Source organism: Ammospiza caudacuta, chromosome Z, assembly GCF_027887145.1.
Source record: "Ammospiza caudacuta isolate bAmmCau1 chromosome Z, bAmmCau1.pri, whole genome shotgun sequence".
Taxonomy (NCBI): Eukaryota; Metazoa; Chordata; class Aves; order Passeriformes; family Passerellidae; genus Ammospiza; species Ammospiza caudacuta.
The window spans coordinates 14,587,454-14,639,900 of NC_080632.1; the positions used below are offsets into that span (position 1 = coordinate 14,587,454).

Genomic DNA, 52,447 nt, shown 5'->3' on the forward strand with positions numbered 1-52,447 from the left:
TACAACTAACCATCTAGTATTTTCAGCCCTAAAATGATCTCCAAAACAGCTCAAGATCACAGCTGTGCAACGCACTACAAATCAATAGTAAACTCAGGTTGTGTGGGCCTGATAATGAGGAAAAATCATCTCTTGAGCATAGGTGACAGCAGTACCACCACTGTACCTTCCTGTTCCCACTAGAAATGCATCTCATAGGCCTGCTCCTTTTCATCAATCCAGGGAGTTATTGCTGCAACATTCAAGGCAGATAAGACCTCTTAATAAGCAAGAGCCATAAGTCTCAGGGCACTGTCACACAAACCTGTTTTTCTTCACATGGCCATACATAACACTGATTGCCACTACAATAAAGCTCCTGAGGTGGAACTGGCAGTGTTAGGTCTACGGATTGACTTGATTTACATGATTCTGTGATGCTGTATAGTCAGGCCTGAGCTGACCTAAACTAGCTCAGTAACACCAGCTGTGTAGGCAGGAGCATTTGACTCCCCAGCCTAGTCCCTGACCTGGTTAGCACTGTACTAGCATGGCAAATCTAGAAGCACTGCAGCACAGGCATATGCAATAGCCATATAATTGCAGGCTGGAAAACACACCCTTACCACTTACTATTGTGGTATAGGATGGAAAACAGTAGTTTAGAAGCAGGCACGGTCCCCTGTACGAAACTGCAAAACCTGACTGTTTTGTAGAACAGCAAAGATGCATAAAATTGGAGGAAAGGAATCGTTTCATAGTTTTTTCTTGCTGAGAATGTTCCTGCAATTACTCATTTAAGGAAAAACTCAATTGCCCTCTCACTGTACTTACTTTTTAATATAGAAAAAGAACACAGTTGCCATTCTGACTCTTAATGAAGGGGATTCATTACATTTTACTGTACAAATAGATTGCTTTCAAAGATAAATACATCATATTAACGATTTACAAGCTCATTATGTCACTTAAGTTTTCTAAATAGTTCTAAGAATATTTATTTCTTTGAAAAAGATAAAGACTTCCTATCCTAAGTGAATAGGATACAACAGAGCCAAAGCAAATTCTTCTTGTGATTAGAGAAGAAAAAAGCTTTTGTATTTGTTGAAGGTTATATCACTTGTTTTATGGAAGAGTAATAGAGTACAGACTTTGCCTAGTTAGGCAGCTCCATGTTTGTAGCCTATGATCACACAGGATCACGTACAGACTAGCAAAAAGGCCTAGATAGCAGGAAACCAAACATGTACAGCATAATGACTCAATGAGGCACTAATTCAGAATCCAAGTAGCTTAAATACAGCTCCTTAAGTACAGGTTTCATGGGGAATACTTAAAGATGATGAAAAGCATATACTTAATTTTCTGTCTTTTTTATTGAAAGTCCTCTAACATTTATTTGGAATTTTTGCTTCCAAGGAAGCAGCTGTTTCATCTTTACCTTTCTTAGCTATTATGCTAATCCTGTATTTCAATAGTGACTGTTTCACACATTTATAGATTATTACAATTTGCTTAACACTGATCACAAGCAAATTTTATATTTAAAAAGTCTAGGTATTTAGTTATGCAAAGAAACCAGAAACAAATTTTAAAAGAGAAAAATACATTTGTTTGTTTTGATGTCTTTGCATCTACCAATAAAACCTGTGGATAGTCCAAATGGATTTGTACTGTTTCACAAGCTGTTCACAGATGCTGAGAACAGAGTGTATTACATTAAACATCTTTTGTCAGTCTCATAGACAAATCTTCATTACATGGTGGTCCAATATGAAGTTTAAGAGGATTTCTAAATGCTTTGGATGTTAAATCAGTACTATAAGAGGATCTGCAATATAAAGATTTCTGATTATTTCACTCCCTAACCTAATCATTATAGTAATCTTCAACAAACAGAAAACCACATATGTTTGTAGTTAATGTTTGCCAATTTATGAAAAAACTGGTTAGACAAACTGATTTTGTCCAGGGGGGTCCCTGTGCATTGAGAATTAAACGACTACCTGTATTTAAATTAAACTGCAAGGATTTGACTTTTATAGCAGCCACTTGTACACATGTGGACCAACTCGTCACTGGAGAAGTGCAATATAATAATTTTGGCATCTTCACAACAGGTAGATGTAGTCATTTCTTAAAAAAATACACCTTTGTTATTCAAACTTGGACACTTAGAGATAGATCACAAAGTAGAATTTATGACAGAACATGTTTCACCTGAAAACAAAACATAATTGGAAATAGAGTTCATGTTTTACACTCCTCAATTCAGTCAAACAAGTTACTGCTATTTATAATGAAATTTCAAGGACACAGTTCACCTAGATTTGATAATTTTTGTTCTCAGGTAAACTTCTGAAGTGCTGCAGATAAAAAAGAAAACTCCCTTATGATATCACAACACCACGTTACTCATTAACTGATTTTTAAACCTAGTTTGAGCTGGAGTCACACCAAGACAGCACTTCCTACAGAGGAGAAAGGCTGCGTGTTTCACAGATTGCTCCAGTATTGAACTTACTTAAGTCTGCAGTTAGCTCCATTAAAATGCTGAAGAAAGGAAGCTCCTTGGAGGACTCAGTTTTTCTTTCTGAAAGTCAGAACAGCTTCCGAAAATCAAGTAATGATGACCCAGCCAGTCCTACAGAGAGCGCTGGATCAGTATTTATAAGGTAAATCCCAATATATTTGAATATTTTGCATGTGCTCAATGATGGGGGAACAGGGCAGCAACAGAGGAGGGCACTGGGACAAGTAGACTAACGAAAACGCCTAGACAAGGAAGCCTAATACGAAAAGGAAATGCACACAGAGATGGTAATTTCATGTATGCTACTGATTTCACTGGGAAGGGGAGCACTACTGTAAGGGAGAAACTTGGACAGAAGGGTATTTTTTTCTGATTCCTTATTTATTGACACTGAAATGGGGCTTTGAATGTGTATAACACTATATACTAATAAAACTCAAATTTTAAAGTGACCTCTATAGGGACACCCAAATATCTATAATATTTGAACTCTGTACAAAACAAATGTAAACTTTGTTAGATCAGGGAGTTTAGCAAAATGTTTTCATGTGTGTTTTGGCCTAAAGAGACCTCATAATGTTTATTAAACTAATTTTCAAGATGAGTGCCACCTTATTCACAAGAAATATTCAAGGAAGTAGAAAACTTACCAAGTGAATTCTGGTAAAGGGTTTCCTGATTGAACATTGCAAAAAAAAAAAAAACAAAATAGGGGAAAGTCTGTTTTCCTACTTTGGAAGGGCAGACTTGTTGAATTGCAAATCCCCTCTATGGTGGAATTCATTGCAATGCAAAGTTCTAGATAAATCATGCACATTTTAGAAAGCACAAAAAAATGAGGGAAGGCAATGTCAGAGGGTTACTGGCACTTAGTGCTTATCCTTCCTCCTCTACTGCAGGAGCAACACAAATAAATACCCACAGTACTTATGTGAACCCATCATGAATAAAATAGCTTTAAAAACTATTCAAAATATCATTAGACATTTATTGGTTCTCAATCTGCTTGAAAATTCCTTGCCAAGGGCTGGTCCTGTATGGTGCCAAACAAACCTGAAGACTGATTTGGAACCTCTACATAGTCTTTGTGTGGATGAATTACATTTCTTTGTGGCTGTGCAAAAATTCTTTATATGGGGTGACAGATCTTATCACTAATTGGGTCACTACTATAAAAGAGCCTGTTGGCCTAATTTTTCTCTTTTGGAATATTATTAGGGCTTTTTAATATTACAGCTTCATATCATCGTTTCTTCCAACTCAAATGTCAGAGAGATAATGTCCAACAGTTTGAACAGACAATAGAGAATCAGAAATTTAAAGTTTAATTAGAGATTTCAAAGACTCTTATCTAGACCTTTGAGCTTGTTTTTAAGAAAAAAAATCCCCATGAATTTTCATATGCCTCTTGATCTCATTTTGCATGGGACATAAGTAACATACAGAAGTATTCAGAGGGCGACAACACAAGTTGGTGATTTTTACACACTTCCTAATTTGGACAATATAAATTTTGTCCTCCTTTCTGTGTCCTGTCCAGAACACTGGGCAGACAGACCTACCTCCTTTTTTATTTACCATTAAATAACCAGTACACAAAAAGCTGCCATATATGCTCTGGGGGCAATGTGACCAGGCCTTACAAAGAACAGGTCCTTTACCCCAGATTTCTCAATAATCAACCTGCCTGCCAGGTATTGAGTGGTAGGAGCAGGCCTTCTAGAAAACCAGTTTACTCAATTGCTAGTTCAGTAAGGATAATATGATTATTAAACCTTGCTGTGAAACCATACCTCTACCTATAGCAAAGATAGAGTAGCAGGCTGCAAATACTAAGCAATCATATAAGGAGGATGCACAATAGCACATAATGAGCTAGATGGACTGAGCTCACACCAAACTTGCTTTTCATGTGTTTGTCACAGTCATGATACTGAAAATGAGCCCCATGAAAAATCATGGAAAATGTAAATGCAGACTCTGCATTTTTAGGTACTCCTTTCATACAGTCTTATTTATTTGGAGCATATTTTCTATATATGAAGATTTACCCACAGAGAAAATTTAATGAACCTTCTTGTTCATTCTAATTATTCATGCCCGAGGAGAAAAACTGACTATACGCCTAAGTTTTTATATACATCTGGTTTCACCTCACTGTAATTGGCATGTGGATGAGCATGAATTTGGCAGAAACCAGGGAGTTATTAACATTTCATAAAGGGGAGCTCACAATTTATTGCCATGGCAGCATGTTGTTCCTGACACAGAGCAAAACTGATTTCAGAAGGAAATTGTGCTAAAGCTTGCTGTATTCATATTGCTATTATCTTATTTCTGGAGTCCCGTACCTTCTGGGTGGTTTTCTCACACACAGCGCTTCACAGCAGTGTTGTTCCTGCTTCTTCATCAAGGCTCTCCCCGACCAGACAACCCACTCCTTTTATCCCAGCTACCTCCACGGGCTACAGCTGCCGCCCAATTACGGACATCACAGCTGCAGCCCATTTACAATAACTAGAATCGGGGCAGGGTCACTTATACAATACAGAGATCTTTTACTGCAGCACATATATTTACTCAGGCCCCTATAAAAGCTGAGGTGTCTGCCACACATTATTGATACAAAATTTGTATTGATAAAAGTACTGGCCACATATCTTTGCAGCATTTTATCAGTATGAATGTATGAAGTTGTTCTGACATAGAACAAAATATGGGCTAAAAAAACAGGGATATTCAAGCTCCCATTTGGAGCCCATCCCTATAATATGAGTCAATACCCTGTATCCAATTCACCTAAAATTTAGGAAAATCTTAAGGCTTTTATTTTTGAATAATCCCCTGAGTGACTCTAGGAAAAAAAAAAAACAAACATATTGAACACAAGAAAACTAGTGTTTTCAGCAATTTAGACCAGCAATTCTGTGAATGTTATAATGCTATGTATGTTTACATCAATCTTAGAAATAATCACATTGCAGGTTATATGTGCAACACTAAAAAAAATTCAGCATTGGTCAGTAACACTGCTATCAGGTGAGAGTTAAAAACAATTATTTTTAAATTACAAAACAGTGTTTTTAAAGTTACAGAACATGGAGTGGTTTGTTTTCTCACTATCTCATCAAAATGGAAATCAAAAGGGTTGTCAACTCCAGTCCTGACACGGAAGCTCATTTGGTGCACTACAATATACAAATACAGTAAACACAGCACTCGCATTTTGCATCTGTGATCTGGCATTAATATTTACCTATCTTTTGCTTACAACAAAATAACAGAAAAACTCTGTAACAACCAGTAGCAGAAACTTTAGAGATGGTTTTGTTACAGACAGGTATTTTGTTACAGACAGGACAAAAATGAACCCTACATCCAGATTTCTTCTATGAAGATTTTTTGACAGAAAGCTTTTCTAAAGGAAATTCTGCATTGAAATTATATCCCTCAGAATCCTCCAGTGTACTGCTGTAAGACTGAGGCTTATCTCAGACTAATTTAAGAAGTCATGTTAAAAAGATAGGCACACACCACCTTCTAAAAGGTGTGTTGTTTTTATAGCTCAGTTATGAGCACCTGAAACACTGGCAACTACCTTGCTGCTCAATGGCTTGCATCTGGACTCTGGCATTCACCATTACTGGCCTGAATATGAAGACATATTTACACTTGTTTTGGTTTCTTTTTCCCCAGAGTAATATAACTCCTAGTTCTAAATAAGACAGAACAGTAACTGCATAAGCACAGTCAACTAGCTTATTATTCTCAGCCCCATCTGATGTAAAGACTGTGAAAAAACTGAGAGTATGATTAATTCTCTCGTGTTCCTCACTTTAACCTTCCTCTTCTAAAGGTAAGGACAAACCTTTCCTAATCTTCTGGAAAGTCTGGGCACTCTATTTTCTTGTAGAAGATTCAATTTATCCTCAAACAAGTCTGTTTTCATTTTTTTACATACTTAATGTACCATACTGCTGCACTTCAGAGACTGCCAGATGACTAAAGGTTTTTCTCAACAAAATGATCACCATATTTACACATATCATGAATGTTTGCATGCACTTGGGCATATGTGGTTCCAAAAAGGACCCACATGTATTCATTTACGATACACAGATTGAGTAATTATATACATGCACGCGCCTTATTTATTAGACACACATCATCTGTGTGTATCTAATGAATAATAACATACAGCTGTAGCTGGACTAAAATTTTTGTCCAAGTCATTTCTATACAAAGATGTCACACTTGGATATTGTCCAGGATTTCCTTGGACATTTTTAATCAAAGGATGACAAACCAAGCCAATGTGACCCATCAGAGTAGAACAAGCAATACTTACATTTATCTTTTTTAGTACAGATGGACAATATATTAAATGAGAATATATATCTCTTTTATTAAAAATGGAAATTTCTTTTTAAATTATAAATGGAGAAAACACGGATTTTGCTGCCATGAGCTTTTATACAATCATTTTAAATTACAAGATCTAGGCATCACACAGTATTCTAGTATGTTAACACTGACATTCATGAGGCATCCAGGCCAATATATTGCATTAAAATATGCAAATATGCCATAACTGCTTTTTTTTTTATCATCAGCTAAGAGGAGACAGTGACGTGTTTTTCAGCAAAATGCCAGCTGGCTGAGTGCTTTCTCATAGCTGGCAAAACCAAACTGTTAACACATCACAAGGTTGCTTTTTCCAATATGTAAGAAAGTTGCCATGAACAATTTGGAGTGAGCTGAAGATTCCTTTATTTCAACGGTTGTACTGGAGGGTTCTTCCATTAACCCTTCATCCCATACTGTTCTTTCCATCACCATGGCACAGTAAGACACAGTGGTGAGGCTCACAGCATGAAGGGTGTCTTCTGTGACTCTACACAGGTTATTTGAAAGGTAATTGGTCCTAAAATGGCAGTAAATGTGGTGACAAGTACCTGTGCAATGTGTTACATGCTCACTGAGAGGTGGACTGATACCATATTACTGATACCCCATAAATTTTGGTGGCAGTCTCTCTCCTTTGTCCTGCTGGGTGTTACAGCACCAGTGTAGCATGGTCTCGTTCACCCAACTGTTTCAAGACGGAGCCACAAGGAACAGCCCTGGCATGCTCCTCCATTTGTGATAAACTCTCCAACTAGCTTTCAGCCCAGTTTACCTCATTTGCCCCATGCACTGCCCTGTCTAAAGGGCGGCTCAACCAATACAGTAATCCAGGCTACTTTAAACAAAAACCAGGAAGAGATAGTCAGATAAGACTTTCAGTAAACAGCTCAGAAGAAAAATATTACCTGTTATGGGTATCTATAAAGTAATCTCAAACTTCTAAAAGCAAATAAATTATTGAATTCTTAATCCAGGCAAGGAACAAGACTCAACTGGCCAAAACTGCTTTTCACTCATTATAAAATCGCACCATTCACTGTGTTCTGGCCCTAGTTATCTTCCACAGACTATTTTGGACCTTGGCTCCACTTATTTTGAGCATACTTCAGGTATGCTGAGTAACTTGAACACTGTTTTTGAATATTCCTGATCGAGTCAGGAGTATCATCAACACCAGCTCAGATCAGGTACGGCATTGTCTAGCTCAGTCTTGTACCCTCCAAAGACAGTCTGTAGCCACTCTGGGCAACTTCTTCCAATGCTGCACCACCTTTTTAGTACAGTTGTTTTGTGGTTTTTTGTAGTGTGCATCTCACAAGCTGGCTTCACTCTGATTTGTGGATGACTTGTGTGTACTCTAGAAATTAGAATTTTTTTCCCTGTTTCAACATCTTTTCAAACGTTTGTGTCTCATACTATCAGAGCTCCTATTTCTATAGCATCCAACATAGTTTACTGCTTTACTATCACACTTCAACTACAAGGACTTAGCAGGTCTTTCAACACTTAAAGGCTTCCAAAACATTTGCATAGCCTTCACAGAATCCTACCAATGCAGAATATCATAAAGAAAACTGAAGACATGTACAAAACCTATTAGGCAAAAGCACTTGTATTCAGGCACAATTGAGGCTGTAGCTCTTCATACATTTTTACACCTGCAAAGACATACAGAAGAACTTTTTACTGAAGAGAAATGTGTTCACAGCACACAGAATGCTTGTAACCACTTTACTACTTTTCTGCTTTGTTTCTTTCCAAGGAAGTTCCCTCATATTCAGGTATGCTGACACTTGCCAGATAAACTGAAAAATACTTTATGAACAGCCACAATGAATGCACTGAAATAAACCTTATTGATTAAGACAGCCTCTCACACCATTTCCAGCTAGATTGTCTTTTTTATCATGCAACAGCCATGAATCTTTAGGCCTGGGTAGCAGTTCCCCTGCTTTTTATACTGACATCTCCGATGTGTCTTATTAGGCACTTTTACTGTTTCTTGCTTCATGTCCTTCAAGATATGATTCATAACTATTGTGATAAATTGAGAAAACAGATTGGGAAAAAAAAAAGAGCAAAATGCACAAAGGATATGTAGATGGTCAAGATGGCTATACTTAATCAAGTCTTACAATTTGCTGCTGTTGTACTACAGGAGAGCATCTCAGCTAACGTTTATAAAAGCTTCATTAGGTCATACTGCTTGAATACTAAACCTGAGCCAGCCTCACCTGTTGTGAAACACAAAGACTTTACCACAAAATATGACCAGTGGTACCATGTATAGGAAAGATGAAGTAATCTTTTAAACTCCTCTTTATATAACCTTCATAAAACTACTGGTGTTGCATATGAGGGATCATGCTTCAGAAAACACCTAAACCTACAAGAGACAGTTCATAGAAGAAAAAACAAAAAGAAAAAAAAAGAAGTCCAAAGCCACAATTTATATGTTTTATCCGACACTACAGATAAAATGAAAATGATAAGAAAGAATAGACAGGTTTTCACTGTTCTTCATATTTAATAAATAAAGAAGTAATGGCTTTAGATTTAGATTTCACCAACAAGGATTCAAGACCATGTTGTGGATTGAGGACATCCCCTGGACGATAGCAAACACTGGAATTGGTGGCCTGGGCACACTTAGGACTTTTAAGAACAACTGAGACAGGAATCTTGCCAGGAGTGACACAGGAATAGCAGGCCTTAACTCAGGACAAGAAATTAACTCAATGACTCAGTGAGTCTCTGCTTTTCTCTGATTTCATATGTATCATAAATCTTTTTATTTTGCATTGAAAGTTTTCCCTATTGTTCCATCCCTAATGTTTTATCTTTTGTCATGTTACGCATAATGTTGAAGGTACTAATTACTGAAAACCGTGAATCCCCTCTAATTTGATCTTCAAATACTTGCTTTGACTTGATCATAATAAAAACATATGGTTTTCAAGTATATTCCACTCACATGAGCAGTCCCACATTTGCTTGTTTAATATAAGGCACTGCACCCTGAATATTCCTGAGAATCCTGGTATTCAGAGCTTTTATCACTCATGGGAGTCCCCTCTCACTCTGAAGTTGCTGCACCATATACAGTTTGACAGAGCTTGGTCACAGAGTTTCTTTTTCAAATTCTAAAAAAAACCCCACAAGCTATAGTCCTGGTTCATTGCTTATTACTTCCACTGTCATTATCAGTTAAGAGCAAACTGGACTAAGGACACATTTATCACCAATCTGCCAGAACCAAGTCTCTGACAAGAGTTAAGATATCATTATATGGAAGAAATAACTCAGCAAGGATTCCTTTTTTTAGTGTCCAGGCTTTAGGCATCAATTTATTTTAATGTAAGTTTCTTCTGCACTAAATGACTAAGACAGAATTTATTTAAATCAGAGAGCTATGCACACCTCGAGAATGGAGTCAGATTAAACTAAAAGAGAGACTGAGCTCCAGGACCAGGCAACTCCTTCCTAGTTCTTGCACCACTGAGGTGAAGACAGGAACCTCTGGCAATGAATGAACAGAACAGTCAGTGGCAGTGTTTATCTCCTAAAGAGGTGCTTACAGCTGACAGACTGAAAATCTAAGCACTCAAAAGAAAACAAATTTTATTTATTCAAATAGCTAGACGTCACATTCTCACCTACTAAAAACAGCACTTCTGCTGAACTGCATATAGTTACACAGGAATTATTCAACCACAAGTCTGCCTCAAAATTAGGACTAAATTAGCAATTACATTTTTAGTGCAATGAAAAGCCTCCAAAAACAAGATCAGGGGTAGGCAGTCACTTTTCCTACTGATTCCAGTCATCCTGTGTATGCCTTGTTAGTGCACATTTACACAATCCCCAGGGTACCTAAAACCTCACACAGGTTTCTGCACCCAAGAAAAGGGCCTGAAGAGACACATGATGCCTTCCCCAGCCCCTTCAGTGCCAGCTTTACTCATAGTCCATGCAGCTGAAATGGCTCCTATTCTGTTATGGTTGGATAAACAAAATGCTGTTATATTGCCACAGGTTGTATCTGGTGTTAGGAGGTGGGAGAGGCTCTGCAAAGCAGTGCCAAGTGCACTCAGGGGTTCCACAAGGAATAATAGCAGCAATCAATGTTTCACAGGGCCTAACAGGCTGAATAATCTCCCTTGTAAATTAAATCTCATTTCTTTTCCACATGTGCCTTGACATTTTTATTAAATACTATGTGAACAGTAGTTAATGGTGTCTCCCAGAAATACAGTCATTTTAAATGTCTTCCATTCTATACATCTTAGCATATAGTCTTTAAATTTTCCTGTACTGGAGCCAATTAAACCCACACGGTCTAGCAAAAAATCATACAGCAATCTCACATTTTTTGCAGGATCTGTGTGCCCAAGCAGCTGTGGCAGTCTTGAGGCATTTCACCATTACCACCTCCTTTTTATCACTGATTTCCTGAAAGTATTGCAGCAATACCTAAAACTTTTTTCTTGTGTGCCCTAAAGACTAAATATCCAAAGGTGATTAATCTGCTTCGTACACTTTTCAATCTGAAATGTACATTAGTATCTATTTCCTACACAGATATTCACTAAAAGAAACCACTCTACTGTACATATTCTCCCTTTAGCTCATGTGAATAGTCAGCTCTTAGGAAGTTATTCTATTCTTAATTTTATTAAAACATGAAAATAGACCTTTGCCTAGACAAGTTACTTTGAACTCTCATCCCAGGATTTTCTCTCCTTTGATTGCGTACTTTAAACCACAGAGTCCATTTAAGCTTTATTAAAACATAATTCATCAAACTGAAACCTAACTTACTTAACCAAGTAGTAAAGACATTTTTCACAGTTAGTGCCTGCCATGCAAGATAACTTGCGGCAAGTGCTGCCTTAAATCTAACCTTCCTGAGGGCACTCAACTTGTCCCACAGCTCTGCCAGCACAGGCCCAAGGAAACTTGACATCTACAAGTCCATGGGCCTCAGCAGGATGCACACGGGAGTGCTGAGACAGCTGATGGACATCATAGCTATGCTTCCTTACCTTTGAAAGGTCATGGTGATCAGGACTAGTGCCTGAGGAATGCAGAAAGCAAACGTCACCCCGGTCTTCAAACAAGGCAAGAAGGAGGATGCAGGGCACTATCAGCCAGTCAGCCTCACCTCAGTCCCTGGAAAGGTGATGGAGGCCACTTCCATCACAGGGAGGACAAGAAGGTGATCAGGAGTAGTCAGCACGGATTCATTAAAGGCAAATCATGCTTGACCAACCTCATTGCCTTCCACGATGAAACAACTGCATGGATGGACAAGGAGAGAGCAGTGGATCTCCAAGGCTTTTGACAGTGTCTCTAACAGGCAAACCCAGGAAGAGTGGACTGAAGAGGAGGATGGGGAGGTGAACTGAGAACTAGCTGAACAGCAGTTATAACAGATCCCAGAGTCATAATCAGTGGCACAGGCTCTAGTTGGAGGCCTGTCTGTGGTGGTATCTCCCAAGGTTCAATACTGGGCCCAGTCTTGTTTAATTTATCCATCAATGACTTGGATGAAGGGCAGAGGCCTCCTCAGCAATTTCACTGACAACACAGAGCTGGGAGCAGTGGCCGATAGCCCAGAGGGCTGTGCAGCCCTTCAGAGGGACCTCAGCAGCCTGGAGAGATGGGCACAGAGGAACCGTCTGAAATTCAGCCAAGGCAAGTGCAGGGTCCTGCAGCTGGGGAGGAACAACCCCAGGCACCAGCACAGCCTGGGGGTGACCTGCTGGGAAGCAGCTCTGTGGAGAAGGAGCTGGGGGTCCTGGTGGACAACAAGCTCTCCAGAGCCAGCAGTGAGTCCTTGCAGCCAAGCAGGCTGATGGATTCGTGGGTTGCATTAAGAGGAGCAGTGCCAGCAGGTTGGAGGATGTGATCCTCCTCCTCCTCCTCCTCTATTTGGCCCTGGTGAGGTGTCACCTGGAGTACTCTGTCCAGTACAAGGCTCCTGCATACAAGACTAGAAACTCCTGAAGATGTCCAGTAGGACGGACTAAATTGATCAAGAGTCCAGAGCTTAGCTCCAGTCCTCTCGCCTGAGTAAAGGCACCTTAGCCTGAAGAAGGTACGACTGAGTGAGGACCTCATCAATGCCAAGGGGACAGAGCCAGGCTCTTTTCACTGGTGCCCAGCAATAGGAAAGGCAATGGCCAGAAACTGATGCAAAGGAAATTCCACCTGAACATGGGGAAGAATTTTTTACTCTGCAGGTGACCACACACTAGAACAGGTTGCCCAAAGAGGTTGTGGAGTCACCCTTGCTGGACATATTCAAGAACTATGTGGATGCAATCCTGTGCCACACATTCTCGTATAGTCCTGCCTGAACCAGAATGCTGGACCCACTGGTCCCTTCCAACACCACATATTCATCAGTGGGTTTGTGATTTTTCTGTGCAAAGCAGCACGGGGTGCTGCTCTTGAGTAAGGAAGCATAACTGCCTACTTGTCTGTTCAAGATGTAAAGCCGCAGATGGAAATACCAGCTAATCATTTCAGAAGTTCACCTTAATAGAACAGTCCTGAGGCCAGTATTTGGACTACTGCCTACTTCCACGACTCACGAAGCGCGTTGAGAGAAAGCAGGGCCGTGGCCACCACCACCTTCCCCCGGGACTGCGTCTGTGTCAAACGGCGTATCTCCTGTACCCCCCTATAAAACATTAAGGATGGCTTTTGTTGGAGCCGGCGGGAGCCGGTGTCTCACGCGACAGCGTCCCGACTGAATAATTTAAAGCTCGTAAGGGATCGGCCTCACGGGGAGCGAGGCGCCGCATCCCTCACCAAGCCCCGAGCCGCGGGCGGCGCCGGCCCGGCCGGGCGGGCCCAACCGGTTTGTGGCGGCTCCGGCTCCTGCCGGCGCGAGCGGCGACGGGTCCGCCCCGGGGCGGGGCGGGGCGGCGAGGGCGGAGCGGGCCCGGCCCGCGGGTGGCGGAGTGCCTTGTGGCGGCGGGGTGAGTCCTGCTGCCCGTGCCGATGGTGCTCATGACCGAGCCGCGGTGCGATGCGGAGGAGCCGAGGGCAGCGCGGGCCGCCGGGCGGCGGGAGAACAGGGGCGCTCCGCGGCTGTGAGTAGTGCCCTGCCGGGAGGGGGGCTCCACGCGGGGCTGTGCCCGGGCCGCCCGCCGGGCAGCGCTGGGGCCGCGGGAGCTGCGGGCGGGGCGGCGGGGGAGCCCCGAGCGCTGGGGCCGCGCTGCAGGGGCGTCGGCCTGAAGTGTCCGGGGGAGAGTCACCGAGGGGGCTCCGCCTCCAGGCTTAAGTGAGCGCGAACGCCCACCCCCGCTCGGGCAAGACCCGCGCTCGAGTTCAGCGTTGAACTCCGAAGTTGCAGTTTTAGGAGCAGAGAGTACAAATACTGCTTGTAGTAGTTTCACCCAACAGCCTGAAAATCTTTCTGCGCTGTGGGACTTAAATACAGTAATTGTGCTTTGTCGCTTATGTTAAAGTGCACGGGCTCCTGTGGGAAGCTGTGATCCTTTCCTCTGGGTGCCAGGAATACCCAGGACTTTATCGAAAGTTGGCAAAGTCTGATACAGGCAAGAGACATTAAAATGGGAGTTCATTCTGATGTCCCAGAAAGCAGAGGATGTCCCTTCTCAGGAGAAGGATGGTAGTCACTTGCTGGTCATGGCATGGTTCCCCGCGGGGCCATACCCCTACTCACGTTTCTGCTTTCTAACCTGAGAAGTACCGTAAAAACTGAGCAAGTGAAGAGGTCAGAAATATTCTTCATGAGGAAGAGGAGGCCCTGCTGGCTGGTAAGGGCAGTCTGCTTGGACTAGCTGATGGAAAGTAGAGAAGTCAGAGTGCTCAGAGGGGTGGGAGAACTCCCTGGCCCTGCTGACCTTCCCAGCCTCTGATGATGACTGAGAACCTCCAGAGTTAAAGGTTCGCTCCTGCATTGGTGTCTTGCTTCCTGCAGAGGTACCAAGTTGTTTAGGTGCTTGTGAGCCATGGCAATGACCATCACGTGAAAATGTTGCTGAAATCAAGCAGCTGTCTGTTTCCATACCAGGCTCCCAATTCACATGGGTCTTGGCAGTCCCAAGGACAGTTTTTGAGAAGCATCTGTGAAACAAGAAACTCAAACATGTGGAGCTTTCTCCTCTAAAGAAATTAATAAGATTTAACTTTCTGCTATACTGGGATGATTCCTCTTCCTGAAGAACTTTTCTTCGCAAATATTTTATCTTAAATAGCTTCCAGGAGAAAGGCAAACAAGTTACCACCAGCTAGCTCTTTCTCTTGAAACAAATTCTGAGAAAGTCTGTGTTGGTTTTTGGGTTTTTCCCCCAGCTGTTGTATTCATGATGTCTAAGCAGGTGTATTCCTCAAGTATGTATTGTAGTGAAATCTTTTGCCAGAAATAACTTGCTTGTTAGAGAGCACTGGGAATTTGAGTGTCTTCTAAGTGTCCTTTATCCTGTATGGTGTAATCACATCAGTGACTTCACACTACAAATGAAACATAAGTCCCAGACCTTCACTAGAGTCTTCTGACTTCAAGCCTTGGATCCTGGTCCCTGCATAGAATTATGCCAGTGAACCTAATGAAATTTTTCAGGTATGCAAGATCCGTATCTGATTTTTCTCTTGAAACCAGAACTAGGAGTCCTAGGTAGTATATGGAGAGCTCGATCTCGGAGGTATTGAACATGCACAGGTAACTGACCATCTGTTTTGCCCCCAGGTGTTTAGTCTTTCAGTCCTTCATCAGTTAACAGTTTTAGAAGCAAGGTCAGTCTTAGCCAGTGTGATAAACAGAGAAGTCTTACTCACTATGACTCTCTAGCTTTTTTTAGCTATCAATTTTTGCTGTTCAGTAGATGTCATGCAGGGAAGAACTGGGCGGTCTGTTACACTTTAAGATACAGTGTTCAGCAATAGTAGCCTGACAGCAGGAGGGTGAAAAGACTGGGAGAGAAAAAAAAAAACTTGAAAAGATTGTCTTAAACTAGAAAATTGTTGAAGCATTTGCTCTTTGGAAACAAAGTTGGAATTTCTTTTCCAGCCCCATTTTACTGAGAAGCTTGTCTGAGAAACTCTTGTGTTCATTTGATTGGGAGTTAACTTCACAAGCCATGTATCTTTGGTTTGACTAACGTGAAGTTACAGGGGAGATTGTTCAGATCAAGAACAGAAGCATGGCTTTAATTCAGTTAGAAGTGAGATTACTAGAAGTTGAATTGTTGAAGATTTGGTATTAGAAGATGTTGTACATAAGTGTGTGTGGATTTGGTGGAGTTTCATTCCCCTCATGTACTTCCAAGGACCAATATGCAGCTAACAGAGCTCATGACCTCTATTTGCAAAAAATATTAGCAGGATTATAGAGGTTTAGGGAGTCTTTAGTGTTTTCCAAAGCTCAGCGGGAAGAGAGATTCATATGTGTAAAGAGATTTATGTACCTGTACTTCCTGGAGGTATGCTTACAATGTTGTTCAATTTAGAGATGAACTTCATAGCTTACTATGCTGCTGGTGCCATAAAGGCTCCTTGGGGGATAGATGCATCTGAAGGACTGAAGCTGTAAAAGTATTTTGGGTTGTTTTGGTTTTTTGTGTTTTTTTCAGGGTTTTCTTGGATGTTTTTCTTAAATGTTTCAAGATTAGAAACTTCAGAGTTCATATTTATCCAACAGTGATTCAGAAGAGTTAAGTACTTTCATACTGATTCAGAAAATGGCCTACTCTGGCATATTTAGTGATACTTACACATTTGCAAAGTTTCTAATAGAGCTCTGTGAGTTGTAACCCCAAAGATAATACTATGAGGAAGATGGGCACTGTTATTATGCAAACCCAAAATAGTGATGTGCCAAAAGTTTGTCATTATGTGGAGCTGCTTCCAAGCAAATAAAAAATTTGTGGATGGAAAAAAACTTTCCAAGTGGAGCTCCCTAACCATTACCTCCTGATGTGGCCTTAGACCAAAAAGGAGTTAACCCTTGCACTGTATTTAGAGATTTTTTCTTTTTTTTCTTTTTTGAGTGGGGAGTGGGGTGTGGTTTTTTGTGGTGGCACTGGACCTCCCGTAGAAGCTGTCAGCCTTATTTCAGGGACAGTAGGTGGAACAAATGTTTGAAAATTGAGCACTGAAAATAAGAGTGAGGCACATTAAGGAGGAATGGCAGAGGAGTAATAGCAAGTAGTTCTCATGCTTTGTTAGCATCCCTCTGCTTTTACCCATGCTTGCTTCTGACGAAGTCCATGCAGCACGTTCTGGTGCCACTGGCAGTATTTGTTCTCATATGATTCAATCTGTCTGTATAACTGTAATGTGATGGGTTACCATATGGCACGATTTTGCTAACATTAAGTGGGACATTCTATCCCCTTATGATTTACAGAATCAGGTAATGTCCAATTACTGAGTGTAACTTAAAGAAATGAAGGGACTGGGACTTAAAAATCTGAAATATGTGGAAGGTTTTCAATTTTTATTTTTTTCTTTTTAGCAAAAATGCGTACTGGGGAAAAAAGGTACTGGGAAAATATGCTACTGCAAGCAGTGGAAAATGCTTGCAAGCAAATTGGTTACTTCTGGGCAGGGAGAATGTGATTTTTATGGTTTGTTTGTCTACCATATTATTCTGCCGTAACAGATGTTTCTTAATAACTGTTCATCAGTTGATAAATTAAAACAGAATTAATTGAATGGCTTGTGCTTAATCAAAATTCACTTCTTTTTCTTAAAGTATCTTACTTGAGAAAAACATAAAGTGCAGAGAAAAAAGGGGAAATTGTTTATTACCAACTTAATCTAGATTAAAGCTGAAATAAAACTTTAACTCCTTTCCAGCAAAAGTGGGGGGGTTTTTTGTTTTTGTTTTTTTTTTTTTTTGCAAAGAGGAAAAGTGTAAGTATGTATTTTCAGGGGATGAAACTGCTAACGCATACTAAGTATCGTATTTTTTAATTCTTCCCTAGTAGTTCTTCCTTACTTTTATAGCAAAAGTTGTAACACATGATCTCCAAAGAAGGAGAGGCTTGTAAATGAAACATTTAAATTTATGTGTGTGACAAGAGTTTTCCAGTCTAGGTTTGAACCTTCATTTGTTCATTATGATGTTTTTTGATCACTTCCATTTTTTCCCTTCTCCCTGCCATTCCTATGGTGTTCACTCTATGTGCATACTTAAGTTATAAAAGCATATTTTTAAAAATAATTTTTCTGTGTGTAAATGCATGGTATGGATCTGAAGAATTTTTTCTTTCCATCCAGATGCCTCATGTGGCTAATGTATTTACTAGTTATATGCAATCTGTGAGAAGTGCTTGTTAGAAAATGTAATAACTACAGCTTTGGGCAGCAGGATTTGTTGTTGGTATTTAACAGGTGATGCATAAACATCCCATCACAGTATTGTCTTACTTCCATCTCCATAACTATTGCAGTCATGTGGTTAGAAATTATGTGCTTATCTAATGAGGCCACTGCTGAGACTAATGATCTGAATGCTCTGTACATAGCTGCTGCCAAGTCCACGTATATCCTTTCCAATGAATCTTTTCAGACCTGTGTTACTTTAACTCAACTTCTACTTGGCACTGACTGTCTTTGCCTCTGCCCTTGAAAAATAGCACACTAAGGTTAGGGAGGTTAATAAGCTCCAGAAAGAGTGACAGGAAATAATATGTAGGCTGCAGATAGGCAGCAGACAATTTCAGCAGAACAGAGAACATAGAGGCAGACTGAAGCCTTCACCCTCTGTGGATAGAAGAGTCAAACCTAGTTATGTGACTATGAAACCGTAGTTCTGTACAAACATACATACCCTGGCATGACCTGCACATGCCTCAGTTTAGCCCTCTGACTGTAGCTTCAGTCTGTTTGTGAAAGACAGAGCACAAAAGACTGTTGATGTTCTTCTGTAGCTGCCATCTATGCTATACTAGTTTAAGAAGAGCTGTTTAGATTTGCTCAGCCTTTTTCTCAACAGGAAGGAATTTTATCTTACAAAAGTCCAGTAAATAACAGGATTATATATATTCCTATTTGGTTTTGAGAAATTTTAAAATATATGTTAACGTGCTATGGCCAGCATAAGAGTGGGTGTGTTTTGCCATGGAGGACAGCTTATTGCCAGTGGAAAGGCTCAGACTGAAGAAGTAAGCTTTGAGAGCATTCAGACTCAGTGTCATGGTGACATAGAAAAATTTAAAAAAATTTGTGAAAATAGAAAATTGTCATTAGCAGATGTCTGGCAACCGTGTGTCACATCTGATCCTAATAAGACTACCTTTCTCCATGACTCTGGAAGGAAAATGGTTCCTTATATTTGGTGTCACAGTCAAAAGCACTGTTGTGACTGGTGTTGGTTAGATCCATTGTTGGGAGCTAGTATTTCCTAGTATGAAATAGTAGCTTTTGTATTCAATTATCCACATTGTTCTAGTCTTTTCCATGAACACATGAGCGGGTCTGTAAGAGTAGTCATAGGTTGAAAAGATAATAATGGGAAATTCAGCATTGCCGGATCCTTGGTGAATGGTTCACTTCTGTCCTTGGTGAAAAGCATCAAAAATGTACTCGGGTGTTTCTTGAAACTTCTGATCTTGTCTCCTTGATTAGATGTGTTTTAAACTAGGAAAGCCTGGTAAAGCACAGTAGATAGAAGCAATGAGAATTTCATTTTCATCTAATTGTTTTTCATTTGGCTTTGTTGTGCACTATTCTTGCTGGGGAACCTCACAGAAAATGTATATAAGATACTTAGCAGCAGAATCTAACACTCTTTAAACAGCAAAATCTTTTCAATGATTTTGGATTATCTTTTATCAATGCCAGTTTTCAAAGACACTGCTTTATTAGAAAATTCAATCCTTCTTCTCTTTGTATATAACCTGTCAGAAGAATAATTTATTTTTTTTCTCATGTACATTGATTAAAACACTTTTTCTACAGCATAGTGAGATACTAATACATCATTATTTCTAAACCTACCATAGAAGAGAAACTGCTGGTCAAGGGTTTCATGGCAGTTTCACATTTAAACAGCAGAGAATGGAATCAAGGTGTTTATAAGTTTATTCCCAAACCTCTGCTTTCCAACTACATTCTTAGTAACAGTTGTTAATATAATTGCAGGTGTCAGCTTTCCTTTTTTTCATTTTGGTTTTTGGGTTTTTTAGTGGTTTTGGGGTTTTTTGTTTTGTTCTGTTTTTAAGTATTTGAGTCTGATGGTAACTACTCAGATTTTTTTCAAAAGCACAATTAATGCTGGAAAACTGGCATCCAATTCTTGCACTGTGCTGAGCTATGTTTCTCTGGAGTTCTTCCAGAAACCAGCTTCAGGCAATGAGGCCAAACCTTTATGCTTATTCTATGGTGATCAGGCCTTATTTGTAAAGATGCTTTTATTTTTTCAGATAGGTACATATTGTTTCTGGCTAAGTTAAGGAAAAGCTCTGATTGATAGATGTTTATATGGTAGCACTGAACATCCATAAATACTGCACCTGTATACAATTTCTTTCTCATTGAATTTGGTATTGAACAATTGGTAGACCTGCCACTTAAGTGCCTTTTTTATCTTTTTTTTCACCCTGAGCAAGTCATAAATCAGGAATTTTTTCTTTTCCCTTTCTCCTGCCACTCCTGAAAGCTAAAGATAAAAATGTGGCTTAAGACTGTACACTGCCTTTTCGGTATGAATTGTGATTCTATTTTTGTCTTGCTTTGGATTAGAAGATTAGGTAGGCTAGAACTAAGGAGATATGAAAACATTTTCTCCTAAAGGATGCAAGCAGGTTGAAGAATAAGAAAAACACATGCTCCTATCTAAAGCAGTGATAAATTAGTGTATTTTGCTTCATTTTCTTTTTTTTTCTCCCTCAGAAATGTGTTTGTCCAAGATTTCTGCTGTGTGCTAGATTTGACTATGCCTACGTTCAAATAAATAGTTGTTGGTCATCCTACTGAAACTCCCATGGAAGCTGCCTGATGGGAATCTTGTGGAGTTGAGTGAAGATACATATGAAAGGGCTTTTGCTTTTTGAAGTGGATATATGAAACGGAAACTCTTGAGAAGACAAGAGAGCTAAATGGCTTGTGTTCCTATTCTAGTGTTAACTTAGTAAAATATCTTGTTATAGTGTCTCTGGTTTCAGAGCACAGGGAATTCTTCTGTGGTTGTTGGGGTTTTTTTTGCTATGGAACTTGATATCAGTCTGGTTTTGATTAGACAGGGAATACAGACAGTTAATAATAGATGGTATTTAGAGCAGAGAATTTACATACTTGCTAATGACGTCTGCGGTGTCACAGTGATCTTGCTGATGTGCAAGTGGTAAGGCAGTGTGAAACTTGATCTAGTTATTATGTGAAATGTCTATTCAGTTGAGGAGAAAAACCTGGCTTTCTCTGTCCTTAACAGTGTTGGAGGGCTTTCTGTTCAGTACTAACTCCAAAATTTCATTTATTTTTTTAATAAAGCATTGCACCACAAACATATGAAGCTATTCACGGGTGAGTAATTGTTTTCTAAGAGGTAGATTAGTTATAGAACACAGTAAGCATTTCTGCAATTAATTAGCTTGATACATAAAATTATTTTCAGATTTTGAGGAAGTCCTAAACAATGGGTTTCATTTCTCCTTTGGTGCCATCTGACATCAAGGTTCCAGCTGTGCCTACATGTGTGTTTCATCCTAGAAATGCCCAGAGAAGCACGTGGTGTATGTGCAACTGTGCCCATCCATATGCATGTTTCACACAGTTAATGTGTAGCTGTGTAACTCTGCCTCCATTATGCTGTGTTTGACTCTGATCTCACGAGAAGAGAATTAGCCTGATCCCTGAACAACCAGAGGAAGTTAAATCTCAGTCTGGTTCATACCTATTCATATTGGCAAACTGACCTTCTCTGTCATGCAGGGTGTCGCATCTCCACACCATCATTAACGCTTTGCTGGTCTCTGTATTTGGCATAAATACATGTGCTGGCTGTAGATTACCTATACAAAAGATGTGCAAAATTGTGCATTTCACAATGCTTTCTTTCTGCTTTCTTACCTTCCAATTTCAGCCTTAAGTACAAGCTGTGTACTAAGTATGTAGAATTGTACAAATACCAAATCCATACATTATGTCGATCTAGTATCTATTATAGCAGTTGTTCAGCAGCTTTCTGCCCCTTTGTGTTTAGAGTAGCTGTAGCTTGTTTTCTGCCTGTTTTGATAGTTTGGGAGTCTTAGTGATAGTGAATGGTTGTCCATTTGCATGGTAAGAACAGTATGTGGTCTTCAAGTAGATTAAATCACAACATTCTGAAAAATTGTTTCTGAGAGATGTGTTATCCTACATAAACAGTGCTGTGTGCCACATAACATGAGCATGGCTGTAGAGCTACAGGAGGCATTTTGCATCTGAGTGACCAGATTGTACAGACAACACCTAAATCCTCAGCTTGAGCACTATTGCTAGTTTTTCCAGGATGGAGAGGACAGCAGGAGAGTTTACAGTGGAAAGGTGTTTGCTTCAGTCCAGGGGTGAAGTAATTGAACTGTGTACAGTATGAATGCAAGCTCATCAGATAAAGCACTCCAGAATCTGATTACCCATGCCAAAAAGGTTTGTTCAGACTGGTGTAGCATAGAAAAAATACCTAGTAGAATGATGGGAATCTCTTCTGAAAGAAAACTTCAAGACTTAAGTCCTAGTAAAAGGTAGTTGGAGATGATTGCTTTGCTAGCACATGATATGTCAAGAAAATATGTGCTTAGGAGGAGACCTGTGGCCTGCAGCGTGCTGAACAATGTCCTTCCAATCATTGGTGCATTCCATCTTACCCTCTTGTAGTCATCTCTGCTTGAAGCATGTTGCTGGTATGTCTTTTGGATAATGCCTAGATAAATCTCCTCATCCGGCTCCATATTCTCTGCTTTTAAAAACCTGCCAAAGTCTGTCCTCTTTATTTGGGATCCTTAAATGTTTGGAGTCTATCCCTTTGACTTTAAATTTCTGTAAAAGTGACACAATTCTTTACCTGAATAGACTCATGGAAGAGAGTAAGAATAGCTTAAATAGCTATCTCTTAGCATTAGGACTGTTCACACTACTTTGATTCCTTTGTCAAATCCTGTCAGTCTGCCAACAGCTACCCAATTAATGAAACAGAACCAAAAGATACAGAATGTAATTTTATTTATGATGGATATTTTCTCTTGGGTTGTACCAAGCATGGTTGTGAACATTTAGGGTGAAATTATTCCCCGACTTCTTAGGCTGATCATTTGCAGTAATGCAGCAATCTAACTGCTGTTGCAAAATTAATCCTTTTTGTATAACACAAGTGAAACTGGACCAACAAGGCTTCTAAGGTAACATGGTGATCTAATATGTATGCTCCATCCCCAGAAGGAATGTTGCACCAATGCTGAATCACATTAAACCCTTGGGAAATATGCTTTGACTCCAGTTTTGCAAACAAATGAAGATCTAACATCTTAGATTATTCAACAAGTCTTTTTTATTCCTACATAACTGATCTGCAATTTGTGGACTGGCAGACTGATTTGTCCAACTTATTGTGGTTTCTGAACTTCTAGAGCAGTTACAAGTAGCTTGATCTAGGCAGATCAAGTAGCATGGGTGTCCTGAGGAAGCTTTGTAGAAGGATTTGTGTGGTTGCAGGGAATTGAAGACAGTAGCCACCATATAGTTATGAAATTTTGGTCTCTCTTGTGTATGCCTGAGAAGTGTTTGTGTCTGGTTCAGTACTGGGGTTGTCAAAGACAGCAGGTGTTCCTTGAGGTTCACGTTCCAAACTCTGGCCTATTACCACTTCTCTCTCTCATTATTTTTGTTCGATGCTTCTTACTCAAACTATACTTGAGGGGAATAGAAGAGAAGTTGCTATTTGAGATTAATGTATTTAATCTTTTTTCTCTTGAAAAATTCCCACTAATGTGGTACAGCAATGTGGTAACTTACACAGGGAGTCTGAATTTTTCAGGTCCCAGTGAAGGTTAATGCCAAACAAGAAACTTTGAAGTTCAAAGAATTTTATGCAATACAAGGAACTTGACATATGCCTGCCACAAATTTTTGTTTTCCCATAAACCATTCAGATCAGAAGAGGTGAAGCTCCTCTAGCTTTTAAAATTTATTGATGACTAATGTGTTTCTGAACTACATTAGAATGGGACTTAGTCCACTGCCTTGGTTTATGTATTTCATAGCACTTTCCCTTAAACATAACTAATGTTTATGTTAAGTAGCTTAGGTGCAATGTGTGATTGCACTGTAAATGCATGTCTTGGCTTTGAAAATAATCCCTATGACAACTGTTCTTTATCTGGAAACTAGAGACAACTTCTTTTCTTTTAGCTATTATTTTAATAGGCTTGATGGTAGTACCAAATATATGAGGTTTGGGTTTGTGGGGTTTTTTTTCCATTTCAATGGCCACAATGTCACAAAGTTATTCTGCTTTGCCCTGACATTTGCAAATCCAGGCTCTTTTTTTATGTGCATCTACTCCCAACAGTTGTAGTGAGAATCACTACAGTGATTCTAAGTGCTCTTTATCTAATTTGTTGTTGTTGTTTGTTCCTGACTTTTGTGCTCTTTTTACAAAGCATTTATGAGTACTGACTCACTCATGAAAATGGGAAGAGTGCTTTAATTTCCTTGTGGGGAAGGGAAGGGAAGGGAAGGGAAGGGAAGGGAAGGGAAGGGAAGGGAAGGGAAGGGAAGGGAAGGGAAGGGAAGGGAAGGGAAGGGAAGGGAAGGGAAGGGAAGGGAAGGGAAGGGAAGGGAAGGGAAGGGAAGGGAAGGGAAGGGAAGGGAAGGGAAGGTTCTTCAAAGCACCTGCTCTGTGGAGCTGTAATTATCAGAAATAAAAGGACAAATCATCTGTAGCTTTTCATTATGTGAAGGAGACATAAGGACATAGGGTGAAGAATAGACATGATGAAACTGTATCAGCTAGTAGGAAAACACCCTATTGTTACTGTCAGTGTCATGTGTTACATGGGAGAGTCTCCTCGCAGCTGTGCTGCTGTTCCCTGGAGGTATCCTGGAGAGGTGAGCAGGCTGGCGCATGTTAGCTCAGCATTCCCACACACAGCTGTCAGCAGGATTAGCATATTGGGATGCCTGAGCTCTCTGCCAACAGAAAGCAGCTGGGTGGAATGGGTTCAGAGGCTAGAGATTCAGGAGTAGTAGAAGTTAGTAGAGAAGATAGAAAGAATGGATGAGAAAAAGGGAGTATGAATTGTAAGTAAAAAAAGCAGCAGCAAAGCATCTCACCATGCTGACAGATATGAGTGGTAGAACCTGTGTTATAATTTTTTTTAAAAGATATTTGTACTATAGAGGCCTGAGACTGGCCTCCTTGATCAGTTGGTAGCATTGCCATGTGACGATAGCAGGCTGACCAAGGCCATGATGGACACCAGTCAGGCTTCAGGCTCAAGCAACTAATCTTAAAAACAATGCTGTGTTATGTAGTTCTGTTCACTTGGGAGTTTCCATGCTAAGCTGCTTTTTTTGAACCTGGCAGTTTTGCCTCACCCTGTTCCTTATCCCTTACTCATTTCTGGTACTCTCTGGCCCCTCTTGGAGCTCAAGGATCTGGGTAATAGAAATACAGCAAGACTGTGAATAAGACATTTTCATGATTTGCAGACATTTGGAATACAAACTCCCCTATGCTTGCAGGGAGAACTTTGAGTAGGTAGTCCATTTGTCTGTCTGTTTAAAATCTTAAACGGCATAAAGCTGCTTATTCAGTTTTTTCAGGCAGATTGGGTTCCACTTGAATCTCATGAATTGCCTATTTAGTTGTCATTTATGTTGACTGAAAATAAAAGCTGATGATATGTGGTTAAGGGAGAGCTGATCCAAGAGTGAAGTTATGGGAAAATAATAGGGTCTTTTCCTTATCAGCTTTGTGTATAATTGAAAGAATTGAAAATCACAGTAATAACGTGAGACTTTGGGAGTAGGAATTCAGTGCCCCTGTGGTGGGTAGTGCTAGGGGTGCTGAGGAAGGCTTACATATGGAAATAATTGCTCTCTATGAATATGAGATGCTTTGAGAATCCAGCATTTGTCCTGTGACATAAGTTCTAGTTTATCTATGAGGTAGGATACCACCTCATTAGACCTCAATTAAAGTGAGGTATATCTTCTGATCTTACTCATCAGAATGTAATAAAAGCAAAAGATCTTTTTGTGCCCTTCCTAAAAGAAGATTAAATTAGTTTGAGAACTTCTGTTAATAAAACTTTTGCCTTAGTAAGAAAAAAAGACTGTTCATAGTAAAGACAGTGCCACATGATGACTGTTCATAGTAAAGACAGTGCCACAGTCTTGCTGTAAAATAGCAGGAATGCTGTAAAATAGCAGAAATTAAATATATTATAATGGAAAGCTTCTGTAAATGGAATAATTCAGGCCAGGTATTAAATTAGTGGGTGACATCCTTTGGCTTTCCTCTTTAATCCTGAGAGGAATTCTATAGTTTTTGTGAAGCTTCAGGTTTCTGCAGGCAAGTGTGTGTATGTATTTGTCATGTCATTTTAGAATATCATCATTCTTCACACCCGTTATTAATAACAGGTCTTTTTCTCCAAGTTTTCTGGGTTGTCATTTTGTTGAAAGGTTATGAAAAGGGAAGCCAGGGGAAGGCTCTAATGGTACATCGCTTAGCCTTCAGACACACATTTCTGAAGCAGCGGCATGTGCTGTGAAAAAACAGTGCACTGTGGTGGCAGTGCTGCTTTTTAAAATAAAACCAATGCTTTTTGTACTTGGAGAGAAACCTTTATTGCAAAGATCCTGCATGTGGACTCACAGAAGATGGGAAGTGAGAGGCAAAATAGGACCCATTTTCCTCTTGCAATATTGAGCTACAAATAATCTGCTAAGCACCACATGCTGCCATGCAAGATGTTTTTCTCATGGTTTGCCAATCAAATTCATTTCCATTAGTCATTTGAGTCTGAGTACTGAGTATGGAATGCATTTTTCCTAAACGAGATGTTCTCTTCAGAATGGAAGCTAGAGGTACAAATTTTATGAGTGCTGAAATATCCATGGCAGTCTTTCAGTTCTCTGTTTGTCATTGCTGAAATTCCAGTACTGGGGCTCAGGTGCATAGTACTGTTGAGTCAGTAGATACAGATTTTTTCAGGATATCAGAAGAAATATAAGTTACAATTATAAAGAACAATTTTGTTCTTTAATATATGCTGTATTGTCAACATGTTGCAGTGGCTTTCAACATTACTGTGAGTCCTTTTATTTCTTTGGTTCTTTGTTTATTTTTTTATTTATTTTTCCCCTGCAGTTCAGATGGAGAAAATGGAACTGATGAAAAAAGAAAGGCTGGAAAATCACCCACTGTGTCACTTCAGACCCCTACCAGTGAAATGGAGTATTTTGATGAACGGAAAAAAGTTGATCTTGATAGGTAATGCCAGAAATACTGTCAGTTTTCTTCTAGTAAGATAATTTAAATCGCTGCAACCCACTTCAAAAGCTAGACTGGGTAGCAATATTTATCAGATATCCTAGGGTTAATTTGCCCTAGGATATGCTATGCACGTGAATTGGAATCCAGGCACCTTCCTTAGTTGCTGTATTACCCATTGCAAGCAGTCACAATAGAATTTAGACTCTGAGCTGGCTTAGTTCCCCTGTTCTAGGAAAAAATATATTGCACTGTTTGGTGCCACTGCTAGTTACATTCCTTTCGTAATCAATTTGACAGGCAGTCAGACAGAGCTGCAGTTTTAGTCCTGGCCTGTTTCCAGAACACATTCATGCTGGAATATTGATTGTCCATGGTAAAACTGTGACATAAGTTTTAATTTTGGAGTCTGTGCCATATGTTGCATCAGATTTTCTAATGTCTCCACAAAGATATTAATTCTTCTTTTGCTGGAGAACTGAAATGCATTTTAAGTGCTTTAAAAGCTAAAATCCCACGTGGATGGCTTGAACCTTTGCATCCCTTTCACTTTGTCAACTGAACAGTCAGTGCAAAAGTCAGTGGTCAGCCTGACACTGTTGTTTTGGTCACAAGGCAAATATTTAAAAAAAAAACGTAATTTAATTTCATTAAGCATCTTTGAGGAAAAGGTATTTGAAGGAATATGTTATCACTTTTTTTTTCCCTCCAAACATTGTAGTCTTACCTCTCACATGCTATAATTGAGTACTTTTGGTGAAGGCTAAATATAAGATTTTTATCAGGTTCGCAATTTGTTTCAGTTTGACCTGTACTTTATATAAGCACACAAAGACATGTACTTACATATTTTTGAGTTTTCTTCTATGAGGGACTGCCTGAAATATGCAGCTGGTTTCTCTGCTAAGTCAGTGTGTAAGTCAGATTGCTGTAAAATCTCTTTCCTACTGTGTCTCCATAGCACTTAAGGTTTTTCTTCCTCTCACTCATATGGTGCAGTAATGGAAACTTTTGTAGCACCTTTATTTCCCTACTATATCTTTAGCACAACATATTTTCAGTTCATTCAGTATGAGTCATGTGATGTGTTTTTTCTTCTGCTGTTCAGTTTGCTTCCTGAGGACCTCTGAAAAAGAGCTACCTGATTTTTATAGTAGGTTAATATGCATTTATTCTGTGCCATATAGATCTCAGAGAGAGTGCTCTCACACAGTGCTCTCCTCTTTCTGATTTGTGAAACAGTTGTCCCCTTCTCTGTTTGTTTTTCTGAAGAATCCATGCCATTAATTCCTCCTGTATAAAACAGCAAAACTGATTTTCCCAGCCATCCACAGAGAACTTGATCTGTACTTGATTTTTTAAAAGTTGTTTGAGGTTTTGTCTGGATTTCCAGTATAAATAGCTGGAGCTGTACAAGTACAGCTACCTGTACAGCTGGCACTCAGAATTCCATTTCATTTCCTGTAGGGTTGCTGGTTATCTTAATGATTTCATTGCATTATGCTACACTACACCGTTCATAGCCATCCTCTGACTTGTGCACCTATTCTTTGTTGCACTTTTCAAATGAGCTCGTAGCTTGGGTTACAAGGTCATAGCTTTTTGTACACTGCCTTCCACCTCAACTACTAAGCTTTGTATCATTTTATCTTGAATTAGTAAGGAGTGTGCTTGCTTAGTATTAGTATTTCATATGTTGTTCAGAAACGAAGGTGAAGCTAAGCAATGTGATAATTCATTAAGCTGGAAAAATGTTTTGAACTTTTTGTATTTCCTTACCAGATAGTCGGTTATTTAGAATACCTCTTCTAAATAAAATGGAGATCATCATCAGACTGTCATAGTCAGCAGTTTAAGAAAAGATACACTCCTCTTTATCTCTGCATAATCCTTGATGATTGAGATAAGTTATCTAAAGGATTATTATTTTCTGTGGAAAAGCACATCCTGTTGGTAACTTAGCAAGATCAATGAACTGGGGCCAGGCTAACATCAAATGCTTTAAATCTTCAGGACCAAGAGCACCACAGATAGTCCAGTCCTGACAAGCAAGAGTGACTCCAAGATTGAAAGGAAAAAACGTGCCTCAAATCAGGTAAGACAGAGACTCTATTTGTTTGCCTATATAGAGTAAAAGTAAACACAACTACTATGACAAGGCTTTTGTTTAGCAACACTATAGTTCGTGGTTGTATAAGGACACAGGTTCCTTTGTCATCAGTGTATTTGAGTCTGGATAAAGCACAATATAGTATTAATAACCACATAGAAAACAAAAATGATTTCTTGTAAAACAAGTGGGCAGAATGGGAAGGTGTGTGGAGGATGGGAAGTGAAGCAGGTCACTTGGTTGTCAGACTGTCTAATAAAGTGTGTGGTTTTGTTGTTGGGCTTTTTGTTTTTTAGCTGAAGGCAAATGCACACTTTCATAAGCTGTTTCTAGATGTTCCCATTGATGAGCCGCTGAAACAAAGTAAGTATTGTTGTTGTTGTTGTCTGTGGATCCTAGATAATGTTGTTACCCAAGCAATGTGGTGATGTACAAGAGAAGCTACCTAAATTTTAAAAAATTTCAACTCCACTTACTTAGAGCTAGAGGGCCTTGATTCACATGCAATGGGCATTTTATTATAGCCTTGGAAAACTTAAATCTCTACATGTTTGGTCTATTTGGAAATTGTAGCCCACTTTGCCATTCCTGGAGCGTAACCTAATCTAATGCAGTATTTTTTGGTACTGAATCTTTCTTAATAAAGACTTTACTTGAGACAGCATTGATCAAGTGATTAGCTTGAGTTTTTGCTGTTGATGATGTTTTAATGATGTAGTTCTTAAAAGAAGAGAATTGTACACAGACATGTATAGCAAATGTTTCTTGAAAGGAGTGCAGGGAAGGTGATTCATGAGCAAGAAATGGTTTGCTCAATGTCTGTGAAGTAAAAGCAGTATTACTTTACATGTGTTGTATCTCTTTTGGACATCCATTTTAGACAACAGCTGTGGGGCTGGAAGTTTAAAGACAAAACCTTTCATTAAAATTCTTCACATTTTAGTAATACAGCTATTTTAGTAATACAGTTACCTACAAGTTAGTAAAAAGTTCATAGGATGATAGGTCACATTCTCTCAGAAAAGATTTTTGACCTTTGGAGGCTACTTGCATGTTGCCATTCATTTTATTCATTTCAGTTGTTGTCCTTCAAATACTTTGAGTCTAAACTTAGGCCTGTGACATCATCTGAGCTTGTCAGTATTAGTTAAACTTACTGAAAATTTTAAGGTTTGACAATGTTAATCAAAAGGCATAAACTTAAACATATCATAGCTTTGTAAAAAGAACAAAAAAAAAAAACAAAACAGAAGCCAGATTGGCTTGGGTTGTGATTTACATTCAAGATTATAGAATTCTATTTGTTTCAGGCTTTACATGTGCTCTGCAGAAAGAAATTCTGTACCAAGGAAAGTTATTCATTTCTGAAAACTGGATTTGCTTCCATTCCAAGGTCTTTGGTAAAGACACTAAGGTTAGTAAAATGTTTATATATAGAACAGTAATGCTATTCTTAAAAACTTGTTCATCACCACAAGTTCAAATTACTGTGCGAGGCTAGGATAGTAATACTTCCAAGTTTTATTGAATACAATCACTATTTATAAATGATGTTTGAAATACAGTCTAAAACTGAACACTGTTATTATTAGAGATTGAATCTTTTGTTTAAGGACTTCATGTCCGAAAGAAACAGATGAGAGGACAAGCAGCAGTGAGGGCATTGTCAAAACCATGTAACAGAATTTGCGAAAATATTTCTCTTGGTTTAAGTACATAAAAGAGGAGGAGGAGCTGGAGGAAGGAAGGCTGAAAAATATTAAGGCCTTCAAGGCTGTAGCTGGGGCACTGGAGAGAAGGATTAAGCATATTAAGGGATTTAGAAAGCAAGAATTAAAACTGGTTTCTGACTTGAGTAGCAAAGCTCTCTGAAGGATTCTTCTAGCAGTCCTGTTTTGCATAAACAAAGAACAGGATAAAAGAAAAACAAATTGGCAAGGTTTTTATTTGTGAGCCCAGTGTGCAGATCAGAACTGATATGTGAACTGTTGGGAAGATCATAAATTAGTCTTTCTTGGTGATCCACCTAAAGCTTAGTACCCCTGAGGTGAATGATGTGCATACAGAAAAATCAAAGACTTGGGTCCGTTGATTTGGAGCTTTTGGAGTGTGCTTTGTTTACATAAACTGCTTTAGTTTTCACTGCATCTGGGGAAACAGATCAAAATGCTTCAAGGATTTCTTTGGCTTCTTCATTTCAGGTGTATCCTTGAACAAAGCTTCTGGTTTGATCCATTGATCTAGGGGTTGATTAGGGGTTGAGATTATCTCATTTCTCTGGGGTCAACTGTTTTGATGGTGTACCATCTGTTGTTTAAGGTCTTTTTATAAAGTATAAAAGGTTTAAAGATTGTTTAATATTATTGACAGCGCATTGTCCATAGTGACCTTATGGGTTATTGTCTACCACCACTTGGCCCAGGACTATTGTTGATTTCTAGTTAATGGATTCTACTAGTCATAGACAGTACGTTAATGTGGATGATGTGTATGTTAGTGAAAGTTGTATGACACAAAATAAAAAACAACTGGTTCACTACTGTCATTCAATATTAGTAACAGCTATCTTTGCAATTTCTTAACATTTAAGCTGCTGTACTAGCAGTCTTCACTGTGAACACAATTCAAACTGTGGAACAGCTTTGTAGTGCCAAAGCTAAAAGTAGTGTAGTGTAGTGTAAGCTAAAAGTATACAAGAATATGGTAGAACTTTATTGAATAGAAAAACTGGTAAAATATGCAGAATGATGATGATGATGTAGTACTAGGAAATTATTTGTTAACAAGGTTTTAAATTCAGGAATATATACGTGCTTACACATACGCTGAAGAGTGAAAACATTTTACAAGATAGAGTGAAATAAACACTGGAAATGTAATTACAGCAATTTTGCAAATTACTCAGTTTTGGGTCTTACTTTCAGAAAACATTGTGGGGAAAATTAAGTGTGAAGGAGATAGTCCTTATCATTTATTTACAGCGTCATTCTGCTTTTAGGAATACCATCAAGAAAAAAGCTTGAGAATCAGGCATACAGTAAAAAATTATGTCGTGGGAAAGGAAGGAGGAAATCAAGCTGGACAGGAAGAGAAACATTCTTAGCAGTCAGATACACTGACAAAGTTTTCAGAACACAAAGCTTCTGTTGATTAAAACTTGTAAAACCATATAAGCTTAGGGATAAAGTGTTTTATTGTGAGAAACAGCAGATCTACACATTCCAGTTAATTTTTGATAGGAGTTCTACCTGCAGGTTTGGGGTTTTTTACTGAAAGCTTTCATGCAAGGAACAGCTATGCAATTCAGGAGTTTTGAGTATGCAGTAAAAACAGTGTGTATATTCAAAAGTAAAAGATTGCTTCTGCAGGATTGAATAGGCATTGGAAAACTTTTTTTCCAGGTAGCACTCATTTGGCTGTATATGTTGGCCTTGAATCTTTCTTGGATTTAGACATTGTTTTACCCTTTTAAATTACTTTCAATGTTGCCTGCAGGTAAATCTTTTATTCTGAAACAATTACTGTTCCAGATAAAAGTATTTGTGATCAAACAGTGATTCCACCCTTCCAATGTAATGCTGTGGGAGCAGTGCAGTAAGCAAGTGCTGAATGCACACATTAGTTTTGATTACAGTGATGATGTCCATCTAAACTACACACAGTAGAATGCCGTTTACGTCTCTGATTTAAAGTTCTTTAAGGTGAATTGTGAACTGAACCAACTAGAAAAATTGTAAGCTGCTTTCTTGTAGCAGGATTTGTGTTCAAGGAATATTTGGCAGTCTTGCAACCAAACTATAACTTGAAAAGATTTTTCTTTTACCTGGTACAATTTTTCATTTCATGATTTTGTGTTACTATTCTGAACAAAAGTTAACAAGAAACTGCACAGAGTAAATCCATTCTCCTCCCATGGCATATTTTAAATCAGTGCTATGATTGCAAACTGAGCAAATTATGAACACTTTTAACCTTGCTTCCAAATTTCTCAGGTAGATCTGAGAGCCTGTGCCAAAAATATTTTTAACAGGATCTGTTTCTTAATCTTGGGTGTTGTTATATTATATACATATCCAGGATTATTATATTTGTCTGACTCACTAAATCTCTAGGCTTTTCAACTCACTGTCTTCAAACAGATTTTTTACCATTGTAAATTGGGATTTACAGGAAGAACCCATGCAGAATATCTGAAGCGAAATACTCTGAAACTTAGCTGACGTTACTCTAATGGTGTTGGATGTAAACATAAGGGAGGAAGGAAAATTGGGAACTTTTCAGGGTAAATGTAGACTGCCTCCTTGGCACACACAGGAATCAGTTGAAGTCAGCAGGTGTATCAATATTGGGTCTTTCAACCTTGCTGAAGGATGAGCTGTTTACTCACCTGCTTGTTGCAGATCTGTAAGTGGTAAGAAGACTTTTATGCTCATTATTCAACAAGCTTTTCTTCTCTGATATGTTCTGAAATATTTGGTTTCTAAACAAAGAAGCATAGCTTTAAGATTGGTTCATTTTGCTGATCTGCAGTGCACTAAGCCCATAGTCTTGTGAGAGCCAGAAGGGATCAGGAAAGGAAGACACAAGCAAATGCCTGGATTAGCATTTTATAAAAGGAGAAGTAAAAGTAGTTAGGTAATTACTATTTCTTATTTTACATGAAATAGCAGTAATCAGAAGGGCAGTGGAGACATCTTTAAATGATGAGTGTTGAAGGTCTGGCTTATCCCAGTAGCTGGGCTGGCCCCTCAGGGGAGAGTGTGGTACAGATTTGTATGTGAGTATTGGGATTCCAACACTACATTTACCTTGTTTCAGATTAGTATACCTGTGCTGTCAGTGACACTTCTGAAGAAAACCAAAACTGCCCTTCTTGTGCCAAATGCTCTGATCATAGCAACAGTGACAGATAGGGTAAGTACTGGTAGAGGACAAGGTATTCCAGTGAGAAAATAAAGAATAGAATCTCTGTTTGCCACTTGGTCTCTGTAATCATTCATTCCCTGTTTTCCAAGAGCTCATAGCACCAGAGGAACTGGAAAAGCTGAGTCAGGAAGTGCATGCACAGAGGGTTACCTTCTTTGTTAGCAGCTCTGTCAATGTTCTTCCATTTGCTTGTATCTCTTACCTAACCAGTCGTACTTTAGACACACAAAAACCTGTTGCTTACAGTTGTATTCAGGAATTGTACTTGCATCAATCCGTAGAAAATATGATTATGCTATGAGCAGCTTCAGAAGCAATGCATTTTCATTGCACAAATATTCTGTGGGTGCAGGAGACAGTACATAAAAGCAAGTTTGGGGTTTTGTTTGTTTGGAGTTTTTTTAAGGGTTAGGTAAAACATAGCATGAAAAGGATTTTAAAAGAAAGAACAGATCTGGATTATGCTCTTGTTCCCGCAGCAGAACATGGTAACTTTTATATGCCTGTTCTGTGTTTGTGTGATAAACATCAAGTCGAAGGCTTAAAAAGAACCACAGGTTTTTGCTGCCATACTTTGTTACTTGATCACCAGCAAAATCACCTGTCAAGTTTTATTTAGATAAGAGGAAAACTGTATGTCTTTTGCAAACAGTCTTGGAACTTTTATTTTGCAGTACATGTTTGTCTCACTACTCTCCAGAGATACCACCTACAAGCTATTAAAATCTATCTGTATACATCTTGACGTAAGTAGTAGTGGCAGTGAAGATGGTATGTAGTTTGTGTTCATTATTACTGCTATCTTGCTGTGAAATGGTGCTTTCTGCTTGTGTTGCTTGTTGACAGTGCCACTATTTTTCAGGATACAAGCATGGGCAACAGTCCAAATCCCTCTTCTGCAGAAAACAGCTTCAGGGCTGATCGCCCTAGAACTCTGCCCCTGGTAAATGGCTTAGAAGTTTGTTCTTTTGTGGCATGGCATCTTTCATTGCAAGTACTATTTATAATGCCTGAAGAAAGCGAACTGCAGAGAATCATGACATCTGTTTCTAAAACTTCCATGAGTCTTTAGGCTGGAAAACAGTTGGACTAATTACCATAATTATCTGTGATGTGCAGTTTATATACATGCGTACGCCTTGGATTTATTCAAGGTCTGTATGTTCTCCATATCTCTGTCTAGCAGTCAGATTTCACTGTACTGACATAAAGTCTGCCATGGACAGTTTTTGCAGTGTTTCTAGTAGCAAACCTTCCTCTGTAAAACAGTTACTCATCTGCAAGAGCTCTGAAGCTGCATGTGATAACCAGAGTCTTAAGTCTATGGACTTGCCCTAGACTTCACAGCTTGTCTAACTTAACAGTCTTTCTTAGAGACAAGGCAGGAGATGAAGCTTGAATTCTGGTGCTCTTATGGAGCTTATTTTTTAGTTTGATCTCCACATATTGATGTCAGAGATTGTTCCTGGTTAAACAGTTCTAAAGCTTGGATCTTTGGTTCAGATTCTAGAGGAAATTAGATTGTTTTGATTTAGAACAGGGATAAGCCTTTTTGTGATTTGTTCTACCCATCAGGATTTCACTGAAGATTATTCTGATCTGGATGGAATAGTGCAGCAGCGAAGACAAGAGATGGAAGAATCCAGCAGCACAGGCTCGCAGACACCAGAGCTGGAGTGCTTCCAAGGTGAGTGGGATCATGGAGCTCCAAGAGAAGGAGAATGGACTAGCTCTCAGTTTTGCTTCTGTATCCCCTTCTGATGTGGAATCTAGATTTGTTTGGTCCTGGAGAATTATGTGCATTTTCAGATCTTCCTCAAGGCCCCAGTATCTGCATTTCTGTTATTATGGCCCTCTGCAATCCAGACTCAGGCAATGACTTAGTCATCAGTAGATCTAAATTGTTGCTGCTTGTTCCAGTTGCTTAGCCATGTGAACAGAGATAGAATGTAGGAGCCATTCATGCTTTAAAACACGAAGGAAAAACAAACAATCAAAACCCATTTTAAAGTAGTTCAAGTCATAGTGCAACTTCTGATCTATACAAATAACACTTTGTACTATGATCACTTTTGGTCACCAAGGTTATTTTTGGCTTTTTTTGGTGGGTTTTTTTAAACACTCATTTTATTCTTTGCTGCTATTAAGATATTTGAAGATACCATCCAAAGTTGTTCTTTCTTTACCACACTCTTTGTAATCTCGTCTCAAGTTCTTCACCTCCTTAGCAGCTGTTCTTCATAACTCATACTTCATAACTTCATGAGTACAGCAATACTTGTTTTGTCTAGCTCATGCAGAATGTTGTTGTGAAAACCTAGAGTATTCTCTTATACACTTAATATATATTAAGATATTAATATGTTATTATGTTGTTAGTACTCTGGGTTCCATCTTGACTGTAATTTGTATAAGAAACTGCTGAAAGATACTGTCATTTTTTTAGCAGTTCTCTGTCATGTCATTTTTTATTAACTCTTTTTTGCTCTGTGTTTTTTTGTTCAGCCAAATAATTTGGAGTTACTTGCTTTCATTGATATTTTACATTTACAGTGCATCTGTATTTAATTGTGTGTTGCTCTTCATTAAATTGTGGCATCATCACATGCCACAGAGTGCTTCTAAATAATTTTTTAACTTGCTGCCTTACTTCCTTATGGCTAGTAACTACTTCAAGCCATTTCTTTTTCCACAAATGAAAACCAATATCCAAGCAAAGAACCATCCTAGGAAAAAGAGTTGAAAGTAGGAGTGAAAGGTAGCACGTCTGTCACTCATGGTTGTTTTTTGTGCATCATTAGAGCAAGTCCAGGTAAACAGGTAGAGCATAGAACTGAGTGTGATTAGATTTTTCTGTTCCATTTCTTTCAAGATACCACTGGCTGGCATTTTTAAAGACAGTCCAGACAGGAAGTTTTAATGTCCTTTTTAAAGTAGCAATGCACTATCCTCATTTGGTGTTGCTATTAAAGTAATTTGGAATCATTACTCTAGCAAATTCAGGCCTTTTGAGAGATTACTTTTGTGACTATAATCTTCTGCCTGAAATTTCAATAGTAGCTTTCAAGATTTTCATGGGTTACCATCTTTTAAAAGATCTGGAATAGAAGTGCAACATATATTTACATTATCTTCTTTCAACCCAAATGCTTCTTTTTATTTTGTGTTAATGTGGAACTAGTACGTAAACTGTTTCAAGGATACTAAACCAACTTCTACTTTTTACCCAAAAGTACAGAAATGTACTTTTAAAATTCTCCTCTTTCTCTATTTCTTGACCAAAATAAGCTATCAACAATTTCACCTCTATCAACATTCTTTCTTTTGACAGATTATCACGTTGTTGAAACGGAGACTCATTTGAAAGTTTCCAAGCCTGAGGCCAAGTCTGTTCGTTCAGATGCACATAGTAAACGTGGGCCTGATGGAAAAGCCCGAAACAGTCCTCGAAATGGTAAGAATTCAAGGACAGATCTGCAGCTGGAATAACTTGAGATAAGTTTGCAAAGTACATCGGTTCACATAACATGCAAGAGCTCTTTCTTGCTTCTCCCTCTACATTATCTGTTGCGTTCTTCAAAACACTGTTTATATTCTGTGATCTGCTCTGCTCAAAGTAAGACTTGGTTCTTTCCCTTGCAGGCCACTCTGAAGCCTTCAGGTTCCTCCACAAAGTGAAGTCCCAGAAGCTCTTATCTCTGAACCATGTACTTGTATTTTATGCAATTCTGTAAGTTAGCAATAACAAGATTGTCAAAAACTAGGATTTTCTTATGTTTACAGGATTGATATAATGTAAACATGATTGATATAATCTAAGCTTTACTTGAGAAAAGGAAATTATTGGGAATTGTGGCTTTTATACTTCCCAGAAATGTGTATATACATACGTACATATATCTATATAAGCCTGCTGCATCAGGCTTATACTTAACTGGCCATTTACTTTTAAAAGCAAAGAGTCTTTCGATTCAGAAAATTTTAAAAGTGTTTAAGTACTTGCAGAGGTTCCTTTTGCATGTCATTTAGCAAACACATACTCAGGTTTGAGATTTTCATAACTGTCTGAATGCCATTGATGCTATTCCTGAAATGTTTCTAAGAACAATACCTTTATTATTGAACATGTGCAAGTAATAATTTAAATGGCTTTTAACAATGAATTTGTCAGGTGCTGCTAAAGTTTCCTTAACTGATACACTTTATTTTTCTCTCTTACAGTGTTTGTGTTTTAATACTTTCTACCTTCTACATGAGATATAAAATCAGTGTCCTGGAGGAACGCCTTATGTCCATGACAGCCTTTGATTCACATATTAAGGAGTAAGATAAACTCTGGAAAAATATTGGGGATTTAAATCTTTTTCCAGAGCAGTGATTCCATGAAAAAGGTGTAACTTCTGTCTTCAGTCTTAGTGTCATTTGATTAGTATATTAGAAACATACTTCATGCTCTTTGAGCTAATACATGTGTTTTGCTTGTATAAAGCTTTGTGTTGTCTATATACCATTTAGAAACTGATATCCTGTCTTTCTGAAATAAAAAACCCCACAATAGAAAAACAAACCAAAGCAAAATCCAAACACACCAAGGTACAGGTGCCTGTCTATTTGAAGAGGAAATAGGGAAAGGGACCATAGTTACAGAAATAATTCCTTTCTGTAGCTGAAGTCATGGCTGTCATCTGCCCGTGCAGTTAGTTTTTTGGGATTTTTTTTTTGTCTCCATGTTGCATAAATGGGAATATGCAAACATTAAATGGTGCAGCAGTGCAGAGGTATGTGGTTTTTTTCCAGAATAGTTTGCGTCTGTAAGCTGTATGGGCTCCCTGCTCTTGTCTTTGGAAGTTAAACTGGATACTGCTAAGAATACTAATCAGTTTATTGATTTTGCATTAACTCTTCTCCCCTTCTTATAACAGATTTTTTTCCCTGAGCTGCTCTGAAAAATATGGCTTTGAAAGTCATTTATAAACTCAGTGCAAAACATGCAGCCACATGCAACATGAGTGGAAATGATGACTGCTGGAAAAGCACCATGTGGAAAAGAGAAGGGAAAAATAAAATTCAAGACAGAGCTGACTCAGGCGTGGTGGAACTGTTTATAAAGTGGTTCAAATTTAGCAAGCTCTTACATAAGTGTGCTTTTAAATTCAGCTTTCTTTGATTACCCATCAATGACAAAACAGGTCACTCTGACATTGCACTTGTGGTCATATCAAACAATGACTGTGCTGTTTATGATCCAACTGGTCTCAGCTGTCATCTGTGGAAAGCAGTAGGATTTGTATGCATGTGTCAGAAGACAGAGCTAGGTTCTTCATTAAAAAAGGGATAGAAGGAAATGATGCTCTATCTATGCAGCCTTGCATTTATATTTTACCATTTTATAATCCAAGAAGTGGGGTAAACCTGTCCCACATATTAAGCAATGTCAAAAGCCTTTTTTCTCACTTCTGGCGTATTTTTATTAGCAGGATACTGTATCCCTCTTCAGAAACACTAACACAAGACAGTCCTGATTTTGTTGCTCTGATCCCAAACAGTGCAAGATACAGGAAGGAAGATCTAATGTGCACTTCTGCAGTGTCAAGGGCTTGGGCTTTCCAATTTCCTCAAGTCACAGGATGTGGAACTTATAGAACTTTTCAGGGGAAATAGCTCAAAAGTGTTCTATCCAGACTTCTGGAGAATGAGATTTCTGTAAACTAGTACAGTTTACAATTTTGGCACTGTTGCCATCTACATGTGTGTCCAGTTCTGTTTTCCTCATTTTTTGAGTCTGTCACACTTAAATTTTTCATTCTATTTGACAGACATCAAGTGCACCAAGATTTGGGATCTCACCTGCAAATTAATGCTGATGCCCTTTGTGATGAGTTAACTGCTAATCTTAGAAAATTGGAAAAGGTAATAACATTGTATGATATAATGCAAATGCTGATAGACCCATCAAGTTCTTGCTGTGTTTCTATGATCTTGTATCTTGAAAAGTGTTGAGTTACCCCAAATTTGATACCAAAAGGTGGCATATTTTCCTAGACAAAGGACTAGTTTTCAGACTATAAATTAACCCTAATATAAACATTGGTATGTGTAAAAGCTTTGCCTTGAACCGAAGCTTATAACCAGGCCAAGTGTCCCTGAGGCAGACACTTCAGGGTGATTATTGCATTATGTAGTCATCTCAACTGTTTTTTTTCTTTTTTTTTTTTTAGTCCATCAGGGCTAAGGATTTTAAAATCAACCTTTATTGGTATTTGATTAATTTTTCTGTTTGGGGCTTTTTAGGAGTTTTGATTAAGAAAAGTGGTGCTTGCTTACATATGCAGTCAGCTTCTTCACACAGAGTGGCTGAGATCTGCTTGTTTTATTCCAGTAACACCAATGCTGCTGCACCTGTTGTGCAGTTCCCTGTACCGGACTCCTGCTTTTTACCATTCTCTAATTGGAAAACTAAACATATTTGGTGACTTAAATTGGAAGCCTATGCAAAACAAGTGGGTGTGCAGACCTTATTTCCTTATTTGGTGTTTTTCTCCTTTCTAAAACACTTTACCAGAGACTCCACTGCTCTTGTGGCTGTGCCCTGGCATGGGTCTGCTGGATGCTGTTGGAATGGTTGTGCCCAGCACAGGGCAGCCCCTGGCCCTGGCACACTGCTGCTGCCCCTGCAGACCTTGCCCCATCTGCCCCCAAACCTTGACAAATGCACCCAGTACAGGTGGGTGAAATGCTGTGTGTTGGGTACACATACACAGGCAGAACATGACAAAAGCACTAGTGGAACGAAACCAAAAGTTACTTGAATTCCTTTGTGCTTAAGTCACACGGGATATTTTTGCCTCTGTTTCTAAAACTGAGTCTGTGCCAAAGTCTTTCAATGCCTTTTTTCCCCCAAACCAAATTTTTCAAATAGCATAAAGCTAAGAATATAAAATATCACTGTTTACATGTATGGTATAGGTTTTAGAAATAGTGCCAAAAATGGGTTTCTTCTCCCACATCGTCGCTCTCTTGGCTATGAAAATATAGAGTAATGCTGGCTTAACTCCTCTGTATTTTCTGGACAATAACAGCATGAATACAAAGGAAAAATGCTCTGGTAACCAGATGGTTACTAGATGGTTACCAGATACAGTCTTCTGCCAAATTAGGTCATTTAAGAGGTTACTGCTTTCTGGCTGTCTGGGACAGGCTGGCAAGATGGTTCATAGGAGACCTCATTTCAGTGGGAAGCCAGCCAGCCCTCTGCAACAAGGCTAGGCACTGTCCCACTCCCTTATATAGTCTCTGCTTGGAGACAGTAATGGACAGCTGGATGGTTAGGTCATTCAGCTGTTCCCAGAGAAGTGACCTTCTGTCCTGAACTAAGTCTTAAGTGGTGTGCATTTTTTGTTTAGTGTCCTGCTTTCTTTATTTCATGTCTACAGGATTGGAGCCTTAAAGACTTACCTTTATCTGCCAGATATTCAGGGTGATGAAGTGCTCTGCATACAAGCTAAATCAGAATTGCCTGTAGCTGCATATTGCCACATCCTGTTCTAATCTAGATGAGCAGTGGTTAGAAATCTGACAGCTTTTTGTTCTCTGAGCAAAGTTGCTGCAGTTGTTTACCAGTTTCATATGCCTTAGTGAAAAGTGGCTGCAGCAGCAAAGGTAGCATACATGTTCTAGTATAACTTGTCATGTCTTCCCTTACTTTCCCTGTGACCACAGCACTGTAAACTGGAGCACTGAGATTATCTAGATTAAAAACTAAAAATTACTCTGCAGTTAAAAATTGGTTAATGCACAAATATGTAGCAATGATTTTTTCTGTGCGACCTTGTGATTTTTACAAGTTCTGCTTCATACTTGGAGTCAAGGAACTGCCATTGTTTAGCAGAATTCTGCTAACTTAGCTTTTAATTGCATTTAGCAGTTTGTTAAAATGCAGCGTGTCTGTCAAAGGATAAAGCATTAAATTGTGGGAGGGAAAATGTGGCCTAATATTACTCATTCCCTTACACTAACTTACCAAGCTAAAAGGAAATTCCTGTTTACACGTTAAGCAATTCTCATAAAATTAGGTGCTTCTTAGTGTTTCCCTTTCCTCAAAATATCCTTATTGAGAAAGGGGTGCATGTGGGATGGAAATCATGATGTAGGACTGAAAAGTGGTATCTTTGAACAGGAAGTACAGTGGCTCCTCAAATTAAAGCCTGAAAGTAGCTGTGACTAAATCTGTTACCAGTGCCAGCGAGTTACTAAGATACTGAGATACTGAGAATGTGTGTGTCTGGGGATGTGACCCACTCTATTCCCTCCTCTCTGCTTTTAAGGACAAGGAGATGAAAAGTGGGTAAATAGGCTGTGTAAAAATAGATCTGTTCAAATTATTCTGGAGGATGCAACTGGCTGAGAATACTTTCATTGCAGCTAAAGGAAGATAGTCCACAATCAGTTCACTGAATCTGGTAAATGGGACGTGTCTGCTAATGGTTACAAGACTGTACTTTACTGTGCATGTATCATGGCTGAAGCTGTTAAAAAACTATTTGAATTATCCATTTAGCCATAGAGCTATGACTTGGAAGTTTGAGGCTTTTACTGTATTTTGATCAAGGTGAAAATAATTCATTTTCTTGTCCCATTGCTTTCTAGTTCTGATTTTTATTTCTGTCTTATGACTAATGGTGGAGGCAATCTATAGGAGAAAATTTCAGAGGATATTCATTATATGAAACTTGCTGGTTGATTGTCTAGGTGTTACATTTTATGCACTTTTATTGCACTTACAATAAGGGAAGCATTTAACAGGAATACCAGAGGTATGAAAAGGTGTGACAGAATTAACATGCAGACAGAGTATATTGAAGAGTATGTCTTGATATTTTTTTTAATTTAAAATGCGGTGTAACACTTCTTGCCTCACAACTCTTTCCCTCTCTTTTTCTAAGATACAGAGCAACTTACAAAAACTACTTGAAGATGGTGAATGAAACATCAGTGTTCTTGGACTGCTTCAGACCTCATTCTTCTCTCTTGACAAACTGTTCCAAAGGAGCTCTGCTGGCCAGAGTTCAAGCTTCTTTATTTTCAGTCCAAGCCAAGCTTAAACTACTGTAAAGCTCATGTCATAATGCAAAAAAGTCAGTTGATTCTTCAGCATGTATCTATATATTTTGCAAACATATGGTTTGGTCTACATGTATCTATGTTTTAAAAATGTGGGGATTTTTCTTTCTCTGTTGTGTGTGAATTAATGGATTTTATAGCTTGCTTGATTTTAGAGTTGCTTTCACCAGTGCAAACCTTGTGCATATCCTTTTACCTCAACATTTACTTTATGCCTATTGTCATACAAGTATATACGTGAACAATGTCAGCCATGATTTATTACTGAAGTGTTGTGTGAATGAGCAGGTATCTGTTTTAGCTATGATAATGGATTGGTGCTGTGCTCTTCATTTTTACTTACTTCTCTGCACCTTGATGAAAACAGATGCCTCTGTGTTTGGGTATGCTGTCGTGAATGTCTGAGGTCTGCTCAGTTCTCCAGCGCTGTAAAAAGGCTCAAGTCTGCTTTTCGTGACACTGTATCACCACTGAGGGTAAGGTCTGTTTCTACTGGGCATTCAGGTTCCATTGAAGTCATGCCTGAAATCTGTATGGACTTGCCAATTTGCAATCAAGTTGTTTATGAATAGCAATATGGGTGTGACACACCTGCACAACTTAGAAAAACTGCTTGTTTTCTGTCCACTCATGTGGTCTCTGTCCTTTAAGTTAATCAGTGTGAAGATCATCAGTCAGCTTTCCTTGGAGTTCATGGGGTTTTGGTTGGCTGAGCAAGTGCAATTTGTAGTGCAGTAAATGGAAATCTGGTCTTGGCATGTGACTCCAGGGACTGGATATTTCCACGTAATGAGAACAGGCAAATTAATGGTGCAGCAATACAAACAATCAGTAGAGTGAATGAAAAAGTGGACACCTGCTTCATTATATCACATACTGGGTTTTTCCAGAGTGCCTAAGATGGGGATTTTTAGATTTCTGATTCACCAAGCAGGCTCATTAGTTTTTAAAAAGCAATATTTAGGATAATAACTACTATCTGTGAAGTAACAGTATTGTTTATAATATGCTATGCATTTTATAACCATTTCTGTGAAATGTACCTACTTTGTTTAAATAAACTTTTTTAAAACCAGTGGCTCAGTACTATAATTTGGATGAACCCAAGTCCATCCATCAGTTTTAGTCAAATGTGATGTTCATGAGGCTTATATCTCGTGGTACAGTTTATGCAAAACCCAGCACTCAACACAAGGGGTTAGGAACTGCATCCTGCTTCAGTCCTTCCTCTGACTCCATTGTGTATGACTTTTTTCTGCATCTCAATGACAACAGTAAGAGCAAATTCGGCCCCCAGAGTTTTGGGGACATGTTAATGGTTTTCTCAAGTTCCTCAGGTTTCTCAAGTTTCCTCCTTGGAGGATATTGGATGGGTATCAGAATGCCGAGGCAGCTTTGAGGGCTCTGAGGGCTCTAACATGCCTGCCTGGCTCAAGATTCCTCATGAGTACAGTATGTAAGAAATTGTTGAGATTTGACTGTTCTCCCTATTGAAATACCTGCTTTTGTTTCCTCAGCTATTGTGACTTTATTGGAAAACTCAGCTTCACAAGAAAAATGTTGAAAAAAGTTTGGTTTTTTTCCATTTTTCCCCCTACTTTCCACTACAGTTGCACAGCTTATGTAATGTTTTGGACTCTCACCTCATCCTCTACCTTCTCTTGTTCCCTCCCTTTAATTCTGTATCAGAAGTCTCCAGCTCTGTGGTTGAAAAATTGATGCCATGAGTCACTTTTATCAAAGGAACTACAAGAAGACTTGGTTTTTTCCAGCAGCTGAACTGAGTTAGCCTTTTACTTACCTTACATTGTCAAGTCTGTGCCTTTCTGCAGGAGCACAGGGAGAGAGATATTTGATAGGTGCCTTAAGTGAATCAGGCAGGCTAAGGCCTTATCATTAGCCATATGGAACACAATAATTACTGTATGGAATCCGCAGTCAGAGGTGGGTGTGTGCCCTTTAGCCTGCAGCAGCAGCAGCATGCCGGGGGAGGCGAGTCTGCACAAGGGTGTAACAGCGTCCTTCTAACGCAGGAAGGTGAGCTGTGCTCCCGAGAAAGGATTGCATTGTGACAATTGAGTCACAGCAGCCACATGAGCGCAGTGGCACAGTTCTGTGTGACCCCTGCCCTGCCCCCCTGTGCTGCCCTCACTCCCCCTTTCCCTAGAGGGAGCAGGAGGAGGGCTCAGGATGTCACACTCTTCGGGCACCAGGGCAGGGGTGGGCAGCCTGCAACGCCCCGCGTGGAGAAAGCTTAGAAGGGAGTGGAGTGATTTAAATCCTGTGATTTAGGCTTTTCGGCTTGGGATGGAGGGGGTTGGCCACAGTGTTTGGGAGGGAAGTACTAGCAGCAGGGATAAGCAAGGAAAAACTGCTTCCCCCAAGGTTGGGAGTCTGTTAAAGAGCAAGGAGACTTGTTCCAGTATCTGTGGCAGGTAGTGCATACAAAGGCAACGAGGAGGGGCTTTGCCTTTTGGCAAAAGTGCGAGTTTGCAGTAGTAGATGGGAAAGGTGTGACTATAGGGAAGTCAAAAATGCAGACAAAATTCTTAGCACACACTCTTAGTAGCAATTATTCATAATTTGCTGCATAGACTGCATAGAAATCTGCTTTTAAAAGACAGTTTTAAAATTTCTTGTCTGTTTGTTTCTCCGGCTTTGTCTACCTTTGTCGACCTCAGCACAGAGGCTGAAAACAAAGAAGAGAAACAAACAAGAAAAACAGCTGGGTTCTACCAGCCATGCAGGACTAGTGATTGCTAGTGCCAGGTTCTGGGAAGATGCTTTGAGTTGAAGATGGAAGGCTAGAGGGACGCATCACTTGTGTTTTCTCTAGTTGATTAGTGAAAAACATAATGAGGATTTGTAATGGCTATTTGGATTGAGGGGTTGTTGAATTAGTTTTCTGTCAAGGTATCAAGGTCTGAACTTTATGGTGCTGTTGGTGTGAAGGATGCAGCTGGCACTCTATGATCAGCTGAAAGCCTCCCCTCTCAACAGTAGTAGGTCCCATTAGCATTTGCAGGAAAGACAAACAGTTTTGCCTGTGTTTTTGTCTGAGTATGTCTGAATTTAATATTATTAACTTCTTGCATGTGAACCTTTGTACAGGTGTGTGGTAATGCTTTCTGCTTCCTGCTACATCTGCACTTTCATTTCCATGTTTCCACCTCATAGTCAGTTGACAAATGATAAAGAAATATCCAGGTTGCTGATACCCAGGCCTTTGCAGGCTATTGCTCAGCTGGTTCAGGCTATTGCAAGTGAGGTGTTATTCCCAAATACATAGGAGCTTTTGCATTTACAGAGCAGGTGTGACATGCAGTAATGATCAGAAAAAGCTGGCTGTTTAGACAGAAAACTGAGCAAACAGTGACACTGAGCAAACAGTTCTTTTTGTGTTCAGTGCCTGTGTGTATGCTTCTATAAACAACAGAGGAATAATGTCATTTGAAAGGATTTTACCAGCACCTGCTTTTCAGTTTCCCTGGTGAGACTGTCTGAGTCTGACAGGCAAATTTGCTCAAGAGGGAAAATTGACTCATCTCATTTGACGCTTCTAGGTTTATGGTTTGAACCCAGTGGACCATTCTGCTAAACATGGTTGCATGTAATGAGACTTTACAAAAGAGATGGTTTTTTGCCTTCTTGGGTTTTAAAATCGGTGTAGTATCATTTTATGAATGTAGAGCTTCATAATATCCTGTTTTTCACTGAACAGCCACAAAAATATATGTCAGTAAATTTCCTTTAAATGCATCTAAAGTTACTCCCTGTTTATCACAAGCCAGTCTGGATTTTAACAAAAAAATCAGTCAAATGCAAACAATAAAGCAATGTAGACTCTACAGTAGAATCTAAAGCAATACAGAATCTACAGAATCTCTCACACTCTCTACGTGTGAGAGTTTATTCCCTGAGCTTCATGGAATGTTGTCATGCCTGTCACTAATCCTGTCCAAAATATAGGCATTTCACTTATACTGTTGTTTCAGACCTTCTGGTCTTCTTCCTGGTGGCACCTACTTACCCTCAAGTTTCCATTTAGTCAAACTGGCCAGTGAGACTATGCCTACTTGTCTTGGATTAAATCTCAAATTATTTGGGTGACAAAGCCTAGATTTAGCGTCTACAAGACCGTGATTACACTTGCTATTTGTAGTACCCTCAAAGGGATGATCCCAAGAAGGAACTGATTAGAAGTGTGCTATGAGAGGATACTAGCAGGGTTAGTATGATAATCAGAAGTAGGTTTTTTTCTCCTGTGCCTAGTTTCTTATCTATTATAATTTACAAACGAGGGGTCAGGATGCAGCCCCTTAGCAAATAGACTTTGAGCAAGAATTCAAGGCATGTCAGTGAAGCCTTTCCCAAGACTGTGTTTCACATACAAAATGGACAAGAGTATTCCAGTTATCCCCTACTGAAGTGACAAATAGTTTGCTTGAATCACTTTATCTATTTTCCCCACATTGGACAGTATTTGTGCCAAAAAGTTGACCCTGAGTTGGATGTCTGTTCACTAAGTAAATACCTGTGCTAATGACCTTGGAAATTAGTTCAAGTTCTTGAAGAGAGTTGTTGTAGAAAAGATTGTCCTGCCCTGCCAGCCTCCATGAGTTCAGTCTGGATAGCTCTTCCACCTGATTGTTTTTTAAATTTGTCCACTGTGGGTAGCGCTTCTACTGATGTATTTTACTGTCTGTGTGACTTTTTTATTTTTCCACTTTCTGTACTAAATCCATTAGGAAACTGCTTAAATGTTCACTATTTAAAGATACCTTTAGGGAAAGGTATCTTTTAAAATTTGCTTTACATATTGCTTTACATAAACAGCAAGATCATGTCATGATGATGTAGTAGCTACATCATGTTCTGGAGGTGTGACGTTCTACATTAAGCTTTATAAAAAGGATTTTATAGTCTTTGGCAATGCAGGTACTTTGGACTGTACAATAAAGGCTCCTTCAACTTCTGTTCTCACTTAATGGTATTGATAAGGTAATTTTCCACTGACTAGGCATTTTAGCAGGAGATTACAGGAAAGTCATTGCAATGTGCTGTCAAGTACTAAATTAAAAATCAGCTCTTCACACTATCTACAGGTAGATGGATAAAGGCTCCCTCCAAGAAGAAAAGGTAATGAGTAACTTAATTATAACCTTACATGCTGGATCTGGCATGCAGGACAAAAACTAGCTCTGAATTCTTCCTGCACTTCAAGCTTGCTATCCTGGCAGTGTGCACACATGGGCTCATTCCAGGGCAAAGGCAAAGTGGGAGGAAAATCAGCTTGTACTAACAGCTGTTTCCACTACACATATAAAGATCCACAGACCTCTCACAAATGGATCATGAAACTTAAATGCCTCAGCACTGGCTTATGATACTGACATGAAGAGATGTCCTTCTATGTTTTTTACAAAAACTGTTTAAGCGATGCCAATGACAACACACATGAAGAAAACAATATAATCTACATTAGCTGACTTGAAAATGGTCACACTTCTAAAGACTCTGATCAATAGTAATGGCTGTAGGAATGCTGTGTGAAAGACCAAGTTTGTGATTGTATGAACACATCTTCACACTTCTTTTCCAAGTCTCTTTATGGATGTCTGATTCCGCAATCACTCTTTGACCATCACAGTAAATGCTACCACAAAAACTGTTTGTGGGTTGGGGTCTAATTGAACTAAGAAAGTACAAGATTTGTGTTAGGTGTAGGGCTAAGGATATGAGACTGCTTGTAGCTGAATATTGAGAGTTGTAGTATTTAGCTGCTCCCTTCTTCTGTTTATAGGCCATCCTCTGCCTCCATTTCCCATGTTGTTCTACCATATGTTGGATCCAAAGGGTGATCTTCTTAATAGTAACCCATCCAAAACCAGTTAATTTTCCACCAGAGATATGGATAAGGGTCTGTAAAAGAGCCTAGTATCAAATGCAGGCATGTTGGTTGATGTATAAAATAGTGCTTTAGGAGCTTTGCTGACATTGCAACTTCTTTTCCTCTATTGTTTCTCTAATTGTATTCGATGTAATATGAAGCAACACTGGAAACTTGGCAAGAATATTGGCAAGAATATTCTGAGGTGAGTTCTCTGCTGACCTGTCCTCTACCTGTGTGCTTCCCCAGAGAGCTACGGCCACAGACAATGGGCCAGATCTGTCAGCAGCAATAAGTTAGGCTTCTACACAACTCTGGTGTCTTTCCTGAGATTAAAAATTAATGTAAAAAAATCAGCAGTGTCTCGTCCTTAAGGTTTTAGTCATTCATCTGCCTAAGTCTCTTCAGATTCTTGCACGTGTCTCTCCCCTCTGCCATTAAGCACTTAATTCAGTTGTGACTCTTGTCCAACCTGCCAGCGGCTGCTTTCCTTACAAACCAGTATTGCTGTCACCCTACCATCACTGCCTTACTGATCATGTGCTGCTGCTTCCCATCCCTACTGGTACACCTGTGGTGCAGTGTCCCTTATTTTCTTCCTGGAAAATCAGCTGGAGTTATTTTGTGCAAAGTTCATATCGCAAGGGCATGTTGCATCACCTTTGCTGCATCAGCTTTGCTAAACAAATTAGAACATCTGAGTAATCAGTTTGGTGGAGGAATGTGGAACTAGAAATTATGAGAATAATACTTTCATATCTTATGGGTAGATGGGGAAGATGCTGCTTTAGGTGTCTACTTTCCTTTTAGCAGCACTTTCCTATGCTGAGGCCAAGGTTGAGTAGGACCATCATACACATCCCTAGACAAAAAAGAAAACAGTTGCAGCAAAGTTGTGTTAGATTCCCTGTCCTAGCACAAAGAAAACTTACCAAATTAGGCTGACAAATGCATTGGGACAGCAAAAGGTGCCGTCTTTTTGGTGGGCCACAGAGAGAACAGCATTGATTCAGAGGGGAGCACATGCCCTGTGTGGAAAACAGCAGGATGAGGCAACAGGGTAACCAAGATCCTGGTCAGCCCCTGATTCAATGCACAAGCCAAAATCTTCTTCTGCAATGCTCTGACCACATCTCTGTAAAGGAACTCTCTTCATACAGAAATGTGTCACTGCACTGTGTGGCTGTGGAGCAATAATGATTCCTCTGGAAATCTTGTAGGCAGGAGCAGACCCCACTCAGCCCAAGATGCTCCTGGATTGCTCTCACCCAGCAGTCAGGATATGCTGCAGCCAAACCATCACATTTGAGGCTCGTGCAGTGTGAGGCCTTTCTCAGTAACTCTGACCCCTGGCAGTCAGCCCTGCTGATGAGAAACTGGGAGGGAAGCCCAGCTGGGTGGATGTAGGCGTCCACAGGGAAAGGCAGCAGGAAAGCACAGACAGCTTTTCTCTTGAACAAGCAGGACAGCAGAAAAGTATATTGGAGAAAAATACAGCTTTTTGCAGCCACTCTCCTGGGAAAAAGCTGAAAAGAAAATGTTCAGAACAGATTGGGAAGAACCAGATTTTTGTGTGTTGGCTTGCACTCATCTTGCCCGGGTGGAAGAGACAAAAAATTTATATGTTGAGTTTCAGTTAAGTGGCCTGGTAGATCCAGATTCTCTATCCCCAGAAAATACAAATCTAGAGTAATTAGACAGAATTATGCAAACAGAAACAGTACAAATTCAGAAGAAGAAAGAGCACAAATATTTTGGCTCTGCTCTCATGATTTACTGAACCATAACAAAAGTTAATTAATCCCTCAGTACCAAAGAATGAGAAGCTACTGAATGACGAAACAGATACATTTTTTTTTAATAGCAAGTTTGTGGAGATGCTATAGAGACTATTATGTCAGTCTACAGGTATTAAGGGGGAAAATTAACTGTTTTGACTTGGATAATATCTGCTATATTTCTGCAACAGAACTTGGTGCCATTTACAGCAAGCAAATGGTGAAAGACCATGGCTTCCACGTTTTAACCCACATTGCAGAAGAAGTTTTCTTAGCAGCTTAAATACAGGATTCAAAATATGTCTTCTGAGTAGCTGAAAGTTATTGAAAACCAAGAAAATCATTCATCTTTTGCATATTCAGCAGGCCCCAAAATACCAATGTCTTATCCCAGTTTCAAAATAATCCCAAAGAAACAAGCTAAGACTCTCAGGAATTACAATCTTCTCACTTATTTAGGAAATTTGTGGTGTGAAGAACTCAAAAAAGAATTGTGCAAAGTATTCTTCAAATTTACTGTTTCCCATAGGAATAACACATCATGGAATAACACAGGCTAAGTACAAGGAAGAGTTACCCTTTCTGTGAACTTTCAGTATTTGTTCATGAAGAAGAAGACAGTGAACAGGCGGAAGAGAAAATGATATGATCAGCACGCAAGCCAGAGTACTTAGACAAACAATGGATGTCATAAATCTCACAGAGATTTGAAATGCAGGGTTTGCAACATCAGAGATGACTTTTGAAAACAAGGAACAAAGAGACTGATGTGTTTTTTTGGCTTGGGTTTTTTCCCCACAAAGCATGCTTCATGACAATGGGACAATTTATACAGCAAAGAACATATTAAGAGGAATACAACCATCAAAATAATGTTTCTTCTGTTCTGAGATGGCTTTCTTTGTCTTCTTGCTGGGTTTTTTCCTTAATTGCAAGACATAGTTTTGACAGCCTGCTAGATTCATGCTTCAGTCAATGAATTCTGAACAGATTTGGAAGTTTGGGGTGGTACTCTACCTTGGTGAATGTGTCTATCTATGTCTCATCTGCCATATGTGTTAGCTTAAACTACATCTGGCTCCTTTCCCTGCATTTTCCTCACGCAGTAATCCTCTTATCCTTTCATATATTCAAAACCACACTCTTTCAATTTATCCTAGTTTGTGCACTCTGCCCCCTCTCCCACTTAAAATAGTCTGATATTTCTCAGCATTCCAAATGCATTATCCAGCAGTTCAAATCCTGC

The 52,447-nt window shown here is 39.2% G+C and overlaps 1 protein-coding gene across 2 annotated transcripts; it reads left to right on the forward strand.

The window, feature by feature from the left end:
- The first annotated feature begins 2,508 nt into the window (after positions 1 to 2,508).
- Positions 2,509 to 44,571, forward strand: GRAMD2B (GRAM domain containing 2B). Of its 2 annotated transcripts, none has more exons than XM_058823575.1 (14): positions 2,509 to 2,654; positions 27,255 to 27,377; positions 29,391 to 29,472; positions 29,784 to 29,850; positions 30,798 to 30,901; positions 34,306 to 34,401; positions 35,088 to 35,159; positions 35,276 to 35,356; positions 35,989 to 36,100; positions 37,745 to 37,867; positions 38,056 to 38,143; positions 38,635 to 38,736; positions 40,230 to 40,323; positions 43,356 to 44,571. In XM_058823575.1, the coding sequence occupies exons 1-14, from the start codon at positions 2,530 to 2,532 to the stop codon at positions 43,395 to 43,397; spliced, it is 1,311 nt and encodes a 436-aa protein (XP_058679558.1). In that variant the 5' UTR covers positions 2,509 to 2,529; the 3' UTR covers positions 43,398 to 44,571. The 2 variants fall into 2 exon arrangements, with proteins under 2 accessions (XP_058679558.1, XP_058679559.1); XM_058823576.1 differs by lacking the exon at positions 2,509 to 2,654 and adding an exon at positions 13,888 to 14,022.
- The last annotated feature ends 7,876 nt before the right edge of the window (positions 44,572 to 52,447 follow it).

Coding starts and splice junctions, on each gene's coding strand:
- GRAMD2B (XM_058823575.1), top strand. CDS start 2,530: ATGCTGAAGAAAGGAAGCTCCTTGGAGGACTCAGTTTTTCTTTCTGAA. Junction 35,357..35,988: donor GCCCTAGAACTCTGCCCCTG/GTAAATGGCTTA, acceptor TCTACCCATCAG/GATTTCACTGAAGATTATTC. Junction 38,144..38,634: donor CTTGTATTTTATGCAATTCT/GTAAGTTAGCAA, acceptor TCTCTCTTACAG/TGTTTGTGTTTTAATACTTT.